The sequence below is a fragment of the Chiloscyllium plagiosum genome, unplaced genomic scaffold (assembly GCF_037043375.1).
Source record: "Chiloscyllium plagiosum isolate Xiang-an unplaced genomic scaffold, Cpla_swu_hap1 HiC_scaffold_17, whole genome shotgun sequence".
Classification (NCBI taxonomy): Eukaryota; Metazoa; Chordata; class Chondrichthyes; order Orectolobiformes; family Hemiscylliidae; genus Chiloscyllium; species Chiloscyllium plagiosum.
Window position 1 is genome coordinate 26,414,170 of NW_028270155.1, and position 70,729 is coordinate 26,484,898.

Consider the following 70,729-nt stretch of genomic DNA (forward strand, 5'->3'; position numbering starts at 1 on the left):
ACATAGTGCAGTATTTTTATTTTATTATGCCAACATATTCTATTCCCAACCTTCTGGTTTGTCTGTGTCCATCTTTGTCATAGGTTTGGAAGGTACTTTCGAAAGGAGCTTGATGTGTTGCTGCAGTGAATCCTGTAGATGGTAGACACTGCTATCACTGTGTGCCTGAGTGGAGGGAGTGAATGTTTAAAGTGGTTGGCAAGGTGCCAATCAAGTGATTGCATTGTCTTTAATGGAATGAAACTTCTTGAGTTTTTAGGGACTTGTACTCATCCCATCAAGTGCAGAGTATATTCTATCACACTCTTGACTTGTGCCTCATAGATTATGAAGAGATGAAGATTAAGAGGCATCGGGGAGTCAGGATGTGTGAGACTTATCACAGAATGCCCAGCATCTGACCTGTGTTTATGTCCACACTATCTATATGGTTGGTCCAGTAATGCTCTCGTCAATGTTAACCTCCACGCTGACGATAATGGGGCAATTCTATATTGTTAATACTATTGAACGTCAAGAGCAGTTGGTTAGATTCTGTATTGTTGGAGATGCTTAATATCTGCTGAAAGTGAGCTGAATGTGTTACTTTATAATAATCAGTTCAAGCTGGAAGTTATCCTTGTGTTGTTTCATTTAGGCATGGATTGCTTCAGTATCTGAGGGGTTATGAATGGTGCTGAACAGTATGTGATCATCAGCAACATTCCCCATATCTGTCGTTATGCTGGTGAATAGGTTGTTAATGAAGCAACTGAAAATAATTGGGCCTGAGACACTACCTTGAGGAATTCTGCCAAAGATGTCATGGTGCTGAGATAATCAGCTTGTAATAACCACAACCATTGTCCTTGGCGCATGGAATGACTCTACCCATTGCAGATTTTTCTGGTGATTTTCATTTGCTTCACCTTTATTAGGATTACTTGATGCCAAATGGCAATTATTGTTTTAATAGGAGGCATAGTGACTGTCAGTGAAACACTGCTTTTTTTGTCCACATTCGGACCAAGGTTGAAATAAGGTCTGGAAATAAGTGGTCCTGACAGATCCAAAACTGAGCATTAGTGAGCAGATCATTGCTAAGTAATATCTTTGGATATATTGCATGATATAAGTGGTTTACTGTCTAAAAGCGGTCAGCTACTTTGCATGCCTAACAGTAAATCTCTCTTATAATGTCATTTGTGATGTTGCCAAGGTTAAGGGACTGTTAAAACTACAAATCCCAATTTTGAGAGTGTTATTGTCCTATCAATGCAAGGTGAACCCCAACTTTTACCTGCACTTGATCTCTTCATCAAGAACTGCCAATATGACATCAGCTGCATTAATTTCTCTGACCCCTCAGCCACTCTAACCTTTGCACTTGTTACACTCCATTCTCTCAGGTTCAAGCCTGACCTTGTCATCAAACCCAGTGATAAGCGTGGTGCTGTTGTCACTCACTTCTACCTCCGTCCCAAATTCAACATAGGACAGCCCCAGCATACATGACCTAGTTTCAGGCTGCTTCTGCCCACTGAACTCATTTTCTCCTACCTTGACTCTGTTTTACCCTCCTTGTTCAAGTCACTCCACACTTGCTTTTGTGATTCTTGTGGCATTTTCCATAGTTTCCACTATTTTCAGTTTTCTGGTCCTAGTCGTCTCCTTTTCACCATTCACGTGCAATCCCTCTACATCTCCATTCCCCATCAGGATTGTTTCAAGGCTGTCTACTTCTTCTTGAAAAGAGGCCAACACCGTCTTCATCCACCATCAGCCTCCTTTGCCTGGCTAAGCGTCTTCTCACTTTGAACAACTTCTCATTTAACTTTTTCCAAGGTAAAGGGGTGCCCATGGCTTTCCACATGCGTCCTAGCTATGCCTGTTTCTTGGTGGGGATATGAGGAGCAATCCTAGTTCCAATCCTACTCAAGCCCTCATCCACAGCTCTTTCTCCCCTGCAACAATGATGTCTTTGATGCTGTTTTCTACTTCCATCCGGAATTGGAAAAATTAATCTATTTTGCTTCTAATTGCCATCATCCTCACACCTTCACCTGGTCCACTTCTGACTGCTCCCTTCCTCGACTTACTGTTTCTATTTCGGAGGATATGTCCACAATGTACATTACAAGCCCACTGGCTCCCACAGTTTAGCTTGACTACACCTTCTCACATCCTGCTTCTCATAAGCATTCCATTCCATTCTTCTAGCTTTTCCATTTCTGTTAGATCGGTTCTCATTATGTCACTTTCCACTTTACTCTATCCAAAATGATCTCCTTTTTCCTCAATTGAAGATTGCTCCCCATTGTGGTTGATAGGGTCTTCAATCGTGTCCAACCTGTCTTCGGCACTTTTGCCCTCACCAATTCGTCTCCTTCCCAGAACAACAGCAGGGTTCTCCTTCTCCGCATTTTCCACCCACTAGTCTCTGCACTGAAAGGATCATCCTCCACCATTTCTGCCACCTCCAGTGTGATGCCACTACAAAACACATCTTCCCCCTCAATGTCATCATTTCACAGGAACCATTTCCTCTGTAACATCCTGGACTACTCCTCCATTACTTTTAACAATTCTTTGCCCCCCTTGACACCTTCCCATGAAATCAGAGAAGATACAAAACTTGCCCATTCACCTCCTTCTTCCTCATCATCCTAAACACACTTTCCAGGTGAAGCAGTAGTTTCCTTGTTCTTTCAATCTACTCCACAGCATTCACTGCTTACAAATTGATCTCCTTTACGTTGGTGAGATCAAATGTGGACCTGCTCTTGTGTGTATTTTCTTTACTTTGCACTGAGTAGAGAGGGAAAAAATGAGGACTGCAGATGCTGGAGATCAGAGTCGAGGAATCCTGATGAAGGGCTTATGCCCGACGTTGATTCTCCTGCTCCTCGGATAATGCCTGACCGGCTGTGATGCCACACTCTAGACTCTAAGTAGGGAGGACCAAAACTCTCCCTCTTCCACCTTAATATAACTCTGTTTTTATCTTTCACCAATGTTAACAACTCCATTGTCTTTTGCACTTGACCTCCACACCATCTGCCCCCTTGCTCCTCCTCTGCCTCTGTCAGAAGTATGAAGAAAACCATTTTCCTACTTCTTTAAGCTCTAAAGAGTCATATCAGACTCGAAATAGTAACTTTCTTTTTCTCTCCATAGATGTTGCCTGACCTGTTGAGTTTCTTCAGCATTCTCTGCGTTTGTTTCAGACTTCCAGCATCTGCAATATTTTGCTTTCATTCACAGGCTTTAATTTTCTTGTTTGAGTCTGCAGCATAACAAACATTCAATGCAGGCTATCCACCACTAAAATGGTTCAACTTGAAGTTTGATTTTCTTCTCTGAATGAAACTAATTAAACTTTGCTGGGCTGAGAACTGTATAATCAATGTAAATGTTTGCAAAATATAAGTTGACTGTACATGTTAGTGTTGCCACTTCTCTTCAGGGAAAGGACCTGTTTGATTTTTGAAGTGATGATTATCCTCAGTTATATATCTCCATGGATTCCCCTGGTGCCTACTGAATGAAAGGTCACCTTTGGCAATGTTAAAATCTGGTTCCATTTTTTTTCCTTGTATTGCAACATTGTTGAATATTAAGCCAAATTTGAGAATAGTTTTGGTTTTTACAATATGAAGTGCCAGAGAATTGTGGGCATGGAGTTAGAAGTTTAAGAGAGATCACTCTTTATATATTTTATTTTCTTTTGCAACATTATTTTCAAAAGTCCTTTTGATTGAAACTTTCTTTCCTCTGCTATTTAAGAGCTATTATAGATTGTTATGTACTGCAGAGGTCAAGGAAGATTTCAGGATTGGAAATGTAGATATTAATATCAAATTAAGGACAATATTGGCTGTTATATTGTTTCCTACAAATTTCAAAATGAAAACTTATAAAACACCTCCAATCTCCTGAAGGGGGCAGTTCGCCAAAATAAATATGTTAAAGAGGCATTCATTCTTCAAGAGAGAGTTTGAGACCTGATAAATGCTTTCAGACTGACTCAGCAATCAGAATCAATCTGCTGCAAATGTTGCTGTTAAAACACCAATGTGATGATAAGGCAAGTTCACACTAGCATGTGCTGGTACATTGCTATGTTAATGCTACGGAATGTTCGTGCTGCAAGAGTGTCCTCTGACAGTCTACCCTGTTGACACAGGGCCAGGTTCACACGGCAACATTAAGTAAGACACGCAACCAAACCATTGCATGCAATACTCCTAAATTGACAGCATGGCAACCTCTCAATACAGCAGAAGCTATATTTAGCATTGATGTATTGACATGTTCAAATTACAACAGTAACTAAACCTGTTGTCATGTGACTCATTGATGACGAAAACGAAACAATCCATTGAAGCCAGGGAAAGCTCTTAAGACACCTTTATCTGTTTAATTACACTAACCGGATGGGAAGATTGCTTTAATAATGTTATCCTGCTTTTTTTTTAATGTTAAGTACTAAATATGGAGCATTCTGTTTGATTTGCATTGGAAGGACATAATTGTAACAATGAGGCCTATAAGTTGATGAGTAAGACAAATAGCAATACTTTGTTTTCAGTGAGAAAGTAATGAGGAAATTTATGAATAGCAGGAAATGAATTAAAAGAGAAGTTTAAAAAACATAACCATAACATTCAAATGATATCCAAAATGTTGTCTCCTTTGTGCAAGCTTTCTTCTGGTGTGGGGCTGTGCTGGATGCCATTTTTAGGAAGGTCAGTCATGCTACACTCAATGTGTGTGCAGAACCTATGTGGAGTAGTCATATTGTGACATTAGTCTGGGGTGCTGGCACTTTCACACACACCATTTCAGCTAACATGCTGTCTTAGCCAAGCACAACTGAACATGCATTCAGTGACAGGCTCCCATTTTAAAGAATCTTCAACTATGTTCTGATTAGTTAGGATTTAGAGATGCTGGTGTTGGACTGGGGTGTACAAAGTTAAAAATAACACACCAGGTTATAGTCCAACAGGTTTAATTGGAGATGCCGGTGTTGGACTGGGGTGTACAAAGTTAAAAATAACACAACACCAGGTTATAGTCCAACAGGTTTAATTGGAGATGCCGGTGTTGGATTGGGGTGTACAAAGTTAAAAATAACACAACACCAGGTTATAGTCCAACAGGTTTAATTGGAGATGCCGGTATTGGATTGGGGTGTACAAAGTTAAAAATTGTTACAGTTAACCTGAGAATGAAACTTTTAAAAATACGTTTTGTGATTTACATATGAAAGAAGTGAAACTATCATGGTATTTGAACAGATGAAAGACTCAACAAACAATAAAGGTATTCTTCAATGTAAAATTTCAGTTACATCACACTGTAAACTTTTGCTATAAATTCTGTGTCTTACAATTGTGCCCTCCATAACCACCTGATGAAGGAGCGGCGCTCCGAAAGCTAGTGCTTCCAAATAAACCTGTTGGACTATAACCTGGTGTTGTATGATTTTTAACTAGATTTATTTGGAAGCACTAGCTTTCGGAGTGCTATTCCTTCATCGGGTGGTTGTGGACTATAACATAGTAAGACACAGAATTTGTAGCAAAAGTTTAGAATGCGATGCAACTGAAATTATATATTGAAAAGGACCCGGATTGTTTGTTAAGCCTCCCATCTTTTAGAATGGCCATATTGGCTTCAGTTCTTTCATATGTAAATCCTAGAACCTTTTTATTGAATTTAGATTCTCAAGTGAACTTTAACAATAGGTGTTATGTCAGCTCAGATAATACATTGAAGTTGTGAGATGCCCTGTGTGAGGCTGTCTGTGCTTCAGACAGATTCTATTTCTGAGAAAAGGGATTTACAGAATCTTACATGGACTCATGCAGTTTTTGAGCAAAATAAAATGTAATTTTGCAAGTACAAATTCACCCCATAAACTTATATGTGTGTGCGTGCATGTGGGTGAATGTGTGTAAGGGGAGGGTATGAGTGTATGTGAGAGAGTGTGTGTATGTATATGCGTGTGAGTGTGAGTGTAAACTGGTATAAGTCTGTAAGAGGGTGCGTGTGTGGATTTGTATGTGTGAGCACATAAGAGAGAGCTTGTGTATGAGAGAGGGTCTGCATGAATGTATGGGTCTCCAGGAGTGAGTGAGTGTAGTGTGTGTGTGTGTGTGTGTCTGTCTGTCTGTCTGTCTGTGTGTGAGAGAGAGTGCGTAGAGCAGTGGGGTCACCTGTAGTGACATGAACCCAAGATCCCGGTTGAAGCCATCCCCATGGATACCGAACTTGACCATCAGCCTCTGCTCGGCCACTTTGCATTGTGGCCTGTCCCAAAGACTGCCTTGGAGAATGGTCACCTGGAGGTCCAAGGTTGAATGTCCCGGACCGCTGAAGTGTTCTCCAACTGGGAGGGTACACTCCTGTCGGTTGATTGTTGTGCGGTGTCCATTCATCCATTGCCGTAACCTCTGCTCAAGCAGACACTGCTCAACAATCAACTGACAGGAATGTTCCCTCCCAGTTGGAGAACACTTCAGCGGTCCGGGACATTCAACCTGGGACCTCCAGGTGACCATTCTCCAAGGCAGTCTTTGGGACAGGCAACAACGCAAAGTGGCCGAGCAGAGGCTGATAGTCAAGTTTGGTACCCATGGGGTTGGCCTCAACCAGGACCTTGGGTTCATATCACACTACAGGTGATCCCACTGCACTACACACACACAGACAGACACAGACACAGTCACACACACACAGACACACACACATACACACACACTCCTACAGACTCTCTCATACACAAGATCTCTCTCATAAGCTCACACACACACCCACACTCGAACCCACACATACACCCTCTCAGACTTATACCTCTTTACACTCACACTCACACACGTATACACACTCTTTCACAGACACTCATACCTCTCTTCCCTCCCCCACCCCACACACACACACATTGTGGGGTGAATTTGTACTTGCAGAATTACATTTTATTTTGCTCAAAAACTGCATGAGTCCATGTAAGATTCTGTAAATCCCTTTTCTCAGAAATAGAATCAGTCTGAACATTGGGGCACAGGTAGCCTCACACAGGCCGCAAAGTGGCCGAGCAGAGGCTGATGGTCAAGTTCGGTGCCCATTGGGTTGGCCTCAACCGGGACCTTGGGTTCATATCACACTACAGGTGATCCCACTGTACTACACACACAGACAGACACAGACACAGTCACACACACACATTGTGGGGTGAATTTGTACTTGCAGAATTACATTTTATTTTGCTCAAAACTACATGAGTCCATGTAAGATTCTGTAAATCCCTTTTCTCAGAAATAGAATCAGTCTGAACATTTGGGCACAGACAGCATCAGACAGGGCACCTCACACCTTCAATGCATTATCTGAACTGACATGACACCTGTTGTTAAAGTTCACTTGAGAATGTAACTTTTAAAAAAAGGTTCTGAGATTTACATATGAAAGAACTGAAACCGATATGGTCATTCTAAAAGATGGGAGACTTAACAAACAATCCAGTTCCTTTTCAATGTATGATTTCAGTTTCATCACACTGTAAACTTTTGCTATAAATTCTGTGTCTTACAATCTTATATTCCACAACCACCTGATGAAGGAGCAGCGCTCCGAAAGCTAGAGCTTCCAAATAAACCTGTTGGACTATAACCTGTTGTGTGATTTTTAATTGATTAGTTACCTATTGCTTTACACTGGCTTCTGAATAGCTACAAGTCTTTGATTGCTTGTACTGCTACTTAATGTTGATGTGCTCTCCAAAAAGTGGTGTGACATGTCTAAAGATCTTGGTTTTCACTTCAAAAGGTTGCTAAAAGGTTGCCCCTCGTTATTGGAACTGTAGTTTCTATTCTCCTCCATCTGCAGCATGACCGGGTGCCCAGGCAGAGGATACAGAGGACAAAATGCTTGAAAGGAAGAAGAAGGATGATGGGAAGAAGGGCTTTCAGAATGCAGCCAAATCCACCCAGAATGTTCAGACAGCAATCCTTCCTACTCAGCCTAAGTCAATAACAATGTATGCAACATCTCTGCTTCACTCAGAAGATGATCACTGAAATCTGCTACTTGGTGCAGGAAGCTATGTAGCATTGAACCAGGAGTGGGTGACATTGCTAATACCATGGCATTGAACTTCTTTACTGAAAATGTGTTGCTGGAAAAGCGCAGCAGGTCAGGCAGCATCCAAGGAACAGGAGAATCGACGTTTCGGGCATAAGCCCTTCTTCATACTAAGCTCCTTCTAGACTGGAGCAGGGCACATATCCAACATGTCATAGCTCATCAGCCACTTCCATATAAAGGAGGTGATGCACTCATTTCCTTGCAAAGAAAGGGGGATACATTGTATTCTATTTTTCCATAGAGAAGCAGGAGGAATATGTGCATACTTTTGTCAGGATAGAAAGCTATCCCTATGGTTCTATTGACTTCACAGATGTTGCACAGATGCTTTGGAGTTATGCCACACCACAATGGCACTGTGGTTAACCCTAGTGCCCCACAGTGACCAGAACCTGGGTTCGATTCCAGTCTTAGGTACCTGTCTGTATGGAGTTTGCACGTTCTCCTTGTGTCTGTGTGGGTTCCCTCTGGGTGCTCCGGTTTCCTCCCACAGTCCAAAGATATGCAGGTTAGATGGATTGGCCATGCTAACTTGCCCCATAGTGTGCAGGGATGTGCAGGCCAAGTGTGGTAAATGCGGGGTTACGGGGAAAGGATGGGTCTGGTGGGATGCTGTTTGGAAGGTCATTGCAGGCTCGATCTGCACTTCATTCTTACTGCATCATCACACTCATTAAACCATGCAGGTCCATGCCTTTGATCCTACAGACTCTGTGCCAGTCTTTTGTAGTATCACCATTTGAATGGTGGTCATTTTTCACCACAATAATTGGCATAGTCAGCATGGCCACTGAATCTCAGTCACTGCTAATGGTTCAAACATTAAATAAGGTGACAGTCAGAGTGTGTTTACTTATCATTCATTAGATAGAGAAATCTGTGTTCAGGATGGGGAATTGGTGGGGCAATTTTATGATCAGAACCAAAGAACATATCTCCAGGTGGAGGACCTAAAGATGGCACACTGCCCTGCTCTAGATTTCTTGCCAAAACAAGGAAGCAACATTGTTTTGGGTGTAAACTAGGCAAATTATAAAAAACTGTAGGGTGAAATGTGAAATATCCACTTCCCATAGGGAATAAGAATAATCACAAGGTAAAACAGGAGATAGCTATTTCCTGTAAAAAAGAAATGCTAAACTTAACTAAACTCCAGTCAAGACAGACCCAAAGGGTCACCAGAACATATCTAGATAAAGAAGGGAAAGGAGGGTGGAGTCATTGGTCACAGGGAAACCATATAATGCACAATCTGTTTCCATCAACAGATAAGTTGTCCATAGATACGACAGACAATTTAGCATGATCAATCCATCTAACCTGCAAATCTTTGGACTATGGGAAGAAACCAGAGCATATGGTATAAACCCACACAGAGATGGGGAACATGTGTAAACTCCACAGAGACAATTACCCAAAACTGGAATCAAATCCGGGTCCCTAGTCTTGTGAGGGGGCAGTGTTAATATGTACGACTTGTTGTTGTAGTCCAAAGGAGTGACACATGACCTCACCCTGCAACAGATGTCCAGCATCAATGCCACCCTATCTGATTCGATGGTGCTTTTGGAAGGGTATTGTTCAAACAGACACATCTGGCATTGGGTAACCAGAATGTGACACAGTGTCAGAACAATGATTGTTTCCACTGTTCTTTTCTGACATAATAACTTGAATAACATAATGCCTATATAAAGCAATCTGAGCAGTGATCCATCTGCTCAGATTCCTTATCCATTCTCTATGCCCTGTTCTCAATAATTGCAAAGTCAAAAATCACACAACACCAGGTTATAGTCCAACAGGTTTAATTGGAAGAACTAGCTTTCGGAGCGCTGCTCCTTCATCAGATGGTTGTGATGAAGGAGCGGCGCTCCAAAAGCTTGTCCTTCCAATTAAACCTGTTGGACTATAACCTGGTGTTGTGTGATTTTTAACTTTGTACACCCCAGTTCAACACCAGCATCTCCAAATCAATAATTACATTTACTGTCTGGGATGCAGGTAGATGCTTATATCAATGTGTATGGTGAGTGTCTCTCATGCTGCCCTGGTTGACAGGAGAGAGAGCACTGTTGCTGTTGTCCTCCAGGCTGCCTTAACATTCAGTGACATTTCCATCACTCAATCCCATCCTGAGGTTAACCATTGAGCACAAACTGAAGTGGACTAGCAGCATAAATACTGTGGTTGCAAGAGCAGCTTAATGGCTAAGAATCCTGCAGCGAGTAACTCTGGCTCCTCAAAGGTTGTCCACCATATGCGAGGCACAAGTCAGGAATATGATTGAATACTGTCTACTCGTCTGGATAACTCCAGCGACACACAAGAAGCTTGACACCATCCTGGCAAAGAAGTTTGCTTATATCCAAAAACATCTATTCCCTCCATCATTGGCACTCAGTATCAACAGTGTGTAGTGTCTACAAAATGCACTGCATAAATACACCAAGTCTCCCGAGATAGCACTATACAAATTGATGCCCATCTAGAAGGACAAGGACAGCAGGATTATCATTCCCTTCACATTCTTACCATCTCAATATCTTGATTTGGGAACATATTGCTATTTCTTCAGTTTTGCTGGGTTAAGATCGTTTACCTCCATAATGGCATCCTGGGTCTATCTACCCCAAATAGACTTCAGTGGTTCAAGGTGGCAGCTCACCACAAACCCTTCTCATTGGTAATTAGGAATAGGCAATAAATATTAGCCCAGCAAGTGAAGCCCACAACCTATGAATTAATTTTTAATAAATGGTATCTGTCTGTCTGCTTACAAGGTGTTTAAAACAGTCCAAACCTCCCTTGCACTGTGGTTTTTGTTGATGGATAGGACCAAGGTCATCTATGAAGGATTGGTGTATGATATCACACCTTTTTACTTAAGATCACTGGGTGTGGTTGACTTAGTCCTGCAGACTACATATTAATCATAGGGTTACATATTAATCCCATAGTCAAATGGTTTGTTAAATATTGACAGTGCCTGGAAGAATGGCCCAGGTTGCAGTAGAAAGAGGCCAAGCCACCACTAGGTGGTTCATCGAATAAAACTGCCAAGCAAGCATGGGGAGTATGGTGAAGGTGAACCTAGCATATAGTATCCCAGGTATTGCAGATGGCAATGTTGCCTAATAAAGATGCTCCCCAGTTTCCATGAACCATCTTCCCAGGAAACATGAAAAACAGAAACACACTGAAAACTTTGTCACCTAATGAGATTGTGGTTCTGGATCCAGCTAAACTTTGGCAAAGCCACAAGAGAACTGTAAGTCAGAAATTCTGAAAGTCTTGAAACCCTGGTAAGATCCCAAAGCCTTTGGTGATAGAGGTTTTCAGGAATGCACCACCTGGGTCAGACTGCATCTGCCGAGAAGTTCGGGGACTGAAGTAGTGGAGAGGGGTTAATATGCGATGGCTACAGTTAAATTGAATATTTGTCTTGAAGTAAGTGTTGTAGTTACACTCAAATCCTTCCATGTTATATAATACAGCTTGTGTATAAGCATATTGTGAAATAAGAGGAACTGAGAATCTAGACAGTTGAATTAACATGCAAATAAGCAGACCTAAGGATAAAGGTTGAGATAAAAAGGACCAACCTGTTAAAGGTGAGAATTACATATATGTGTGTTGAAAGCACTTTATTTTTCAATAGTTCTTTGGGTAACCAAGATGAGATTCTTCTTTGCAAAATCTGGGATAAAATGTTTGCATGTTCGAAACACATAGACTTGAAAATGCTCATATTTTCCACAAAGTTAAAAATCACACAGCGTCAAAAATCACTGTCACACAGCTGTCTGATGAAGGAGCAGTGGTCCAAAAGCTAGTACTTCTAATTAAATCTTTTGGACTATAACCTGGTGTTGTGTGATTTTTAACTTTGTCCAGCTCAGTCCAACACTGGCACCTCCCCATCATATCTTCCACAACAGTGCTGGACTCCTTCATGCTTCTGAACACTGAACACAGACTTTTCTTGAATGCCTGGCAATCTATCAAACATTTCTGTGTACATACCCATCAGCAATTTTCTCTATGCCACTCTGAGTCTTCATCCACATTGTATGCAATAAGGACTAATGTGGAACCTCGCTCTCTGGCAAACTGACATCTGCACTCTGCTTTCCTTCTGCCCTGGCTGTGGACACATAAATCCAGAATTCCACCAAGCAGAGATCTCACCTCTCAGCTATTCTCTATTACATGTGCAGTGTCAGTGCCTGAGACGATGGTTGGGAGATTCAGAGTGAGTGATATCCATTGTTTGCCACTCTCTACTTCTCTTGCTCTTGATCGAGGGCCTGCTCAGGTTGCCATCTTGGCTATCTGAAAAGAGGAAAGCACAAGGATGAGATTGTGGTAATAGCAAGAGGTTCATTTTTCAACTGTCAGTAGCTTGTACACCAGAAAAGATTTTGGAATGAATGAAGAGTGAGATGTGAGAAGGAGGATCAGATGTGATCATGCCATCAGCTCTGCAACTGCCCTCAGCCTCAGCCTCCCTCATGGGTCACTCTAAAGCTGTTAGGCTCATCTTCTCCAACAGGATGAGAACATACTACTGACCCCATGTTAGAAAGTTTCAGCTGCCAATGGTTGTGCACTACCTTATCCTTCAGATGTGAAGGAAGTGTATCAGTGAGTGTGGCGCGACCTGTTCAGATGATGCTTCAGCTATTGCTGAATGGCTTGCAATGCATTGCACCCTGTGAGATGTGGGCATGAGGCTTGCAATACACGCTGAATGTGTGATGGCGAGCTGAAATTATGAATGTCAGATTTGAGTGGTGGTTTATACAGACTGATGGGAGGTGAGTGAAAGGAGTGTGGTGAGTTGAGCAATGAATATGGCTGGTGTTTCATTGTTGGCATTTGAAAATGCATCCATAAACCCTGACTATTCTCTAAATTTAATTTCTTCTTCCTAAATTTTATCCAGCTCTTTGGATGAGGGTGGGGTCTGAGGGGAATGGCTCCAGCTCCCTGTGGATTGAGGACCTCTCTCCTCCAGCCCTGTCCATGCACCCACTGTTCCCCATCACTTCCAGCTCCTGCACCAGCCCAGAATTGAACCCCTCAGGATGTCTTTAGGTACTGCAGACTTGCTTTGTGAAAGCAAAGTTATGCAGATGCTGGGCACTGAAACAAAAACAGGAAATGCTGGAGAAACTCAGCAGGTTTGGCAATATCTCTGAAGAGCTGAAAATGTGTTGCTGGAAAAGCGCAGCAGGTCAGGCAGCATCCAAGGAGCAGGAGAATCGACGTTTCGGGCATGAGCCCTTCTTCAGGAAGCCCTTCTTCAGAAGAAGGGCTCATGCCTGAAACATCGATTCTCCTGCTCCTTGGAGGCTGCCTGACCTGCTGCGTTTTTCCAGCAACACATTTTCAGCTCTGATCTCCAGCATCTGCAGTCCTCACTTTCTCCTAGAATATCTCTGAAGAGACAAACAGAAATAATGATTTGATTTCAATATGACTCTTTAAAGCTTTGTGTAGTGTGTACCTTTATGGGGCATGCAGCCATTGAACAGTGCTTTGAACGCTGGGTTTCACTGTGATTTGCAGGCAATGCAAATGTTTGTCGGTGCTTGTATTGGAAGCAACACATGCATTATCATCATCATCATCCCGCCTGTTGTGGGGGCTACTAGACTTCGCTCCCAGGGTATTCCTACAGAGTTTTGTAATCCCAGCAAAATTCAGCAGAACTTGATTAAATATTTTACACTGCATTCTACAGTGTAAGACCTCGCCTGGGTTGCTACGAGTGGGATTGAAGATCAATAGGAATCAAATAATCTCGGTGAGGAGATAAGGCTTTAGCTTTGAGGTCAGCAGTTGATTCAAGAGTCAGAAATCACACGCCACCAGGTTATAGTCCAACACGTTTATCTGAAGCAACAAGTTTCGGAGCGCAGCCAATTCGTCAGGTTTTTACACCAGTCCAGTCAAACACATCATGTTTGCAGAGTGGCACAAATATATTTCTCAAAGCGCCTTTTCCCACTCAGTCTGAAGAAGTCGCCCTGTATTTCTCTGTCCGGGCGAACGGTTACTCTGATTTACAGCACCCACAGTTTTGTTTTTCGGTTTTTTTTTTAACAATCTTTTTACTCAGGTCTGATCTGGCAATCTCGGTTCGGGAGGAGAATGCTGACTTGCTCCCACCACTGCTCAGATATTCTGGCTCAGTCACAGTCAGGAACGCTCCATGTGATAATCCCACTGTCAGCAGTTTCGAATCGGGACATTTCACCAAACATCCTGCTGGCAGTCATTCCAACATATGACCATGTAACATTTATATCTGCTGTGCTTTTCCAGCACCACACTGTTCAACATTTATACGACCCTACCCATTCTCAGGGACACCCATAAACTACTGGTGCGTGTGTTTCACCCCTACCCGGCTCTGTCAGGGGAAGGGGTTTGAGAGCTCGCTGTAGTGCTGGCGTTGACTTGTGTTCTGAGATGTTGGCTGTGATATGGAAGGGAGGAGCGTTATGTCCATGTGGGGGAGGGCGGAACACACCCCTCCCAATCCCCTATAAGAAAAGACACCGTCTCCTTACTCGCGGTTGTGTTCATTTCACTCCCAGAAACTTCCAACATTGTCAGCTTTGCCCAGAATGAGCCCTCCTGGAGACCGCACCGTCCTTGTGCTGGGGGGAGCCGGAACGGTGGGCTCGGGAACTGTCAAGGTATTGCTGGAGAGAGGTAGGTGCCAAATGTCCGGGTGCTGAGGCATAGCAGCATTTTAACTTAGACACGTATCTCATCGGCCACCCATCTGCAGTCGGTTCGGCTTTCCATTCGCACACTATCGCTACCCTCTGTCAGAGCTGCTTATAGTGGCAGGATCAAGGTGACCTGCAGCTGACTTTTCCCGAGAGCAGTGCAACGTGAGAATGACACTCCCTCGCTTAACTGGGCAGCCGAGAAGGGAGCCACTCGGCCCATCGCGAAGTTGTCAGCTTTCTGAAAGAGCTGTCCAATGATTGTATTGCTGTTCGTGTTAAACCAGGGGGTGGTTTTAAGGAGCAAGAGAAGTTGTTGATATCCTGGCCCCTCAATCAGCATCACCAAAACAGGGCACCACATCACTGTAGGATCCTGCTGTATTCACATTGGTTTGCCCGACTCCGATATTGCAACAGTGACTAACAGTGACTAACTACAACAGTGACTAACATCAAGTCCTTGTTTGGCTGTATCTTTCCGTTTGCCAGGGAATGGTAGCGAAAGGTGACGAATGCAACTTTTTCTTCCTCCTGTGGGTTTCCAACTCACATCGGAAAGAGTCTGGCTCCACCAGCACTCTCAGAAAGTGTATTCAGATAACCTCCGTTTAAAACAAGGTTTATTTCAGTTCTGAAGTAAGGCCACTGGACTGGAAACGATATCTCTGTTTCTCTCTCCACAGACACTTCCAGACCTGCTCAGTCTCTCCAGCATTCTCTGTCCCTATGTCCTCAGGTTCTTTCTCCAATTACCTTACATCTGGGTCTCCCGGCCAATCCTCCTGTCAATGTCGATTGCTTTTTATCCCTATATTTAATCGATCCTTCATAATGTCAAACGCTTTATTATCAAACCTCTTAACCTTTCCTCTTCTAAGGGTACAAAGCCAGTGTGTTCGGTCCCTCCGCTCTTGGTATCAGGATTACATTTCTTCCACATGGTCTCTAAGGTCTTGATATCCCTCCGTTGTTGGAATATCACTTCAGATTGTTTCAGTGTTTTTATTGACCTCGAAGGCAATTTAAATTCAACACTGAAAGAGAGAGGCAGGATATTAGTTAGCACAGGGCCAACCTGTGCTCGAAGAGGACCAAAGAAAAGAGTAAACGCTGCCTGGTAACAGTGGTCTTTTTTTTCAAAAAGGGCAAATTCCCAACGCTTTTATTTTTGTTCTAAATGTGTAGCTGAATCCTGTTGTGATCCCGAATCACCGCACACAGCGCTCTGAGGCAATGGTTCCAGCACTTTGTTAACCTGAAGTTTCAGTTTGATGGGATGAGCAAATCAACTAAAAAGTCCACACATCTCATTGGAGGAATGTAAGAGTAATAACTTTACGTGGAAGAAAGTAACGGGGAAATCTAATTTATTTGGGCCATTCAAATATCTCTTACTATTACTTGACCAGCTCCGCTCCTTCGTTGTTTTGTGCAGCTTTTCGCGAACGATCGTTGTTTAATAGATGAAAGGTATTTTGCTATAGTCTTCAGTTCAGTTCCAGGCGTTACAAAGTCAAGTCTGCGGCACTTTGTGAAACCAGTTACTCAGGTGAAGGTGAATGCCCCTTAGATTCACCTTCTGCTCCTTCGTGAACGACCAATTCCTGTACTTTCCTGAAGAAGGGCTTTTGTCGAAACGTCGATTTTCCTGCTCCCCCGATGCTGTCTGACCTGCAGTGCTTTTCCAGCACCACTCTAATCCCAATTCCTGTACTGTCAGGCAATCCACAAAAAGGTCTTTCAATCTATAAACCAGAAACCGAAACGGAGATTCCGAAGAAGGATGATATTGGGGTCGAAACTTAACTGTTTCTATCCCCACAGATGCTGCCAGGTTTGCTGGGTTTATCCATGCTTTGGACTTTTCGCTCTTTATTGTTTATTACTTGTGAGTTGGTGTGAGGTGAGTGAGTTGGCTAGTTTGTGATTACAGAGCAGAACCAACAGCATAGGTTCAAATCCTGCACTAGCTGAGGAAGAACTCTTCTTCTCAACCTCTCTCCTGACTTCAGGTGTGATGGCCCTTAGGTTAAAGCACCACCATTTGTCCCTGAGAGAGCAGCCCTCAGGGACTATGGCAGCTTTACCTCTATATGTTGAATAAAATATTAGGGGCACCAAATTAAAGGAAATCAGTAACAGGTCACAGTCAATTAGATGTGTAAAACTTGATATCCATTACAGGTGGATTCCAAAAGGCAATGTATTTGAGAGGGATGAAGACATTAAGAGATTATAACTGTTCCTTTATTAAACTCCTGTGCATTATTTTTAAATACAGATTTATTTGTTTGGGCCTGTGCCACATTCTTTCATTGGTCCGTTAGTTACTCAAAGTAGTATGACAATTTAACCATTTGTTCCTTTACGAACCAATAGTAATCCAGACTGATGTAAAATCTAAAATACTGGAACTGAGGGGCATCACACTGGGAATGTGGTGAAGCCATTCATTGCAGGCAACTTTGAAACCCAGCCTGTAGTAAGGCCTGCAATACCTTCAGGCAGTGTGTCATTAATGCCAGCTGAAGTGTCTGATATAACATAAGAGATGAAAGAGAGGTTTACCTGACTAATCAGAAAATTGCATTCTATGAGATAGACCATGGAAACTACATTGGGAATCAGCCCACGGTAAGATGACTGATTGATTTCAATTCCCTACATTATGTTCAGATCAGAGTGGTGCTTGAAAAGCATAGCAGGTCAGGCAGCATCCGAGGAGCAGAAAAATCAATGTTTCGGGCAAAAGCCCTTCATCAGGATTTTGCCTGATGAAGGGCTTTTGCCCAAAACGTCGATTTTCCTGCTCCCTGGATGCTGCCTGACCTGCTATGCTTTTCCAGCACCATTCTGATCTAAACTCTGGTTTCCAGCATCTGCAGTCCTCACTTTTGCCCTAAATTGTGTGCCAAGTGCCTTTCCAATGCTTCCTCTTAATAAAAGGTTAAAAGTCAGTTTACAATAACATTTTCACGGTTATTCTTATATCAGCCATTTAATCTACATCAGTTGTTGATGAGATAGTTGTATGAACTGATTGGCAGTTCTTGAACCTGACAATATGGGGAGAGATTATAATAATTAACTTAGTTATTTTTAAAAAATCAGTTCTGCATGCAGTCACCTTTCACCCCTTCAAGATTATTTACATAACCAACTGGATTTCCTGGTGAGATCATTATACCAGCTTCATTTTGGGAATAGCAAAGTTAATGTCTGTACACACAACACTGAGTTCCTGCCACTGTCTTTACAACCACTGTTATCACACAGCTTTCATTCCTCACCCACTATCATTGACATCTGTTGCTGTATGAGCAATTTTGAGCTTGATGTCGAGTACTAACTGAGATTCAATTTCCTCCAGCATGATACCAGCAACACCGCAATCACACTGCACAGCCAGTGCTCATCCTCATTTACATGCTTATCAGCTTTTCTGGCTGCCCAATTGAACTCAATTCAGTGAGTTCAACCCTGAACTGGAATTTTTATCACAATCCATTCATTTCATCAATCAGACTTGCCACATCTACCAATGGAAAGTTGATTATCTGTCTTCACTCCTGCCAGATTGACAACGTTCCCCATCTTCTCACTCCATAAATTGATTTTTCACATATACATACTGATCTCATGATATCTCCTCCCTTATAATATTTAACTATTCTAGAAATCTGAAATCCAGTTCTGTCCTGCAAAAGGCCATAATTCCATCATCTCTAATTAATGGAATACTCCAATGTCTCACTGTTAAGATTGACAACATTCATTAAATGTATTCTTGGAGGGTCAATGACATGACGATCCAATTACTTGACACTTTCCCTCAGATTGCAAATGTTGCATTTCCTCTCTAACACTTGGGCCCTCAATTGTTCAGGGCTTTTGCTTGTGGTTTTGCACCAGAGGTCACGAGGTCAGGAGGTCTGAGAATTGAAGGTGAATGGGATGCAAAGAACGGAAATGTAGCTCCATCTTCCAGTTTGGATATTGCTGGACGATCCTATGCTCTGAATGTATTGAATTTATTTTGTAAATTTGTTCCTACTGTTGGATCTGTTAAGCATTGCTCCTTATTTTCACAAGTAAACTCAAACTTCAGAGAGGAAGCCAGTTTGTATTTTGCAAACTCCCTTGTGCACATTAGTTTTCAGCTCTGTTCACACGCAGACTAAATACTCATTTCATTTCAAATATCCCCCACTTTCAGCAGATTGTTAACATCCATAAAGAACTGTGTTTCTCAGATTTCTACATACCAGTAATAGGGCGGTAGCAGAAAATAAAAGGGGAAATGCAATGGGGATTTGTTAAAGGTCCCAAAGGCAAGCCTGAAAGTGGCAGTAGCTGTTGTAGAATGGACAATGTTTTGTCCAGCGGTTGTAGTGACAGAAAATCTGCTGTATCCCTGAGATCAAATGTTGCAGATGTGTTCAGAAATGGAGCAGGATCTGTGCTGCTATTGATGCTGGGAAAATAACTCCATTCCACAAAGGCCACTACTTTTACAAAGTTGCCATATACTGAAATAAAAGTGACTGCCTCAGTAGAAGTTGCGAACAGCAAGGCACCAGAGTAAATAAACTGTTGATGACCTAACCTGCGTAAGTTCTAAATGCAGCAGTGGTAATTGCCAGGTGAGTTCTCTTGACATTGCAAAGATGTGTCTCCCAAGTCACTTGCAGTAGCAACTGAGCTGTCAATCCCCATTTCTGGGAGACTTTCAGACAAGGCAGGAATTTGGAAACCCTGTGCTGCACAGACACAAAGCTGCATTTTGAGAATCTGTTTTAGGATGAGTTGGAAGGCATGGTAGATATTGACCATAGAATAACAGGATTTGGAGTGCCTGTCACTTTCTCATTATCATGTCATTTCACCAGCGGTGAAGCAGGTACAGAACAGCCTTGTCATCCAGAAGCTAATTAAGGGTCTCTTCACATCACTGCTGATTCTTTACCTGCAGTGGCAGGTTATTCTCTGCACATGAAGACTGACAGATTAGCCCTGGCAGTGGTGAAGTGGGTCTTCTATTAGGACAATTTTTTGGAACATGGAGGGCCAATCCAGCAGCAATGGCTCACCAAACTTCACCAGAGCCTGTCTCTCTGCCTCCAGCACTCCCAAAGCTTACTTACCTGTTTGCAAATGTGGCTTACTTCCATGGTGTGCTCTTGATTCTGGTGCAGTCCCAGCAGTGGCCATTCTTGGTGGCACTACTCAAAAACTGATGATTTTCTGAAATTTTATTGAAATTGCTGAGCAGCTGACTCTCCTGATTTCGGGCAGTTTCTTGTTGGGGGGTGGGGTTGGGGGCCGGTGTTATTACATGTTCTTTCAAAGAATATAAGTTTCTGCGTAAAACTGTAGGAGCCTTATAGGATATGTCTGGGCATCCTGCAAATGTCTGAGTTAGTGAATCCCCCAGCTTATGGGTCAATTGTTTGGGTTCCAGCAGCAATGAAAAGCTTGACTTAATTAGTATCTTAAAGGAAGAAAATAGAATTCCAAAACTTGGGGCCTAAGCAACTGAAAACAATGCCGCCAGTTGTAGAGAAATTATGACTGGGAATGCACAAAATGCCAAAATGAGAGAAGTGCAGATATCTTGGAAGGTTGTGGGTTTGGAGGTGACATAGAAACAGGGAGAGGTAAGGCCTCAAAGTGATTTGAAAATAAGGGTCCAAATTTTGAAATTGAGACGTCACTTGACCAAAAGTCAGTGAGCAGAGGGTGATCAGGAAATGGCATTTGATGTCAGTTAAGATACATACAGCAGTGGTTTGAATGATATCTGATTTATTGAAAGTAGAATTTGGGAGTATAGCCAGGACTGCATTGTTTCCCCAGGATTTTAGGTTTGGAAAGGCACAGATAAGGATTTCTGATGCAGAGACAGGGACAGGCTTGCAAAAGACAGGCTTAATGATAATGTGAACATGATGTTTGAAGATCATCTTGGGATCAAATATGATAACAAGGTGTCGGTTTCAGTTTCCAAAATTGTTAAACTTTGGACCTCTCTGATTTGAAATTTCTGAACTACTGACGTTTGTCAATTTGTGTCAGATTGAAATGATCCCAACTAGATAAACTAGAAGATAAACTAGTCTTTACATTGGCCTTACAGCTATACTGATAAATTGCTTTGTATCGAATTCTGTGGGGTCCACCCAATGTGAGTGATACTTTTTTAGTCTAAAGTTACAGATGGCTTTCGCACAGAACCTTAGGATTGTCTATTTTGAGTTCTGATCTCCTGTTTCAGAAATACATTACTTTTTGTCAAAAGAATTTCCCTCTGGGTTTACAACAATGCTAAACTTTGAAGGAGTGCTATGAAGCAGAAAATTTAGTAATATCAGAATTGTGAACATATCTTCATCACACAGACTTTAGTAGTTCTGAAAGAAGGACCTCCACCTTATTTTAAGGGGCAAAAAAGATTAGGCAATTAAGCCTAGTCTTATTAGTGACATGAATATCTTAGGAATGAATTAGACTAAAGCTGTATGTCTTGAGTTATCTAATCCAAGTGGTTACTGTTTCTTGTCAGAATATCTTAACACAATTCACCTACATAGACACTCTAGAGTTAGACAGTTACCTTTCTGTCACAAAAGAGGTAGATTAACTGTGGTCCATTTTGGAAAAATGAATGTTTACAATCCAAATAACATTCCCAGTCATCATCCGCTTTAAATAATTTAAAACAGTGATTAAGTGGTAATATCAACTGTGAGAAATAGCTGCCATGTTAGAAAAGAGAAACTTAGAAAATATCAGCAGTGGTTGTGTCAGGAAGTGACTCCTCTAACATTAATGTAGATTAAAATCCTTCTCAGTTAGAGAATGTGGTCTTAGAGCTATTGTCAATTCTGAAAGTTAATATAAACCAGAATTTTCTGCAATGTTGCCAACACATCCCAATCAGCTTCCAGGCCTAAGCAAAAAACTACCCTTTACAAAACCCCTGAGAACCACATCACTTACATTAGCCTTAGAGGCACTTTTTCAGATTGAGACACAATAGATAACTCCTTGTATGCTGTTGGCCAGAGGATTAAAGATACAATGTTTCTTGACTACACATTGAATCAAAGTCAATTTATTTAAATATTCTTTTCAGGGAATTAAATACTAAGTAAACTTAGTATAACCTTGCACTTCCTCAATCTAAATGCAGTTGCTAGGGGAACCTGTATTGGTTCCAGCTATCCCTGCCTTTGTGTGGCATACTTGGAATATTCTTTTTTCTAGACTTACCTGGGACCCCTCCAATACTACTTTTTCTAGAACAGTACAGATTATAGTGGTGACTAAACTGGAAAAGCCATCAACTTTTCTTCCAATTTTGCCATACTTTCATGTGGTCCATCTCTTACTCATCCCTTCCCTTCCTCAAAATTTTTATGTTGATTTCTGGAGATAGACTGTCGACCAATGTCTTTTATAAAGTCACTGAATTTCTCAGTTGTCATGACTACTCTTCCTTCCATCCTGTTTCCTGTAAGGATGTTATTTCAATCTCTCAGTTTCTCCATTTCCACCACAGTTTCTCCATCTCCTGACAATGCCTCCTTGTAGCATTCTGCAGTAGCTTCATTTTTCCTCATTTGAGGATTCCTTGTTATTATGGTTGACATTGTATTTGAACAGGTCTATCCAATTTTCCAGACTTCTGCTCTGACTTTTCCCTTCTTCCCAGAATCATACTTGGGTTTCTATAGATTTCAACTTCTACTCCACCATCTTTCACATCAATGGATTATTTTCTGACAAGTCCAGATTGATGCCACCACATGACATACTTTTCCAACCGCTTCCCACGTTCTGAAAAGACCATTTCCTATGAGAGACATGTCTGCTCATCAATCATCTCTTGAACACGGTCCTTTTACACATCTTTCCATGCACGTGCAAGAGATACAAATCCTGCCCTTTTACTGTTTCCTTCCAGGATGAAACAGTGACTTACAAGTAGTAGCAATGGATCTTCTACTTCCATCTGAGTAAATAAAGAGACTTGATCCAAAAGCCAGAATCTCCAACTGTGTAACATTCTCTTCTTATTAGTGTTATGTGTCTCAAGTGATAACTAACAGAAGTCTTGGGGTGGAGCTTAAAACACAAGTCTTCTGATTACAATGAAACAGACATTTTACTGAGACAAGCTGAAATATATCCAGATAAGATTTGCAGGTTAATTATCCATTTTAAACTAAAACTTGTGCCAGCTATATCAGAGGATACCAAATATCAATATTGTGCAAGTTTAACATAAAGGGAGTTCCCAATATTTCAGTGAGTAACTGATATAATTGGTGTTATACTGAGTCATTTTAATAGCAATATCTCTAGTCATTTCTCAAACCTGAGTTAATTGATTACAATTAGTCTGAGCATTTCTGGATGTGGGAAAGAATAAATTGGTTGGTGTTCTCATATATGACTGCAATTTATTTGCATCCTACATTTGCTACAAGTTCTTAGAAACTGCTGATGTATGGTTGCCATTTTATGGATAGAGTTGAAAAGTGTGGCGCTCGTAAAGCAGAGCAGGTCAGGCAGTATCTGAGGAGCAGGAGAGTTGACGTTTCAGGCATAAGCCCTTCATCAGGATTTTGGAGGGAGAAAGGGGCCGAGAGATAAACAGGTGGGTGTAGGTGGGGCTGAGTGGAAGGTAGCAGTGAAAGTGATAGGAAGATGGACAGGTCAAGAGGATGATGCCAAGTTGGAGGATTGGATTTGGGATGAGGTGTGGGGAGAGGAGATTTTAAAACTGGTAAAGTCAATGTTGATGCTGTGTGGTTGAAGGATCCCAGTAGTTGGGTGGCTTGGTGGTGGAGGAGGCCCAGGATTTGAATGTCCTTGGGGGAGTGAGAGGGAGAGTTGAATGGTCGGCCACAGGGTGGTGGGGATTTTGGGTAAATGTGTCCCAGAGATGTTCCTTGAAACCCTCCCAATGCAGAGGAGATCACATCGCGAACAACAGACACATTGGATGAGGTGGGTGGATGTGTGAGCAAATCTCTGCCAGATGTGAAAAGATCCTTTGGGGCCTTAGATGGAGGTGAGAGGGAAGGTGTGGGCACAGGTTTTACACCTTCTGCGGTATCAAAGGAAGGTACTGGCAGTGGAAGGTGGGTTGGTGATGGGTGGGGACCGATCATGGAGGGAATGGTCTCTGTGGAATGCAGATAGGGGTGGGGAGGGAAATATATTCGTGGTGGTCAGGTCTGACTCTAGGTGGCAGAAATGGCGGAGGATAATGCACTGTATCTGGAGATCAATGAGGTAGAAGATGAGGACCGGGGTGGGGGTTCTATCCCTGTTGCGGTTAGTGGGGTGGGGTTCAAGGGCGGATGTGCAGGAAGTGGAGGAGATGCACTGGAGAGCATTGTTGATCACGTGGGAGGGGAAATTTCAGCCCTTGAAATAGGAGGTGATCTAGGATGTTTAGGAGTGGAATTATTCCTCCTGGGAGCAGATACGGCAGAGATGGAGGAATTGGGAGTAAGTGATTGCATTTTTACATGAGGATGTGGGAGGAGGTGTAGTCCTGGTAGTTGTGGGAGTGGATGGTTTTGAAATCGATATCTGTGTTGAGTCAGTCGCTGGAGAGGTCCAGGAAGGGGATGAAGGTGTCAGAGGTAGTCCATGTGAACTTAAGGTCAGGTTGGAAGGTGCTTGTGAAGTTGATGAACTGTTCAACCTCTTCGTGGGTGCACGTGATGGTGCCGATACAGTCCTAGTTCTACTGGATCCCTGCCTTTTTTTTTGGCAGCTACAGTTCTGGAACAGCACATGAAAACAGATCAACTTATTGTACAGGGAAGTGGCAAATACCAAATTTCTCACAGTTTGAATGAAATCAGGATCTTCACCTGCAACTGTTAGTGGCAGGGAGCTGTTCTGAAATTCCTTGTCTTCAGTGAGGTCAGCATCCAGGAAGTGTTGTAAGCGATGTGGAACCGGCATCTTTGTAGTATTTGGGACAGGGCCTCTGCCAGGTCAGCCTGGTGGTTATAAGACCTCTCTAATTACACATCTACCTCTGCAGCAACATACCATGAATTTTAAGGTTATGGAATCAGGAAAGGGTGCCGCCTTCCTCCAATGGTTCAATACCTTATGATGATTTTATTTTCTGAACATAACTATTTGTGTAATGTACTCTGTTCATGAAAGGCAGTTCATGAATAGAGAGGAAAAATAACTTCACTGAACTTGCCAAATTTCAATCATTTCACTGCTGTATTAGAAAAAGTCAAAAATCAAACCACAGAAGGTAATAGTCCAACAGGTTTATTTGAAACTGCAAAAATTCGGAGTGGCGCTATGGCCCAGTGTTGTGTGATTGTTGACTTTGTCCATCTCACTCCAACACCGGCATCTTCACATCAAGTGTATTAGAAAGGGTCTGGGTGGGTTAATGAATCATCCAATCCTGGATTCTAAGTTTTTAAATACAAAAATACAAAAACATTGTTCACAGACACTTCAAGACTCATTAGTAATTAATGGTACATTGTCAAATGTCTGGTGAACCCAAAAGGATTCTGTGGTTATAAATTAGTTGTTAATTTAAAAATAATGAAAATTGAAATGAAAATCCATTGTTTATTCTGATGCAAGAAACTTCAATCTTTTCAATATCTAAATATAGTTCTCCTTAAACTCTGAAGAGTTGTTTGTCATTTTAATGAGATGGGAAATTGGGCGATGTGAGCACTCTAAATATCACTTGCTATATAATTAATAATGGGCCGATGAACAGAACTCAATCTGGTTTGCATCCCCCTTGGGTCCATAGTGACAGACAATCCATGCCCTAATGCAGAACTTGGCATGTACATGAAGAAAGCTGATCAACTCAGGATTTGCACATGGGATAACATCAAGCTGATCAAACTGATGATATCTAAGGTCTGTGTTCTCAGCATATTGCTGTACAGCTGTAAAACAGGGATGACTTAACAGCTTTCAAGAAAAGAGACTCAACAAATTTTGATCTTTGCTATTCAAAGTGCTTTGTGGATATATATTCCAGCATGGCAAAATCACAAATATGGCAGCCAAGTTCATTAGCAGAACTATTGATATTGTTGGCACATTTCAATGGCTTGGACACTCTCCTGTTTGGTTTCATATCCAAGGAGTTTTTCAATGGTGAGGTATCTGGAATCAGATGGCTATTTAGATGCTGAAAGCTCCACTTCATAGAGTCTTATAACTGTGAGAAGTAGGCCCAAAACATCAAATATTGCATCTGAGAGTCACTAACTGACTTCTGTTGTCTGCACTGCATCACCATCGTCACCAGTGGCTTGGCATTAGAAATAAAGATGACAACCCACAACAAGACTTGGTAGCTTCATGTGTGGCACACAAGCATTAGTGTCTTCAGGCATCAGTAAAGTTATTTCATATGAAGACACTCCACATCTGAAATGGATTTCTTTGCTCTGTGTTCATCATCCTTCAAAGTTGGAAGGGTGACGAAAGTCATTCCCGTCAATACCTTGAGATTTGGAGATGCCGGTGTTGGAGTGGGGTGTACAAAGTTAAAAATCACACAACACCAGGTTATAGTCCAACAGGTTTAATTGGAAGCACTAGCTTTCAGATCGCTGCTCCAACCACCTGATGAAGGAGAGGCGCTCCGAAAGCTAGTGTGCTTCCAAATAAATCTGTTGGACTATAACCTGGTGTTGTAAGACCTTGAGAACACTCTTTAATTAATAAGATTACATTTCACTTAAATCGATTACCATTGCACAAGAATAATTAGAATAATGTTACAATATTTGAGCTGTTACTTTGATTGGACCCTGTGCCATAAATACGTAATGCAGAATTTTCATGTCTCTATTTGAAAAGTGCTTGTCAGTTTGGAATTTTTTTTTATAATGCACAGAAGTGTTTGCAGCTGCATTCTGTTTACAAAGTGTTTCACTGACTTAAAGACAAGGTATTTGTACTTTTCAGTGGCTTCCCTTCCCAAGAGTATCATGTAAAATTATTTCACATTGAGACAAAGGTTGCATAATTATCAGTCACATCGGTAAAGTTGTTTAAACTCTGGCTTTCAAGGTGCCTTTCTGTTTGAGGTTGAGCCGAAGACTGCCAGGCCAGGTGTTGATTAATGTTTGGTTGTAATTATCAACCGTTTCACTGAAAACATCCAGTCAGTCTAAATCTATTATCAACAGGATCAATCAAGGAATGCAATGTTTTTCAAGAGACTTTGATTACAGGTCATTGTGTGAAGTTTTGAACTTCCATTCTTCCAAACACATTGATTTATTAGAGGCTTCAAAAAAGAATGGCAAAGTTGATTTCATGCCATAAATTCTGAGATTATGACATAATAGATATGAGCACTCATTTTGTGTGTCTGAAATTCTCTCCATTATTTAGCAGAGGCTTTGATGTATTGAAAATTGCTGGATCACACCTTTGTTAAATAAGTAAATAGAAGAATTAAGGTAGACATATTCATCATTCATGTTTATGTCAGTGTCAGTGTCAGTGTACCAGACTCATGTGATTATTTATGTCCAAACACTATCAAAGGAAAGTCTTTTGTCACGAATGCTCAACTAAGACCTTTTCTGATCTTTCAGGCAGATAGAAGAGTTCCTAAGGCAGTATTTGAAGAAAGTCAATGAGTTCCCCAAGCCAAAATCCCTTCCTCAGCCAAGACCATAAAAGGGCAATCAACATGTCATTGATCTTATTCATGTGCACAGGGCACTGAAACAAGCCTTTTGGCTGATTTTTGTGCTATATTCGAGTCTCTTCTCATCTATCTTCATCTATATCCATCTTCATAAACCTCTACTCCCTTCTCTTTCTTTTACTTTTCTGGCTCCCTAAATGCATATATAATATTCACTTCAACCAGTTCCTGTGGTACTGTCTGTGAAGAAAGGTTTCCTAAAGAATCTAACAGGGAATTCAAATGATAGCCTCTATGTTCTTCTCCACAAGAAGAAACATCCTTTCTGTCTTCACTCTATCAAAACATTTCAGAGGGTGGTGCATGTATGGAATGAGCTGCCAGAGGAAGTGGTGGAGACTGGTACAATTACAACAGTTGAAAGACATTTAGACTGGTGCATGAATAGGAAAGGTTTAGAGGGATATCAGCCAAACACAGGCAAATAGGACTAGTTCAGTTTAGGATAACTGGATGGTAAGGATGAGTTGGACTGAAGGTCTGTTTCTATGCCGCATGACGCTAACTGAACGAGTCAAATTCCTTAGGTTAACTAGTAAAGAATTAGGTTTTATTTCCAAAACTAATTCAAGATGTAAAAAATATTAACACAATGTTTAAAATGTATAATTATACCAAACTACCCATTATTGCAAAAACAAAACACATAATGACCCCAAGCAAATAAAAACAAAATTCTGCAGCGTGTTAGATCTTAAAACTTTGTCAAGTACCGAGAAAAGTCAAGAAAGTGAATTATTCATGGTTTGTATAAAGATTTGTTTTTGGCTGAAGAGATGTTTTCCATATAGTAGCTGATGGTACCGGAGTTTGTTACTGGAGTAGTAATTCTGCAATTGTCGTTGTGGTAATTCTCTCATTCTCTTGGTGAAAGTAGATTTGATTCAGAATTGTCCCTTAAGAAGTCTCAGGTTACAACAATGGAGATTGTGAGTGCCTTCAAATCAAAAGCTCATCTTTGGGAGAAGTTTAAAAAAAAGAGGAAAATAAAGCTGACTTCCTTTTGTCCTGTGCTAGTCCTTCTCTTCAACAGTTAATGAAAAATCTAGTACCCTCCTGAGAAGTGGGTCACATGACAACTCTTGAAGCTTTGCGGACTCTGCATTTTCTGAAAAGCAATTTGTATTCTTCACAAATGCAATATTTTAATGTATCTTGTTTTAATTTTTTTTTTAAAATTCCATGATCTATCCAGTACAAATAATAAATTATAAATATTTTAGCCAACATATCTTCATAACAGTTGACTACATATTCTCTAATCCGATTCAATAGACCATTATGGGGCACCTTACCAAAGGCCTTTTGCAAATCCAGGTAAACCACATTTATGGCATAACCATCAGGTAATCTAGCTGTTAGCTCTTTGAGAAAATTAAATAAATTTGGTTGACAAGATTTTCCCTTTTGAAATCCATGCTAATTATTCATCATTATTATATTTTCTTGCCACATCATCTATTCTGTCCTTTGCATGGTTCTGTTATTTGTCTGCTATTGATATTAAGTTGATGGCCTATAATTCCTTGGACATGTTCTGTTGTCTTAAAGATCGAAATTTTGTTAACTATCGACAAATCTACTAACACTACAACTATTAAAGTTATTAAATACGTGTAGCAATGTCTTTGTTACTCTGTCCCAAGATTCTTTTGAAATTTATCTGTGCTATCCATCTAGATCAGAGGCTTTATATTCCTTGAGTATGTTTATTCAATGTATCCATTTTAAAATAAAAATAACCATGCTTGTTTTATACACATCTCATCATTTGGTGTCATTCTATTTACCGTACCTCCATACTGACCACTGAATGAAATGATGATTTAACATTTCTGTCATCTCTCTATATTTACCTCTGGCATTATCTTGTCTTTCCTATTCCTCAGTCGTGATAAGACAGTGGTGTGATCATAATGTCGATAAACTAGTAAAGCAAAGGGCCAGATTTAATGCTGTGGTCACATGTTCAAATCTCTTAATCACAGTTTGTGGAATTTAAATAATAACCAAAACAACTGTGCATGCTGTAAATCAGAAACAAAAACAAAAGTTGCTGGGAAAGCTGAGCAGGTCTGGCAGCATCTGTGAAGAGGAATCAAAGTTAACATTTTGGGTCCCGGCCCGGATTCTGAGGAAGGGTCACCGGATCCAAAACTCCTGATTTCTCTTCACTGGTGCTGCCAGACTTGCTGAGGTTTTCCAACAACTTCTGTTTTTGTTGTGGAATTTAAATGCCATTAGTAAATCTAGGATTTAAGAAAATCTAATATCAGTAATGGTGGCCACGAAACTATCACAAATGTTTGCTAAAAATAAATTGGTTTATTAATGCCCTTTTGAGGGAAGGAAATCTGCCATTCATCCCTAGTCTGCCTTACAAGTGACTCCAAATCCATCACAATGTGGTTAACACCATAACACCACAAGACTCTTAACTGTCCTCTGAAATGACCTGGCAAGCTACTCAGTTCAAGGACTGTCAGGGATGAACAATAAATTCTGGCATTGCCAAGGGCACCCACATTCCACAAAAGTAATTTTACAAAGCCCCTAATTTTCCTTTTCTCATCCTTGCCTTCCTAATTATTCTTTTGCCTTTAGGAAAAATAAATACCAAGCGATATTCTTTCTCTTCACACTCTTCTCTGTCTGTGTACTGAATGTACATTTAATTAATTTATATTTGTATTAATTTATTTTTCTTGGAGGCTCACCAGTATTTAATTTATTCTTTCACTTAGCTAAATATATTTTTCCTAAAATCTGAACGTGATCTTCAGTGTTTCCCAGTGACGGTCTACTTATTGTTTGTCAGGATTGGCACCCATTCTATTTTGGAGTAGAGTGGCGCTGGAAAAGCAAAGCAGTTTTCAGGCAGCATCCGAGGAGCAGGACAATCCGACGTTTTGGGCAAAAGCCCTTCATCAGGAAGGGATTTTGCCTGAAACATCGGATTTCCTGCTCCTCGGACGCTGCCTGAACTGCTGTGCTTTTCCAGCACCACTCTACTCCAGAATCTGGTTTCCAGCATCTGCAGTCATTGTTTTTACCCATTCTACTTTATCAGTTTCTATTCTCATTTGCTATTTCAGAGATCTTCTGGTTTTTTGATTTCACAATAACAATGTGGACATTGTGTTGTGAAGCTCTTTGAACACCTTGAAGATGTAATAAGGTTCTGTATGAAAGCATGTTCATGTCTCCTGAAAATGGATTTTTTTTAATATGTTGTGCCTAAATGCATGACGTAATAAAGTCTTTTGCCTGTGAGGCTTAGAAAAACTTACTCTTGGGATAAAATCATGACTAAGTATTCAGACTCACTTTATGGGCTTTAATCTTGTATAGCAGATCACTGATTCCTTGTGGAATCCATATAATCAGTGGAAAGGCTTTGTAACAGGACCGCCCAGCTGATCACACTTTGTCCAATCAGATTCAGATATAGGTTTTCAGCAGTAGTTTTGTTGTATATAGGAGTCAAACCATATTCTATGACAATAATAAGCAGTTATGTATGTTCATATATAATTTGTTTATCTGCTAAAAAAGGCTGAAACACAATTATTAAAACAGTAATTCATACAAATACATTAATTTGACACAGATAAACTTGCTTGCTCATGTGCAGTGCTCACATATTTGTTTATAATCATACTACAATACAAGAGTATTTTCCTAATTAGTTTAACATGTTTACTAGCAATGTGTATTTAGTGCCTCTTGGTGCCAAAAAAAAAGATACTTACACAACATCTTTCACCATTCTCAACATATCCCAAAATGCTTCGTACAAAATATTTTCAAAATACGGTTACATTTGATGAAGTAGGTAATGCAGCAACCAACTTATACATGACCAGCACAAAATACCAAAAACATGCAAATGATCTTTTGGAATACATATTGTCCAAGAACCATCAGACTTCTATGGTTCATAAAACTTAATTACATGAATTCATCACATTTTACCTTTTTAATTTCTTTCATGTGAGCTTCAATCCTTCTGAATGTAAAACAGTCGCAAACAAGGAGAAAAGGATATTTTGCATGAGTAAACATCCTAAGACCAGATATGCTGTTTCTAAAAGGCTGAAAAGCAAAACACCATTTACCCTGACTCAACAATTTCTAGCTGAAATTTCCAGTTAACTGCTGAAATTTCTCAGTTACATTTTTCAAATGAGTCCTCCTTGTGCTCTATTTCAATAAGATTGCCATTGTAGTGTCAGATACCCAAATAGCATCTGTTAGGAATTTATTTTGAGACAGAACCAAACTCTTCCATATTTTACAACATTTTCCAGTTATACAGCTTGAGCAAGATTCTTTCCTGGTGTCAGTAGGACTGCTGAGCACGAAGCTCATTTGCTCTATCCACTGTTCTTTTCATTTGTTTTCTTTTTGTTCTTTTGCTTACTACTTGTTGAGGAGCTTGGTTGTGGAAATGGCTTTGGGGTGGTGAGGGAGCTCAACACTTCTACATCGACAATGTGGTCCTAGCCTTGCTGTGGCGGAGGTGAGTTTAGGTTGCCAGCAGCATTTCTGTCCAGTGCAGAGTCATGGAAGCAGCGATGGAGGCAAGTTTGAGTCCATTGCCAGACCCGGCAGCATTAGTAGTGACTGCATCGGTGAGGTGGGCCTGAAGCATTAGCAAGATCCAACGATTACTTCTCGTGGCGGGGTGCTGGTGGAGAGGAGATAGCACCAAGTAGTGGCAACACTTTTCCAGCAGCACCAATGCAGCGAAGGGGACTTGTGGCTGGAGACCTAGCCCCTGGCCCATGACGAAGCACTTAACAAGAAGGACTGTAATATTGAACACAATTTATTTATTCTGTCTTTTGTGTTCTGTGTTTTGGTTTATATTTGCATTTTAAGATGGTGTTAGAGTGGTGACTTTTCTCTGTATGTTGTAACAAAATACACACGTAAATAAATAAATAACTAAACTGTCTGTTGATTTGAGGATGATGTTTAGCCAGGGTCATTAGTTTCTGCTGTGGGTCTTAATGTGACTGAACAGGCTGATTCTCAACCTGCCAACCTTTGGACATATAGCAGGGGGGGCAGGACTTTCCATGATGCCAAGGGATCCAGATTGCAAGCTTAGCTTCCTTTTCTGCCCTTCTCTGCCCCTGCTCCAAATCATCATTAAATCATTAGGACTTCAAGTACAATGTATTTTGTTGGGTTAGTTGTTATCTGTTTCCTTAACTCTCAAAGAGCCACCTTCCTGGGGAGGATAAAAAGATTCTGTGAAGACATTTTGAAGCTCTCCATGAAGTATGGCAGAATTGACAGTAATGACTGGAAAAAACTTGCTATCACTCATCCAAAATTCCTTCTCCATTCAAGTTGGTGGAAGAATGTTTATTTGCCTACCCCCATCTGAAAGAGAAGTTTTTGTGTTGGTGTCTAGGGGATATTTTTGTGTTGCTATTGTTAAATTTCCTTTTCTTTTTGGATTTCCTAGGCTTCCGTGTGGTAGTCATATCCAGAGATGCAGCCCGGTTGGAAAAACTGAAACACTTTGTCCCAGCTGCTACTCGATCTAGGCTTTTTACGTTGATTGGAGATGTTGGTATGGTATCATTTTTGAACAGTAACTAAAAAAGAACATAAAATATACTCTTACTCTACTTTTAATGAGGAAAGAATAAAAGAGAAATTAGAGGTCAAATAATTCAATACAGTCTGAATAAAAAATTTGGTGCAGTTGAATCTCATTTGATGCGATGGTGGAGTTAGATAAATACAAGCAGAAAGAGGCTCATGTGGAGCATAAACACTGGCATCTGGGTCAAGTGGCCTTTTGTTTTGCTGTAAATTCTACACAATGTTATTTAATTTCAATTGCCACCCCATTATTTTTACATAGTATTGCCATTAATATAAATTGGCACATACTGTCCTTTCATCAATTTGAATTTTTAGTATTAATAAATAAAAATGTCTGGTTTCAATTGAAGCATGAGTAAAGAGACTATAGGCATTATATCCTCGTTATATATTTCAGTAAAGATTGAAAGTTGAGGAATTTTGTGCATGCTTCCCTGAGTATTTGTAACACTTGTTGCACTGCCTCAACTTCAGGTTCCGAAGAGGGTGCAGAAGCAGCTAAAACCGCAGTACTGCAGGCTGTTGGGAAAGTGACAGATATAGTGTCATCTCTGGGGTTCAGTTGGTGGCAGGGTGGTCCTCCACACACTCAAACAGTCGAGGAACTGAATAGGGTAAGTGTCAGAATTATAACTCAAACCCAAGGCTTTTGAAGTGCATTGCAACTGGCAATTATGAACTCTTTTTTTATTGTGTCTATGATTTACTAACTTTGAAAACCTGTCCTGTAACAGGTCCAAGCAGCATCATGATAAGGCTGGAGAGAAAGATATTACAGTATTGTGTACACCAATTAAAATATATTCCCTTTCACCTTTAAGAATCTTAGAATTTTGCAGCCAGCAGCTAATAAGACTTTTGATATCATGTGGTGAAATGAAGCCAGTTACAAAATATGCATTCTTCTGACATGTAAGACAGCAGTGCTGCTTCACTGCACATGGTTTTGTTGTTAAGCCAGACCTCCGGTTACTAGAATATTAATTATTCTGAGCATTAGGTACAAATTGAATTTGGACTCTTGAAAGGTGTAACTGTAATATGCCACATATTCTATTTTCCTTTTCTCTATTGAACTTCGTATGATAGTAAAACTGTTTATTTTAGATTGCTTACAGTGTGGAAACAGGCCCTTCAGCCCAACAAGTCCACACCAACCCTCTGAAGAGCAACCCACCCAGACTCATTCCCCTACATTTACCCCTTCACCTAACACTACAGACAATTTAGCATAGCCAATTCACCTAACCTGCACATTTTTGGACTGTGGGAGGAAACCAGAGCAAACAAGGGGAGAACGTGTAACTCCACACAGACAGTTGCCTGAGGTGGGAATTGAACCCGGGTCTCTGGTGCTGTGAGGCAGCAGTGCTGACCACTGTGCCATCATGTTGTTAGCGTGGAATTAAATTGAGAACCACATATAGCTACACAAGTTCAGTAATAGTTGAAAATTGAGAAGTTGCTCTCAGTGATTTTCTGCTTCTCCATCGTGTACAATCTTCACATATATAAACCACATCAATGCACTGGATCTGTGTTAACGTCAACACTTTACGCACTCTCTTTCACTGTAAAAAACCACCAAAAATGTTAAACCTTGTTGAATGAGATTTACTGAATGTTTAACAGCATAGTAAACATTATTCCTTGTGAACAGTCTCTCCAGTGCTGAAAAACGTTTGTCAGAGTGGAGTCTCATTTCCTTAGAAGAAAACTTGACAATTGCTACACTTTTTAAAGCAATAATCTGGCCCAATCTTTACTTTTGTTTCCTGTAAGATAATTGAAACGTGTAGAAAAATCTATGCCTTTCATTTCTGAGTGATGTTTGAAAAGTTTTGTAGCTCAGTTTGAGGTACTAGATGTGAGTTTGCTTGATGAGCTGGAAGGTTCAATTTCAGACGTTTCGTTACCTTTCTGGGTAACATCATCAGTGAGCCTCTGGTGAAGCGCTGGTGTTATGTCCTGCTTTCTATTGATGTGTTTAGGTTTCTTTGGGTGTTTGATGATGTCATTTTCAGTTCTTTTTCTCAAAGGGTGGTAGACGGGGTCCAAACCAATGTGTTTGTTGATAGAGTTCCGATTGGAATGCCATGCTTCTAGGAATTCTCGTGCATGCCTCTCTTTGGCTTGTCCTAGGATGGATGTGTTTTCCCAGTCAAAGTGGTGTCCTTCCTCGTCTGTATGCAAGAATAGTAGTGATAGTGGGTTATGTCTTTTTGTGGCTAGTTGATGTTCACTTATCCTGGTGGCTAGTTTTCTGCCTGATTGTCCAATATAGTGTGTGATACTGTACTTGAAAGGTATTTTGTAAATGACGTTTGTTTTGCTTGTTGTCTGTATAGGGTCTTTTAAGTTCATTAGCTGCTGTTTAAGTGTGTTCGTGGGTTTGTGGGCTACCATGATGCCAAATGGCAGTCATTTCTGATATGTCTTTGATGTAGGAAGAGATTGGTGAGGGATTCTGGATGCATTTTGGTCTGCTTGTTTAGGTTTGTTGCTGAGAAATCGGTGCACTGTGTTTATCGGGTACCTGTTCTTCTTAAATGCTGTATAGGTGATTTTCCTCTGCTCTGCGTAGTTCCTCGGTCCTGCTGTGTGTGATGGATCATTGAACCAATGTCCTAATCAGCTTGATTTGTGGGTGTTGGAATGATTACTTCTGTAGTTCAGTATTTGTTCCATGTGTTGTTTTCCTGTAAATGCTGGTTTGAAGATCCCCACAGACTGTTCGCTTTACTGTGACACCGAAGAATGGTAGTTTGTTGTTGTTTTCTTTCTCTTTTGTGAATTTTATGCCAGTAAGGAGATTATTGATTACCTACTTTAATATCTGTGAGAATTCTTCAAACTGACTGGCTGATTACCCTGCCTGCAATTTGCCACAGATTGTGGCAAACTTAAGGTTATATCAGAATAAAGAAAATCAATGTGCTGAGCCCACAAGATATTTGGTAGCTTTTCACTGAGGTCACTGATAAGTGAATTCACCATCCACCTTCACCAATGACTACAGCAAATGGTTTATGTGGCTGTTCCTGAAACATGTGAATCAGCCAAGGGCTGCATTTAAAAATCTAACTTTGGTCAGAATGTTTACATGAAACCTTGTTTCTCATTAACTTTTTATCACCCACAAAGCATTTTTCATTTTGTAACTAAATACCAATGAAAATTTAAGGAACATGAAATACTGAGAGTAAGTATACGATCAGATGGCTGCCAATACACTGGTGAGGAGGTGATGGCTTAGTAGCGTTATCACTGGACTATTAATCCAGGCATCCAGGTAACACCCTGGGGACCTGGGTTCAAATTCAACAAAAGACTGGAATTCGATTGTCAGATGATGATAATGAAATCATTGTTGATTGTCATAAAAATCCATCTGGTTCACGAATGTCCTTTAGTGAAGGAAACTGGTGTCATCACCTGGTCTGGCCTATATGTAAATCAAGACGCATAGCAATGTAGTTGACTCTTAGCTATTAGGGATGGGCAATAAATGGTGGCTGACCTAGCCAGCAACACAATCATCCCATGTTCCAAAAAAACAGCAGCGTCAAAGCTGAAGTTTGACAATTCTGAACAGTTATGGTTTCAAACTGATTTTTTAGTTGAGCTAGATGTTATATTATTGACAAAAAATATTTGGGACGTGCTATTTTTAAATGTTGAACAATTTATTCCTTCACTCATAAACCTTTCACACTTAAAAGTTGTATATCCTTGTTACTGCCTAACAACTGCAAGAAAGAATTCTGATCAAACTTATTGGTGGAAAGCACTGTACAGCTTTTAAAACCAAGTGTCAAACCACAACAACTAGGAGTACAGGCTCACAGTGTCTAGTGCAAGCTAAGTGCTTTGTGAATAGAATCCTGATGGAGGGAGAAAACCTGGTGCAACTGAGAGCCATGGTATTGTCATGTAGAAAAATGCAGCAGTCCCACACCTTTTGGTCCATGAGAAGATTTTAAAAGATGAAAACACTCACCTTGCAGTGTTTCCTCCACCTTTGTCTCCTGTTCCCTGCACGCTTGGTCTAGAGAGAATTCCACCATTGCATCTCCACTCAGAGGTTGTGTTAAATTAGGAGATTACATTTTATTGGTTCAATTTTGGGCGAATAAAGCAAGTTAGCTGACATTATTAGAGTATGATTTGTATATTTGCAGGTTCTCATGATTTAGAAGAGGTGTTCATTTGCCACTTGTGATTTAAAATTGCACCCCCGAAGCCATTTTCACTCCTCTTGTTCAGTTTGCACATGGCATGAAAGTTAAATTCCTTTGATTCATTTTAATAATTTGCAATCATAATGGATTTTTTTAATCATGAATAATTTCTACACAGTCAAAGCAGCTTCTTTTCCTTTAGAACTTGTGTAAGAGCAAAAGGTTCCCAAAGGCTGTGCCCGGCACGGTGGCACAGTGTCTCCACAGCATCAGAGACCCGGGTTCAATTCCCGCCTCAGGCAACTGTCTGTGTGGAGTTTACACATTCTCCCTGTGTCTGCGTGGGTTTCCTCTGGGTGTTCTCCCTGGGTGTCCTCCCACAGTTAGGTGAATTAGCCATGCTAAATTGCCCATCGTGTTAGGTGAAGGGATAAATGTAGGGGAATGGATCTGGGTAGGTTGCTCTTCGGAGGGTCGGTGTGGATTTGTTGGGCCGAAGGGCCTTTTTCCACACTGTAAGTAATCTAATCACTTAGGATGAGAAAGCTAGAGGATCAGTCATTGCTTCGTAGATTTTCGTTTGAGTGCCTTACCTTGTGCATATTTTGCATGAGGGAATCAAATATTGGAATGTCCACTTGCCTCCAATGTAAATTTCATGACAGTCTCCATCGGAAGGAATGGATGTTGTGAATAATAATGGAAAATGATTGGAAAATTGCACTGTGCAATAAACTCAGGCTTAAATTTGCACATATTTTATACTTCAGGTTCTGAACACACTGCTGATAAGTACTTTCACATCTTGGAAGGCATTCTTTCCTTTGGTTAAAGATGACCACAATGGATCATACACATTTATAACTGGTGAGTACATTTACTCCTATCTCCAGGAACTGGCAACATTTAAAGGCATCATTTTTTTTTTAATTTTTGGAATTCCCACTTTGTCATCTTATGAATTCACCTCATGCTGAAATTCCAAGTTTATATCCCAGTTACAAAATAAAATGTTTTTTTAATGGTAGAACCATTGAGTCTGCTATAGTTTCCTCATGATTGCAGTTCCACTGTTCCAAAGAACTTTAGGGTGTGTTTGCATGAATAGTTTTTTTTAAAGAAATCCAGCAAACGTGCTCATCAAGGTGAAAGGGAGATGAACTATAGAAGGGACACTCCACAATTTAGACACCTAACATTAATATTGAACACCACAATATGATAATGCAGTGGATTGAGGAAAGATGTGGTATGATGATTATACCATTGGATCTATAAACAAGAAGCCTACATAGCAGGGAAATAGGCTCAAATATCACAGCAGCCGGTGGCACTTAAATTCAGTGAATAAATGCTGGAATTGAAAGCTAATCTCAGAAATAGTGACCATGATAATTATTAGTGATTGTGATAAAAGCCGATCTGGTTCAATAATGTCCATTGAGGAAGTATATCAACCAGTCTGGCCAACATGTGACTCCAGATTCACAATACAATAGTTGCCTTTTAACTGCCCTCCAAAAATGGCATAGCAAGCTACTCACATTCAAAGGCAAATCGGGTTAGGCAATAAAACTGGCAGCAAAATTCACATTCCACAGAAGAACTAATTTTAAAAAAATCAATTTGGGATTACCTGTATCCTTTTGAGTTACCTTACTGATTTCTATGTAATAATTTAAAAGGGTCACGTAAAGCAGACCTTATACATGGGTTTCTGGGAGAAATTTAGATTTTTTAACATTACTATGTGCACCTATTTGTAAAGGGATGAAAATCAAAACCTGGCTTTGTGCCTACACTTTCTCTTCTATCTCATTCAGGGCCAATGATGGTATTAGCAGCATGCCTGAGGAAAGGGTGTAAACCAATTCGCAGTGTGGTTAGTTTGAAGCTTTCAGCAGAATTCCCAATTTTCCAAGTGCATAGACAATCAAAACCAATAATTAAAAAGCATCTCAATCAACCAATTTATTTCATAAATATTATGCATTAAACATCTGACAGCTATACTTTCTCATTGCCACTAATGTGCCCGTATGATTTACTTTAATAACAGCAACAAGAATAAAAGCAAAACATTTTGGAATGACTTAGCAGGTCTACCAGCTGCTAATGAAAGAGAAACAGAGTTAATGTTTCCTGTCTAAGATCTTCCATCAGAATAGACACAGGCTTCAAATGTCTCTCTCTTTCCTTCTCCTCAGATTCTGCTTGAGCATTTTCCCAGTATTCTAGCATCTATTGTACTTTGCCCTTGTTGTAAAAGCTTCTAAATGTGTTTCTTGCAGACTGAGTACAAATGCTGTATCATTGTAGTGTGACAAGCAAAACACATTAATTTTCTTTTGTACAATAATGAATAGGGAAAATTACATATTGCACCAAAAAGTTATTTTCAACCTAATTACAGCACATACCATGCAAGGATTGGAAATGGTAAGAAAGCAGTTTCATTGGACTGAACTTTTCTGGCCCAGTGATGATGATCAAGATGGAGGTCGGCTAGATCCAGGCAGGAGTCACATTGATGAAGCATTCCGGCTGCCGGGAGACATTCCCAGGACAAACTGCCAGGAGACATTCCCAGGCAACCAGCTAGCTTAACAAAGAAGCCACTTCAGGGCCATTTTGCAGTAGTGCTGAATTTTACCAATGTTAGAACAGATCTGGCCATGTGTGGAGGCCACCAGCTCATTTGATTTTGCTTCCTTAGCTGGTAGTCCAGTGGGCTCCATGCTTAGTGGTGGAACCCCTGAGACAAAAGGCCACAGACCCTTCCTGTAATTGGACTATTGGATGGCTTCACCTCAACTCTAATTGCCCTACCAACTTAGGGCCTTTTGAATTTATCAATTTTAATGCAAGCAACCAAGGGCATTCGCATCAAAATGCCCTTGCCTTTGCCAGCTACCAAGGCTATGCGCATCTTTTTCAGACAGATTCCAGCCTGATATTGTTGAAGGCCTTCTGATTGGTCTTGCAGCATCAGGTGGAAGGTGAGTGCAGAAATTAAGGTGGGAAATTAAGAGATTCCTCCTATTTGGTTGAGCCACGGGGCACACTGCCAACCCTATAGGCTCAATATTGAGGCCCAAAATCTGCCCCGTTGTTTCACTGAATGTGCTATTCAAGAAATACGATCTGAATTCACTGACCTTCAAATGGAACTATATTGTCTAATTCAATATGAGTGACTGCAATATCCTGCCTACAGAAATTATTTGTGGAAACTTGTAGAAATCTCAGCAATTTAAACAATTTACTGAAACCAAGATGATATTTCTCATAGTTCATGCAAAACATATTGTCGACAACTTTTCAGGTGCGTCATATAATTCACTTGATCAGCTAAGCTTTCGTTTCTTGTAATTATGCTAATTACTGAGTTTTGTAGACATGTGTTGACAATCAGAGTGAACAATGACTCGTGTAGTCTGAATTCATTTTACCCTCAAGCTTTAAGAAGACTGTTTTGATACAAAAGAAATTGAATATTTGCTTTGTATAAATAACCATTGTTGAAATCAGAACACCGTACTGCGCCATAACTAACAAGGCATTGCATTTGATTACTCATTTTATTCAGGGAGCTATCGACCACAGTTCCAACAGCTCTAATTAGAGTTACCCTGGAATTATTGGGTTTTATTTGAATAAGAAAGTTAATTACTATTCATCACACCACAAGACATTTGTTAAGAATGCAAAAGGACTGTTGAAAAGGCAGAATACAATGAATTTCCAGCACACTGTACGTTCCATATGGTGATGGGCCATGTTGTATTTGCAGTCACAAGTGTGGCTTTTGAACTTTCACAGAAATTCTCATGATCTTTCAATGAATCTCTGATGGGAGACTGGCAGAACTCCCAGAAAAAATAATGTTAATGAATTTGCCATAGGATCTTGAGGATTCCACCAGCTTAGAGCAACACCCCCTTCATTCCCCATGAACACTAGAGGGTAAGGGTAGAGGTCATGAGAACCATATGGAATTCCAGAGGTAATGTAATGCTGACCACAGCCATCCAATTTAGAAGTGAAGTGAAGTATTTCCTCACAAACAATGATGGATGGAAGCTGAATGGTCAACCCAAGGGATTCTGGATAAGAGAAGACCCAATGAAGACTTCAATCTTTTATATTTATATAAAAATATGAATATTAATGAAATCAGTTTGCTTCCCTACACTTGTTTGCACCTGTGACTGAGTTGCGAGGAAAAGGAACTTAAGTATGAGATGGTGACAAATACATCAGGTTGAGAATTTGGGAGAAATTGCTTCACGCAAACAGAGGTGAAAATGACATTGTGGAACTCAGTGCCACATGGAATGGTTGAAGCAAATGAGACTGAAGTAGTTAAGAAGAAGACTAATGCGCACACATTTAGAAAGAGAATAATAGGATATAGGGACAGGGTGAGAAGAGAAAATTAAAACAATTAAATGGAGCTTTTGTCCTGAACGGTTTTCTTTCTGTGGTCTACATTGAGATATGCTTGCATATAAGACAGCTTCTGTATATACCTATCAAAGAAACCATATAAGATGACGCCTACCCATCAAAAATTTGACTCAAAAGAAATTTCCCCAAAGATCCATCAACATTACTATGTTTCTAATATTCAAAGACTTCACCTTCCTGTTGGCTATCCACACCAATACTTACACATTTCTCATCCTCATTTAACTCCTTTTGATTTGCTGACCTATTGTCCTGGTGCTATAATATTTAAAAGCAAAACTTTTCACCACATCCTGTTTTCTCCAATGCCAGTCCTGTATTTTACCACTGACTCTAAATTCTCTTTTTTTTAGTATGTCTACTGCAGGGGCCAACTTCAGTTTTCAGTCAGTAGGGACAAATTGAACATGTTTTGGAGGTGGAGGGAAAGATGAGGACTGGAATGGAGCAATTGGTGATAGGAAACTATGAGTCATCATGCCATTGTGGAGTCCATTGTGTTTGTTAGCTTTGTTAATAGCAGTATCAGTTAGAAGAGAAGAGAATATGACATAGTTAAAAGATGCATGACCACTAGACGTGCCTCCCCAAAAAATAACAATTTATAATCTTTTGTAAGTATGTGTGCTTATTTGATCTGACATTTTTTGATATTTTTGATTATTGAGACACGTCCATCATGACCCGTTTTTAATTCTCTTTATTTTGGTAATTGACCTTTTAATTATGTGTTACCAACTCTTTCTCCAGTTTCCAGTCCATGTAATGTACAGCCTTTTTTTGCTCTTCCGACATTGCGTGATGTCCGTGACATTAATATTTTTGGATTGCAGCCATAGATGCAATTTTGATTGGGGTTGTCATGCACATCTCAGGAAATCATCTAAAACATTTATGATAGGGGAAAAGATTATTCAAATGCAAATGACCAAGATCTGGCATTTATATCAACAATTTAAGTATCCCTTTTTCAAAATCCACACTCCAGTTATAGAATTAAGATAACATTTTAAATATTTATTAATATGATTAAAAAAAAGAAGTCAGTCAAAGCTTAGGGCGTGAATAAACATCAGAAAGAGATTTTGTCAAGATTTGCAAATGGAATCTACGTCTTGTATAATTTGTGGTTTGTTCAAATTCTGTTGCTTGAGGCTGAATGTGGCAGGTTTGCTAATGTTATTCTGAAGATATAATCTTAGTCTACAGCTTCTGATGTTTAATAGAATGCTTTGATTTTGACTCTTCTATTCAGCATCAGCAACGCTGGTGGAGACAGCAAACTTTCATACGAGAAACATAAGCTTTCAAAGGTAAACTGTATTTAAAGAAGACTCAGTTTACTTTCTACCCCATTCTACTCTTGAGATATTTAAAGACTATCTGAACCTAACAGGGTGGAACAGAATTTCTTTGTAATTTTGTAGGCTTTTTGCAACATTGCAGTATGACCCTCAGTGATAGATTTTCAAATATTTCGATTGTTCAGAATAAAAGCATCAATGGACTACAGGAGCGAAGTCTATTGTGTACAAGACTCCAAGTTTGATCCTTTCCCAAAATCAAGTGTGTTGTGTGATGGTTACATCCTCAGCCACTAGGCTACAGAACAGAGCACTTTGTGTAGTTGAGGTTCCATCTCAGTCATTGCCCATTGCTGGCTGTGTCTATGCATCCACACTGAGAGCAGATTACACTCAGATAACAGAGGAACTGCTGTGGTGTTGCACATAAAAGAATACCCATCATATCTTGGTGGCACAAAGTCTTGATTCAAATGTTATCTGGTACTTAATCTGTTGTGCTATGGGTGGAATGTAATCACATATCTGACAGCTAGATTATTGGGCAATATGCATCTAGGTTCCAGTTTTATAGATGAAAAGCCATAATAAACCAGCAGCAAAAGCTCAAGTGCAAATGTCATTGGTTTGAAATGAAATAACAAATTTAGTATTTTTTTTTGTAGGTGGTGCGGGGGAGCGTCTGTTGATGCCTGGGACTGGTTTCTTGACTCTGGGAGCTGCAGGAGCTTTGGCATTCTGTCAGGTGGTCAGAGAGGAGTACCCTGATGTTCCATGTAAACTGACTGAGGTAAAAACTTTAAGAAAATGCCATATACCAAGTGAGGGAATTGAAGAAAGGTATATTCCAACAAGTAACAGTGAAAGCTACATTGAATAGCAACTGCTTTCTGTACAAACTTATAAAGTTCTGAATTTTGACAGAGTACCTTTAGGTTTTCTTCTAATTAGTTAATTTCTTAGATAATGAATGAGAGCGACATCTGTGTTTCTTACATTTACTAGCTTTGAATATGAACTTTGTCTCTCCCTTTGTGTCATGAAATGTAAGTTAAAATAATTTCTATTATTTTTAAATTTACTATTCAATTATTTTTGATATTGATTTTGCTGATTGATTTTGAAGCTCAGCTTTTTATTGTGAATGTACAGAGTCTTACATCTGAGATTGTGATTCCATACAAGTTTTTCAGTGAAAATCATGTTAAAAGTGGGTCTGCATGGAGTACTTTATCTGACTGTAGTTGAATTAAAGCTGCAGAAACTCCTCCCATCTTTCAAATGAATGTTTAAATATGTCAAGATTCCAGACCTTCTTTAAAAGCAGTATGTTTTAAAAGTCTTTACAAATCAGTTCATTCTATACATTTTCTGGTCTGGAGTTTGAGCTGATAATGACAACGAAACTTCTTGAGTCCATACATATGCATAGAAATCCATAAGTGGAAACTGGGCCCCCTCTATGGTGTGTTTGCTTGCAGCTCATAGACTGGCGTTGCGTTCCCTTTTTCAAAGATACCCAGTGCATTATTGAAGGATTTGGCATTGGGAAGGAAAGAGATTGCTGAAGGCCACCCGACTTCCCGTTGCTGCTGAGCTAACTCTCCCAACTTCCCCACAATCCCCAACAGCTACCACTCACCTCTGGCTTGGGTGTCCTCGTGGATCTGTGGCCTTGGTTAGATGTAATGTTGGTAGCAGTCACCAAACCCAGTGGCACTGTTGTGTACAGAAGACCTGTTAGCCTCTGTTTGGTCTGTAGCTAATGGTGAACTTGACTTCTGCTATGCAATTCTTTTCCTAAGAGTAGGCCCACCACTATTTGAGTGTCATTAGATGTGGTGGGGCTTCTCAAAAAAGATAAATTCTGGGCCTTTCATCAGCACCTTTAACATCTCAGGATTCAACACCAGACATTGCTGTCACTGTTTATGATTAGATTAGATTAGATTAGATTAGATTAGATTAGATTACTTACAGTGTGGAAACAGGTCTTTTGGCCCAACAAGTCCACACCGACCCTCCGAAAAGCAACCCATCCAGACCCATTCCCCTACACCTAACACTAGGGGCAATTTAGCATGGCCAATTCACCTGACCTGCATATCTTTTGGACTGTGGGAGGAAACCCACGCAGACACAGGGAGAATGTGCCACAGGGACACAAGGTGGGAATTGAACCTGGGTCTCTGGCCCTGTGAGGCAGCAGTGCTAACCACTGTGCCACCGTGCCGCCCACTGTGGTTCGCTATTGAGTACTCTGTTCAAATCCACAAACTGCAGTCAGTGAACTAAACAAATCCATCCCTTTTCTGCTATGAATCTCTCTGTTAAAAATCCTCAAAAATTACATCTTGTAGAGTGAGCTGTGACTGGATTTTTAATTATATGCTAGATTCTTAATTATTGCTGAACCTCATTTCATCTGAAAAACAGTTCCATTTTTGTGGAATGACAAATTTCCTCAAAAGATAAAAAAAATTCTAATTTTTCTAAAAGGTTTTGATATTTCAGCTTCTACTGTTTCAGCTTCCCATGTATATGTTCCAATCATTGATTGCTTTTTGAAAAAAAATTAATTGAACCTGAAAAGAATTAGTGCTAGTGATTTTTGAGAATTAGTGCATTTTACTTTGCACTAGCAGTTTTGCTAGTTGTGAGAATACTTTATTGTGATTGCTTGGATATTCTGATGATATCACTGTTGCTTGACAGTCCTTTTAACTTAGCGGCAGATTCAAACTGATGTCAGGTAAAGGATGGGATGTCCATGCTTCAGAGATTGCTAGATCACCATAAAGCACCTTTTCTTTGCTGCTGATCACAAAATTATAATGTTTACCACTTTTAAATATAGAAATTCCAGTAATGTGTAATCTTGGTGGATTAATCTCTTTGTTTTTTACTTGTTCGATCTTTACAGGTGAAACTTAACATGGGTGTTGCAACCCCAGACCGAATTGCTCCTGGCTTTGTGAATCACTTGGATGTAGGGGAAGCAATAGCCACTGTTTTGGAAAAGAATTCTGTTTCACATCAAGTGATCTGTGCAAATACCCCAGCTGATCTCAAAACCCTGATTGCGGAAGGGAAAGTCTGAAAGTGAAGATATTAAAAGTTGGCATGTCAAGTCATCATTCCATTTTGCATGTATAGTTTATTTTGAAGCCCTATAACACTACAGTAGTGTGCACTTTTACAATAGAACCAGTGATATATCAATCAATGTATCTGCCTGTTCATAGCACTGTGAGCTAAATTAAGCTAAATATTGTGTTTATCTTGGTAGTTTGATTTTTTAATGTCATTATGACATTTAGAAACCCCTATGAAAACTTAAATTAGAATGAAGTAAAGTCATCTGTTGTGTTGTGCTTGTAGCTTGAGAAGCTGTACCACCTCAGCAAATTAATCCTCAGAGTATTCAAGTTCCAAACTAATGTAGTGTTATGGACCAGGCCAAAGCTCCTCAAAACATTTCAAGAAAGTAGCCCAGACCCTACCTTTGCGAGTTGTTTTAAGCAGTTGTACAGTGGATATTCCAGGAGACATGCAGCTGGTCAAACCACTTAGTTTTAAACAAAACAGAATTTATTTACAAGATTGCCAAATGAAACGCAAACAAAAGGGAACAGAATACCGAATAACTTAACCTATCCAAACCCCAACACATTATCCTAACTTAATGATTCCGCTCCCAATACTTGCAGTAATCTCCATAAACATCCCTTGGCACAAAAGGTAAAATCAGGATCTTACAGGAGACAAGCCAGAGAGAGAGAGAGGAGGATAAGCCTGGACCTGCTTCTTTGCTTAGCAGCTTCTCAACTCAATCGTGCTAAAAACAAACCAAACCAGAGTGAAGCTGAGCCGGGAGAACTGGCCACTCCCCTTTCATTGCACAAGTGTTTTTATTAAACTTAAAGGCCTTTTGCCTGAGGCAGTATCTGTTAGCTATAATCAAAATCCCTGCAACTGGAATTTGTGTCTTTTACGACCTCTCTGGAAATAAAAACCAAGGACAACATAACCTTGTTAAAGGAGCAGCATCGTCACAGTAGGATAGAAGATTAAATTCACATTTCCCAATTACAGCAATTGGTAGAGGCAAGTAAAATGTCAACATTTAAAAAGCATTTGGACAGGTAGATGGATAGGAAAGGTTGAGAGGGATATGGGCCAAATGCAGAGAAATGGGGCAAGTTCAATTTAGAAAATCTGGTTGGCATGAATGAGTTGGGCAAAAGGGTCTGTTTCCTTGCCGAATGACTCAATGGTTCATTCTTTTGCTATTAGTATTAATAACAATGCCTACCAATGCTGGATCAGTTTTATTTACACATCAAATAACTCACTGCTGGAGGTAAAGATGAAACTGAGCTCTACAGTGATTAGGCGGTGGAAGATTGACATATATTGTTGGCAAAAAGGATCTATAATTAAAGGAGAGAATTATGAAGATTTCCTTTTTCTCTTCTAAAGCAGCAGATGGAGTATTCACAATTTTGATCTGTTTCAAACCCAGTCATAACAAAGTGGTCCAGGTTTGAATAGTTGTGAGCTGCACTTCATTTAATGACAGTAATTTTCACAGGGGTGTCAGGAATGTTGTTGATTTCTCTTGTTGATTTGTATTCATCTGCTGAATATGAACAGCTAATGTACAGTAAAATGTACAGTTTAATTCCTCCAGTTTTTAAAATCCCAATCTCAAAGAGGTTTGAAGAAATCAGTGTTGTCTAATAAATAATCAATCATTGTTAATTACTAACATTGGGCTTTGTTCAAGAGTTTTCAGTAATAAAATATCTATTGCACTTAACAGGAAACTTTGCCAAAAGTTAGAGATCTATGGACAGCTAGCTTAATTACTATTGAATGCAAATCAATAGTCTGGCCAACATGCTTAAACTGATTTTGAATTATTTGCCCTTTTCGCGGTTTTCAGGAAAATAAGAAACTGGCTATGAACAATTGAATGATCCATTTGTGTCTTTTCAAGTTTATATCAGAGACTAGGCAAAAAAACTGTGTCCCGCACATCACTTCATATAGCTTACTTAATCATGTTAGTGTTACATAAATGTAATTTAGAATATGGCTTGAAGAATTTCTATTAGCTTAAAACAATGCAAGTTTGCAACAAACTAATAATCTCTTTGGACAATCCAATGGCTAGCATTATTTTGTATTTCTTAGGTCCTGAAAGAGCTAAGGAAGAGTAAAATCAAGGAATCCAGAATTGGTATATGTCTGCCATTTCTAAAGCTATATTATATCAGCAATTATTTAAAATTATAGAATCTCTACCATGTGGAAGCAGGCCATTCAGCACATCGAGTCCACACTGACCCTCAGAGTATGCCACCCAGACCCACCCTATCCCTGCATTTCCCCTGGCTAACCCACCTGGCCTACACATTTCTGGAGACTATGGGCAATTTAGCATAGCCAATCCACTTAACCTGCACATTGTTGGACTATGGGAAGAAACCGGAGCACCCAGAGGAAACCCACACAGACACAGGGAGAATATGCAAACTCCACACAGACAGTCACCCAAAGGTGGAATTGAACCTAGGTCCCGAGCACTGTGAGATAGCAATACTAACCACTGAGCCATTGTGCCACCCAAACTGAACATGTAATCACACTTTGAATAATCCAAAACATAAATACAGTAAAGAGCATGCATGTTAACAAATAGGTTAATAGTTACTTCTGAACAGGAAGGCACATTTGCTTTTATTGTTCAAAAATGTAGTTTGGTTTAATTTAATAAGGTTCAATTTTTGAAAGGCATATCATTCCTTTCAGTATTTTGTAGTTTTAGTATCAAAGTAAGATGTTCCCTACTTCAGTTAACCTATAGGACTTTGGCTATTTACCTTTCTTAATATGAGCTGTGTTTAGCCAACATCACAACAGATGAGGAATGAATTAACTATTGTTTGGTCACTTTTAAAAATAATATTTCTTCTACTGTAGCTAATGTTCTCCATTGTCGATGTAAATTGCTATTTGTCAATTTTGTTGCATGTTTTAATAAATATAACTTTATAAAGTTTACTGTGTTTGTTTTAAAAAATTAGATTGATGATTATTGGATTACCACTGAATCCTCCCTCCGAGTAAATGTGATAAATTTAATGTTCTAATTATCCAATTTCCCATTACCATTAAATCAATTATTTTATTAAATGTTACACCTTAAACCAATATCTCAGAACAAAATTACATCTTAGTCAGCAGTCCGTTACAAAGACCATGTAAAAACCAAAGAACTGCAGATGCTGTAAATCAGAAACAAAAATAGAAGTTGCGTGAATAGCTCAGCAGGTCTGGCAGCATCTGTGAAGAGAAATCAAAGTGAATGTTTCAGGTCCAGGGACCCTTCTTTACAAGTTCTCATTACCCCAAATACATTTACTTCATTGGTAATTAGAAATCTGTCAATCTCTAAACATACTGAACAAATGAGCTTCAAGAGGCCTCTTGGGCTTGGGGGAGATGGCTAGTAATAAATGTAATTATATTAAAAAATGCACATTAGTAATAAGAAAAATGCTTGGAGAGAGAAGTTGCATAGATCTGAAAGGGCTAATATTGAAGTGCCATTAGTCCCACCCACTATAATGATGTTATATGAGCTTGTGGACAGAACAGTTTAGGATTTTGAAGGAATAAAGCCAAATGTTTTGGTTTCCTCATAATCTCTGTGAAATAACTCCACAGTGGCTGGTATTCTGTCACCAAGTCATCCTTTATTTATACATGGAGAGTCCTTAACACTGATCCAGCTTCCTCAGAGACAACTCTAAGAGTGAACAGAACCTTATGTTTATATCTGTCAGCCAGGACTCCCTGACTGAACCATATTAACCACCCCAGTTGGGGAATTCATTTTCTATTAGGTCCACCTGGCCGTCTTTGTTACAATCACTACACTCTGTAACAACATTTATCAGAGTGTAACACTTCTTTGTTGCTAACATACAATAAACAACGTCTTATGTAAGACAAGAGCCTCTACCCTAAAAAAAAGTGCAGCAAATCTACCCCATAATGAGCAATAGTGCATATAACATGACAATCAGTCACAAACAAAGGTCACTGGATCTGAAACATTAACTCTACTTTCTCGCCACAGATTTTGCCTGACCTGCTGAGTTTTTCCAACAATTTCTGATTTTGCCTGCCAAACATAATCTGACTAATTCCATTGACTCAACAATTCTCTGACAACCTCCTCAAATCTGACCTGATTATCTTCTCTGATCTGCTTTCAATGTAATTGAAATCCAATTAGAAAACCAATATAACAATGGGATAAGTTTTCCATTGGGTAGCTGAACCATCAGATCAGCTTCATGTCCCAGTAATTGGTTAGGAACCTACTCACATGTGTTTATGATGATTTGATTTGGCCTAATGTGTTGCAGCCTGTTCCACACATTGTTTTCATTTTTGAGACAGTGATGTGTGAACTATGAACACATCTAATTCTATTCAAAGTAAACACATTCCACTTTCTTTATTGCCAACTATTGGAATATTACATAACAATTTGACTGGGAATATTTGTCTTTTGAGGAAAAGGCAAACCCAGAAATAATTAACATAAAAGCACAATGGATGAGGAATTGTACCATGTTTTGGGGGTTAACAATGCCCCTTGGGTTCCAAAATAGTTTCTGTGACACATGCACACACTGTTAAAGTGACACATAGCAGACACGATCTTGTTAAAGGGTGAATGGATATGCACTTAATGTTGACAGGAAACTTGCATATTGAGAGCTGCCATTCTGGAGCTCTTCACATCAGTCAGCAGCCTCTCTAAATCTCATTCAGCTAAACATGCACGAAGTAGCAAGAAGGACCACACACTAGTGCGATTTAGATAAACCATACCAATATATAAATTGGAAGGAGGAATAGGACACTCAGCCAGTCATTGGTTAGGCCACTTTTGGAATCCTATAGGAAGGATGTTGTGAAACTTGAAAGAATTCAGAAAAGATTTACAAGGATGTTGCCAGGGTTGGAGGATTTGAGCTACAGGGAGAGACTGAATAGGCTGGGGCTGTTTTCCCTGGAGCGTCAGAGGCTGAGGGGTGACCTTATAGATGTTTATAAAATCATGAGGGGCATGGATAGGATAAATAGACAAGGTTTTTTCCCTGGGGTGGGGGAGTCCAGAACTCAAGGTTTAGGGTGAGAGGGGAAAGATATAAAAGGGAACGAAAGGACAACCTTTTCACGCAGAGTGTGGTGCGTGTATGGAGTGAGCTGCCAGAGGAAGTGGTGGAGGCTGGTACAATTTAAAAGGTATCTGGATGGGTAAATGAATAGTAAGTGTTTAGAGCCAAGTGCTGACGAATGGGACAAGGTTAGGTTAGAATATCTGATCGGCATGGACAAGTTGGACTGAAGGGTCTGTTTCTCTACTGTACATCTCTATGACTCTATAAGTCTGTCCTGCCATTCAATTAGATCATAACTTCTCCTCCACATTAACATATATTTTTCAGCCTTCCCTATTTCACCCCTCTGTTCATCAAGGACCTATCTGCCTCTGCTGAAAAAAATTCTAACAGTCTGTTTTGACTGCCTTTGAGGATGAGAGTATCAAAGACTCATGACTCTCTGTGAGGAAAAAAAAACTCTCCTCATCTCTGTTGTCAGTGGGTGACCCCTTATTTTTAAAGGGTGACCTCTAGATTCTCTCACAAGAGGAAACATCCTTTCTTTCCTGTCTTGAGCCTACGAGGTCCTTTATGTTTCAATCAAGTCCCCACTTATTCTTCTAAGCCTACCCTCTCCATCCTTTCCCAATCAGTCAACCTGCTCATTTGAGCTCTTATTATAATCAATCTTCTTTGAACTGTCTCCAAAGTATTTATATATTTCCTTAAATAAACATTGTTATCATCCCAGCTGATGTTTCTGCTGAACAAGGCAGATTCCAAGTTGATGATTTGTCTGAAAGATCATATTTTGTTTATTTTCATATTTAACATGGTGGCCTTTTACTTAAACACAGCATAGAGCGCTGTAAATTTGGTTTTAACAATAAAAGAGAAAGAAGTAGATAAATTAGAAAACAAGCAATTTTCATAAAACACAATTTGAAAGATTTGAAACACAGTAAAAAACATAGTAATCGCATCTATTGCAATACCTTCACTTTATGGTTTTCAAGCAACAGAAAGAGATTGATTGCCTATCAGATCCATAGGTTTAACCAAGCTATTTTGTCCAATTCCTAGATATGAGAACTTGATAGCCTTTTCCTTGATTAGTCACATAACTGAGCTTAGACTTTTCAGCTTCAAATAACCTTTTTTGGATTCTAACCAAACACATCTGGCCTGGAACTTTCAGTTAAAAACTTTACACTGAGATAATTTAGTTCCTAACATTTCTGAGCGAACTTCTTTGACTGTGAGAAACGGTTTCTTTGCCCGAGTTTCAATTGTAACTTTCGCAAGTTGGAAAATAAAAGCTTTCCAAGCTTATTGGATGTTCCCCATAGTAAACAAAAACAATTTTTGACCCTACCAAACAGAAAGCAAGCTAGTGCTCCTCAATCTTAAGCTCTGTTCATTTGTAAAAAAAAAGAAACTTAGAAAATACGACAAGGAGCAGGCCATTCTGCCCATTGAATCCTCTCTATCATTTATTATGAAGGTGTAGAGGTGTACTGTACCTTTAAGAGAGTTTAAAAAGCTAGCAAGGACCTAGAGAAGCACAGAGAGCCCAAAACAAGGTAACAACGTAACATTTGGTCGAAACAGGTAAGACCTGTATTGCTAGGATACAAAAACAAATTCGTATTTGGTCAATCAGTTTAAATTATGCCCCAAGATGCCAAACTCCAATCAAATCTGAATTTAGCACTTTGACAATAATAAAACCAATAAAATGATCTGATGCTTTGGGGTATTAATATCAGACATTTTGAACAGTTAACCAGAGTAGCAAAGAGAACAGCCAGAAGACCAACAGATGTAGGCTGCTAGTCAGAGCTCTCTGAGAGATACCTGTCTGGAGAAGGAGTTTGCACAGAAAAAACATTGAAACTGACCTGGAGAGAGAATCTACAGAGGAAAATCTACAGAGGAAACTTGGAAAAGCTGACTGGTTTTGAAACGTGATTATTTTTCTGTAAATCGTAATCAGGAATTTTTTAATGGACTAGTATTGTAGAGGGGGAGGTAAGAGATAGGTTTAAGAGAAATAAGTTGTAAATCGTTGTTAGTTAATATTCTCTGTAAGACTTTTAAAAAAGTTGTTAATTTTTACTTTAAATAGTGACTTTTGGGATATTTCTTTGCCTCTTGAATTTTAACAGATTACAGCATGGAGTGAATCTTTTCTGTGTTGCTGGTTTAAATTAGTAGGGGGTTTTACCCCGTGTCATAACACATTCAACAAGACCATGTTGGATCATCTATCTAAATTCTCCTGATCTCTCACCATGACCCATTGCACCTTTATCCTCTTGAAATCATTGTTTTTCTTAAGCATATCAAGTGAATTGGCCTTCTCTGCTTTCTGTGGTAGAGAACGCTACAGGTTCACCAGTCTCTGAATTAAGAAAATTCCCTTCAACTCAGTGCAAAGTTGTAGAGCTACTACATACCCTAAGATCACAATCCTTTGTTCTGAATTCCCCAATTAGGTTTCAAAGCTACAGTAAAAAGCAGTTATTCTCAGATGTACAGGCATCAACAGTTCTTCCTCTTGGAATCATACATGACTGAGCCAATAAGTAGAGGTCACGTACAGCAGGAGAAACAACAATGAGGGGGAGGAGAGTTCTCTGCGGGAAGTCACGTCCTCGCAAGGTGTTCCAGGAGTAATTCTTCTATCTGAATCCTCATGATATCTGAGATATTGTGCTTCAAAAAGTTGTTTGTCACTGACTCTGTCAAATGCTGCAGCTGTAAGTGCAACTTCAGAGCAAGTCAAGGACCACATTGTCAGTGACAGTGATGGTGACTGGAGTTATGATAATGCATCTAGCCATTCCAAGATGGCGCTGGAGATATCTGCATCGTTTTGCAGTTTAAATTCCACTGTTACATAAGGGAGGTCACCGAGGCTGTCTTTTCAAGGAAAAGTAATTCCACTTAATTTCCTCTTTTCATAGAAAGGCAGGTGGAGTGAATATGAGACTATTCAAGATTTGCTGGTTTCCCCATGGTGCCATTGACTATGGAAGAGGAGGAGGAGGAAAAGGAAGGAGAGGTTAGTGAATGGAGAAGGTAATCCAGAGAACTGCTTCACTCAGTGAAGAAAGCATCTGAGTGTGGTGTCCATAATGACAACCCCAATTCCTAACAGTTTCACAATCTCCCTTCCATTTATCATGGATCTGCTCAGTCAGAATTAATCATAAAAGCCACCACAAAATAAACATTTCAAACCAAACTTGAAAACAAAATTGCGCCATATTGTGTGCAATTGGCCACTAATCTCACTTGCATGTTCCAACATTTTTCATGAACTCTTGTCACCCTTTGTGCTCTTTTACAGAGCTACCACAATAGCTGCTCAGTGGCCGCAAGATAATCTTGAAGGACAGGAGAAGATGGGGATTGCAGATGCTGGAAATCAGAGTCGAGAGTGTGGTGCTGGAAAAGCACAGCAGGTCAGGCACATCTGAAGAGCAGGAGAGTCGCTGCTTTTTTTTAGATTAGATTCCCTACAGTGTGGAAACAGGCCCTTCAGCCCAACAAGTCCACACTGACCCTCCGAAGAGTAACCCACCCAGTGCCATTTCCCTCTGACTAATGCACCTAACACGATGGGCAATTTAGCATGGCCAATTCACCTAATCTGCACATCTTTGGACTGTGGGAGGAAACCGGAGTACCCGGAGGAAACCCACGCAGACACGAGGAGAATGTGCAAACTCCACACAAACAGTCGCCCAAGGCCAGAATCGAACTTGGAACCCTGGTGCTGTGCATAAGTACTCAGCATCTTGTTTCAGATTGCATCTCCTGAGTAGGGAGACCACAGCTTGACTGGCTGCCTGCCAAGTGACAGTAAAGGCACAGTCCAAGTGCCAGGAGTACGATCACAAATGCTGGCACCCTGAGAGAGGATGTAAATAATCCCATCACACTTTCCAAAGGCATGCAGAGGAAATTTTTCAAATCTCAACCATGCCCATAATCAAACAGATTATCTGGATAGTTATCACATTGTGATTTTGTGGGATCGAACTGCAAGCAGTTTGGTTGCTGCATTTCCTATATTGCAGCAGTTTTTCCACATTAAAAAAAATTCCATTAGCTGGAAGGTTGTTTGCAAAATCCTGAGATTGCAAAAGATGCTATATAACTCTAATTCTTTTGATAATAATAATGAGAAAATTTAGAAATGATTAAACTGTCGGAACAATTGCCCCCAACAAAATGATTGTGTTAAAATTACTGACATAGTGGTGTAACAGAAAGAAATGAGTATAGCAAACTTTGTTTTAACTAGTGCCTGATCGACTAGCACTCTTGATAAAGCGGCAAGTTATATAATTCAAGTACTGTGTCCGAGTATGCTGTATATAAAGTATGTCAATAATGTGTATAGCCCCCGCATTGCATTTCTATTATTTACTATGTGTTTTTATATGGATTTTGGCAGGTGTATTGATGTTATTACATAGACTTTTTTTGAGGGATGTTGATGTCTCGAAATTTTGTTTGGTCAGGATTACACATGCCTCTTAATCATCCAGAACATTGGAGCAATCAGCACAGATCTGATTCCATAGGTGCCGGTTAATAAAAACTTTGCTGTATTAGCTAATGTGGAATCCATTTACAATGAATAACATTTGGAAACTATATTAAAATAGACAATTTCTTTTGAATAGTTGATGAGAATAGAGGACATTTTTACTAACAAACCACAGGTGCAGGATAACTATGGATGGCTCAGGCCACTTGAATGATGAACATTCATATAAAAAGATTCTCCACACATTCACATTGAAGTAATTTATTATTTCTTTCATCTCCATTGCAAAATACTGAAATTCATTCAATTCCTATAGAAGAACAACTTGATATTTGTCTTAAATATAGATTTTATTCTTTGAATCTGTATTTCCTTCTGCTACTATAACCATTTGATTGAAAATGACAATCTCATACCTATCTCTGTTAAATCAGATTTCAAATATCTTTGGGATATCAGGTTTCAAACATCTCTCCCATTAACTCAGATCCTTACCATTCATAAATCATCTTTGTAGGAGCTTAAACCCACCAGCCCACTCCCGGCTCCAGTGCAGCACATTTTTCTGCTGGTCTCACTTCAGTACTAATAGTGGATATTCTGTACTGGCATTCAGACTCTGGAGCAAACCTGTGATGATGTCATGGAGTTGCACATCACTGTGTCTAAATACCACAATGTGGGTGGAGTTAGAACACCGGAAGAAGCACACTACAAGACACATTAGAAAGTGAGACTCTCCAGAAGATAGATAGAGAGCATGTGAGTGCACAAAGAAGATGGATTAATCATGACCAAATACACGTCATACAGATGTGTCAGAGCCTGGTATGTAATTACCAAGTATAGTAACGTTAAGTATGAAAGTATATTACTTTGAAGTAAAATCCGAAGATGGTCTTGACTTTGCCTTCTTCTTGACAGACCTGTTTTGAATTCAAGCTTGTTATGTGGCATAAAATCACATGACAAATAGTGACCAACTCTCCCAGCAGTGCTGTTGCTGCTGTAGAGATACCAGCCTCTTATTGGTTGGCAGCCCTCTGAGGCAGGACTTGCTGTTGCTGAGGGGTGGAAGTTCTGCTTCCAGCTAATTAACAACTAATCAACCTTGAAATGGCTGTGGACTCAGCCTGGCCACCAGAAGGGAATTCACTCCCAGCTTTTATATGGAAAGGCAGATCCATAATTTTGAACAGCCTGATAGTCCTAAATCAGAGGGAAAATTTTGAAATGTAATTTCAAAGTCCTGTCAAGAGTTAGCATTTCCAGATACTTTTTGAGTTATTTGTTTGTTTTGAACATTAAAGCGGAAGTAAGATATATCAAAAAATGCACTTATTTTAACTTTTGAGCCAACAGACCTTAAGAATGTTGAAAAAAATCCAAAATTAACTCTGATATATATTCTTCTGGATACAATTCTGTTATGTGATCACTCCCTTAATTTTGCTGTACCGCTGGGAAACAAAGACATTGACAAGTTTCAGGGTAATAGACAGTAACACACTTAATCAAACTTAAACTGCATATCTTTTACAAGTGCATTCCTCCCTATCTGAATCATTCTAAGTTTGCTAGTATCATACTGTAATTCAATCAAGTACATTAACGTCAGCTACTCAGTTGATATGAGTAAACTTTAATCAAATAGATTATATGTTTGCAAAGGTACTTATTTAGCTGAAAAAAAAATCAGAATTCACATTGTTTGGAAAGCTTCGATTAATTTCCGTTTAATGACACTCTGTCTACAAAAACAGGTGAAATTGGTATAACTGCTAAACTAGCAATGATGCTTTGATATTCTATGTGCAATGATAGCTACACAATTCAATCCATGAATTTATTGCAAATAAATATGATTAACATTCTCCCAAAAGAATGGTGGGGGTGAGCTAGCTCAGTTGTTTGGTTGGTTGGCTGGCTTGTGATGCAGAGGCATGCCAACAGTATTGGTTCAATTCTTGTACAGGTTGAGGTCACATGGAAGTCCCACCTTCTCAATATCACTCTTTGTCTGAGATGTGCTGACTCTCTAATTAAACCACCACCAGTTGTCCCTCTTTATTGAGTAAGCAACCCTACGGTTTTCTGCAGTTAAGGTGACATTACCTTTCTACTATCTACAAGATGCACTGCAGAAATTTGTCAAAGATCCATAGGCAGTACCTTCCAAACCCACGAACAATTCATTTAGAAGGACAAGGGCAGCAGATACATGGGAACACCACTATCTGCAGGTTCTCCTCCAAGGTAGTCACCATTCTGACTTGGAAATATATCGCCATTTGTTTATTGTCACTGGATCACAATCCTGGCTTTCATTCCCAAATGGCACTGTGCATCTACCTACAGGACACAGACTGCTCCACCTCCTTCTCATGGGCAACTCGGTACATGCAACACATACTAGCTCAGCAAGCAATGCCCAGTGAAGAAAAAGATATTTCAACAACTGGAAGAAATAAAATGAAAGATTTTGAACACCATATATTAAGTGTTTTTGCATTTATGGGAGGCAATGGCACAATGGTAATTCATTTTATTCTCTCACAGGACATAGGTGTCGATGGCTGTGCTGGTATTTATCGGAATTTGAGTCATTGATATTGACTGCTTTGGAAGAGCAGAAACTTAATTGTAGAGTGATGTGCATGAAGTTGAGAAATATGTGCATGGACCTGGGGGCAGATAAAACATTCAAATACTTTCTAGTGCCTCATATAATTCTGTTTGTTGGGAGTTGTTATGGAATCTATTCTCTGCATTCCAAATATTTTAAGAAGCCAGGATGTTAATCACTTCTTCAGAAAATCTGCCAGGTCACATCCAAAGTGTGGTTTTTTGCATAACAGCATTTTTGCAACAATTTCTGTATTTTCTTTGATTTACAAATATGTTTTGGTTTAAAGAATTGGGTGTAAACCTGACATTGCACTGGATTCTCTTTTCCCTTATTGTGTGCTTAAATAAGAATGATCATATGTTTATAAATTCTTATTTAGTAGAAATATTCATTTACTAATCTTATTTATGTTGTAAAGCTTGAACACTCCTATGCTTGAAGCTTTCTCTTAATAATTAATGTAAATTTTTGCTAGAGATAAATTAGTTTTTGTTCTCTGTCTTCGAAAGAACTTTATTTTAAAAACTTGCATTGATGCAGATAGGAGTAAATTTATGAAAAACAATGTTTTTTTGTTTCTTCCAAATTCTTCACTTGGCCCAAATATTTGGCATAAACATGAAGATGATGGGGCTAAAGATGCCTGGCAAGAGACAATAGAATAAGAAAAGGTCAGCAAAGTTAAGTTGATCCTGCCTCTTCATTTCACTCATGCTACACTGGCACACAGAAAGAGGGCAATAGCCTGATAACTTCTTTATAAACATGGCAGCCAGATAGTGCTCAGATAAATGGGGAGGAGCTGATGTGGTGGGATTGTCATGGGGCTAGAAAATGCACAGATCAAGGTTAATGGGTTTGGGGAGATGGGTTTGAATCTTATCAAAGCAGATGGTGAAATTTGAATTAAACCAATAAATGTAGAATTGAATGCTAATCTAATGGCAACAATGAAACTATTATCGTTTGTCATGAAATCCTACTGGTTCTCAATGTCTTTTAAGGAAAGAAAGTCTACCATCCTCCCTGTTCTGGCCTACATGTGACTCCAAATCTACCACAATGTGGTTGACTCTTAATTGTTTTCTGGACTAATTGACTAAACCACTCAATTGTACTGAACTGCTGCAAAATCTGATAAAAGGATTATACCTGGGTAACAATATCACCTGAATAAATTATGGCATATATAGCCCTGTCACCCAGGGGACTTAATGCCTCAACAAGAGAGCTGTTGACAGAATAGTTAAGGGGCATCAGTGATGCAGAATCATACCTTCCAGACTAATGTCTCAGTCACCATCATCACCATCCCTGGAAACACCTTTTCTCACTAACGGGACAGACATACCAGATATAGTAGATAGGTGGAATACACTTAGAAAGGAAATGCTTTGAAGGTCCTCAGCATTCACCTGAACCCATAAAGTCTTATTCTATCATGTTAAACATGAGCACAGAAAGCTCCAGCAGAATGTTACTTCAGTTGATGTATCAGTATTCCTCTGTGCTGAACACCACTTAGAGGAATCATTGAGTTTGGTAAGGGGTCAAAATGTATACCAGATGTAGGACTGCAATTTCCTTCATCAAAAGTGGCTTAATAGTACCATCACTGACTGAGCCAGTGACAATTAAAGAGCATAGAAGCTGGACTGCACCAGCAACACAGTGAGGGAACCAATGGGAGTAATAACATACTTGAGATCATTCTCACCTTTTATTCATTTTCACTCACATCAGTTACTCACTCTTATTTCACTTAAGAATTACACTTCAGTGGTCCTCTTTCTTTGTAGTTCTAACAGTTTCTGGAGTACATGTAATTCAATTTTAGTCTGAACCATGCTTGATTAATACCATTATGTCAGAAGACAGTGTGACCACTTCCAGGAATGTTGCATTTGGGTCATCATAACAATGTTCATAGTTGTTATAGCCAAAGTACAAGATCAAAAAGCTGCCATGCAGATTCTGTCTGTGAAATCTGACAAGGTAGAAATCTAATCGGGAGAGACAGGAATCCATCTTGGACAGATTGATGGAGGAAATTGGGAAAAGCTTTCATGTTACACCTGCACCATGTACTGCAGACACAATGCATGACCATGTCTCAAACTTTAAAGGAAATAGTGCTCAGTCATGGCAAGAGAGACACTTTTCAGTTATGGGGTCCCAGCACTGCAAGTCAATGGCAGCCTCCAAGATCAGTCCAGGGGATTGAGCATGGTCACACAGCCATTCTGGGCAGTCGGGGTCAGGCTTCTCTCCTCCTACATAGCGAAGAGCTGAATGTCAGGCAGCCCACCATCACTCTTTGCTCTTCCTGCCTTATTATGGGCTACTCTCTCATCAACTGGGAAAAGGCAAGGGATTGAGTGAGGTGAAGGTGTGTGCAAGAACTCTTAGTTCTGGTGCAGGTGGGGAAAAAGTGATGAGGTGCCCCAGGTGAGTGAGTAGACAGTGCAGAAGGAATGCAGGATGAGGGAGATGGAGGATTTGAGTGGCTGAGCGTGAGAAGAAAAATGCTGCAATGCAATGGCCTTGATAGAGTGGTTGGCAGAGACTGGTCTTGGTTGGCAGAGGTACAGTGAGTGTGAGGATGCAGACAGGAAATTGACAATAACAATAGCAGAAATGTGAAGGCCATTTCTTTCTACACTGCTGAGTGTTCCGCTGGATGACTGAGACTGCACTAACCAGGCAGTCAAACTCATACCAGTTTTGCCAGTTCTGCTGTCTTGGTCTGTCATGTTGATCCTGAAGGCAATGGACACCACCCAGGCCTCTGCTCCACTCAATCCACCAGAACATCAAGATCCCTGTTGGCAAAGTGGGGTGGTAATTTCCCCTTCCGCGCCATGTCCAGGACAAATATCATCAATCGTGCAGGGCAGCTTTGGATTGACAGGGTGTGCAATGCTCTGTTAAGTAGGGCACCAGTGCCAGGGATGACAAATATTCAGGGATATCCCTACAGTGGCAAGTTTTTCCAGCTATAGTGAGTGGGAGATTCAGATTAGCATCAGATGAGAGATGCACCATTAGGGTGCTACAAGGATAAGGTATCTAGTAAATGAGCTGAAAATGTGTTGCTGGAAAAGCGCAGCAGGTCAGGCAGCATCCAAGGAACAGGAGAATCGACGTTTCAGGCATAAGCCCTTCTTCAAGAATCTTCCTCCTATCTAGTAACTGAGGCAAAATTGGGTCAAAAGCCTGAGAAAATTTGCTAGACCCCTTGTACAGAAATCCTCCATGAAACTTGACAGTAATGACATTTTGGTAAAAACAATCACTGCAGATGCTGGAAACCAGATTCTGGATTAGTGGTGCTGGAAGACCACGACATTTTGTCAAACTTTGATAACGTTCAGCCCTGAGACATCCGCAGTAGACAGAAGGAATGTGTCCAGGCATTATCTGTTTGTTGAATTAAATAGAAGTGTGAGGGACAATAATTTCATTGAGAATTCTCCATGGCTACCCCTCCACCAATCAGATTCCACTTATCATTTTCTCAGCATAAATTTTGTACCTTTTAATATTTGAAATGTTTGCTTTGAAAAGGACAAAATGAAAAGCTTTGGCATTATATCTCTTTTCTTCAGCAATAGCTGACTTAAAGTCATAGAGTCATAGAGATGTACAGCATAGAAACAGAACCTTCCGTTCACATGCCAACCAGTTGCATTTGCCAGCACTTGGCCCATATCCCTCTAAACCCTTCCTATTCATATACCTATCCAGATGCCTTTTTAATGCTGCAACTGTACCAGCCTCCACCACTTCCTCTAGCAGCTCATTCCATAGATGCATCACCCTCTGTGGGAAAATGTCACCCATTAGGTCTCTTTTATATCTTTCCCCTCTCACCCTCAACCTATGCCCTCTAGTTCTGGACTCCCCCAACCCAGATAAATGACTTTGTCTATTTATCCTATCCATGCCCCTCATAATTTTATAAACCTCTATAAGGTCACTCCTCAGCCTCCAAAGCTCCAGGGAAAATAGCCTCAGCCTATTCAGCCTCTCCCTTTGGCTCAAATCTTCACAATAATAAATTATAAAGAAGCATGTTCAAACAGTTTTAATTTGTATACAGTATTTTCCTAGCATGTTGTTTTCCAGCATTTGAAAGAATCAGGCAAATGAGATTGACAATCACTTAGTGAGCAATGTCCTAAAATATACCTCTTTTAAGCATTAGAGAACATCAACACTGCTGCAACACTTAAAAACTATATAGATTTAAGTTTGGGGGACTTGCTCTGCTAATGGAGACTGTCATTCATGAACACTGAGATGTTTTTAAAAACTGAATTAATGGGATTGCTGGTGAGGTTCAGCATTTATTGCCAACCCCAGAGGACAGTTAAGAGTCACATGGGTCTGGAGTCACATGTAGCTCAGACCAGGTAAGGATGGCAATTTCCTTCCCTAACAAGTGTTAATGAACCAGATGGATTTTTTTCCCAGTGGATTCATGGTAATTTTTAGTCTTTTTTATTTCAGACTTTTATTGAATTCACATGTCACCAGCTGCTGTGGTAAGATTTGAACCTGGGTCTCCAAATTAACAATCCAGCAATAACACCATTAGGCCATTGTCTCTCTTTTGTGTCTACACATTTGAACTGCAACATTTTTATGGCTCGCTGATGCTGCAAACACTCGAGTTATCTGGACACATTTAATCTCCCATACTGTGGAAATGTATCGTATACCTGTGAGAGTCTTTTTGTGGTTTAAGAGTTTAGGGAAATTTGTGACCATATGTTACTCAAAGTTTTTCCTTTGAGTCCTACAAAGGAAGACCTAATGTGAGCACACTTTCTTGAGGCAAAATATCTGGATGGGATTTGTCCTTTGGGCAGCAATGTTTTGTTTTATTCCTAATATGCAAATACAGACAGGTTGGTACATTACAATTGCATATGAATTAAGGAAATGACCCTCAATCAAAGACAATGGAATACATTTCACATAAGAAATTTTAAATTACTTGAAATAATAATGAAAATGACTTGAAGAGAATGCAGTTATCAGCTTTTCTGTGCCTTATATAATTACCAAGTTATAGACTTTAGTTTTTATCTTCAACAATGCCTGTGAAATTTTAAAGCTAAACACAATGCTTATGTATGTAAGGACATATTTGTCTCAAAATGTTTTTCTTTTGCCATCATTTTTCACATTCTGAGTTCTGACATTCTGTCGGCAAATTGTAATAATGGCATAGCCTAACTGTTGCTTAATTTTCATCAATGTCAGTCTTACAATCAGGATTAATTCAAAGCGTAAATCTCAAGTGGACATAGAAAGCAAGACTTGATTTTGAAGGAAAAATAGCCTAAGACAGCACAACAAAACAACAGCAGGGGGTGATGATTTTTGATTTTTGTAGCTTCTAAATTGGTCTGGTGATTTGGGTTGGAAATAGCATTAAGGGACTTACAATGATGCTCAGAGCTATAGCCTGATTTCAGACACTGTCTGACTGTATGCACTCAATCCATTGACATTTCACCCTTGGCTTAGCATTTAAATACCCTGCTGTTTAACACCATTAGATTGTCAGCTCCAGATTAGTCAGTTTAGTGAAGCTGTTGAACTGAAAGGACACACTGGAAAGCAGTCCTTACATAATTAATATCGCCCAAACCTCTATAACCTTCTCTTCTCTACATCTTTGCATGTAGGAAATATGACAGGCACTCAACAAACAAATGCAAGTTCCTTGCAAACCACAAACTATTTTGACTTATGGCTATATTGTGTTCTTTCACTGTCACTGGGTTAAAATCTTGGATTTCTCTTCCTAATAGCACTGCAAGAGGTACTTATATTAGATAGGTTGCAACGGTTCAAGGAAATAGCTGTCTACCATCCTTTTGAGGGGGCATAGCTTTAAATTGGGGGATGACAGATATAGGACAGATGTCAGAGGTAGTTTCTTTACTCAGAGAGTAGTAGGGCTGTGAAACGCACTGCCTGCAACAGTAGTAGACTCACCAACTTTAAGGGCATTCAAATAGTCATTGGATAAACATATGGATGAAAATGGAATAGTGTAGGATAGATAGGCTTCAGATTGGTTCCATAGGTCAGCGCAACAGCGAGGGCTGAAGGGCCTGTACTGTCCTGTAATTTTCTATGTTCTGTGCACTAATAGGTAACAGATATTCGTTTCCAAGGAAAGTATTTTGAAGAAAAATTCTCCAATTTCATAAGTATTTTAAGCAACAACCAATTGGCTTTGATGAGTGAAATGGCTTGTTTTTATCCTGCGTTTTCCTTTATTGAAAAGTGAAGGTCAAAAGTACAAGCCTACATTAACATCATAAAAAAAATGCAGATATGGCAAACTAGGATAGTTTTATAAATTTAGCCTGAACATATAATTTTGCCAAAATGGGGTTGAGCTCTTGATTCAAATGATCTCATGACTTTGTATTGTGTAAATCACTGCAGGATGGACACCAATGCAATAACAGAATTGATTTTGATCATAAACTTAGCAGAGAATTTTTAGACTCAGCCCATTTTCAGCCACTCAAGTCCATTTTCAGGACTAATGGGTAGCCTAAGAAGGCAGTAGGTTGATAAAACGCAATGCATTGTAAGGACAGCCAGCAGTCATCCTATGTCTGCAGTGAAAGTGCTACTAAAGGGAATGCACCATTACTGGCAGGGATACAATGGAGGCTTGATCAATCCAATGCGAGTGACTGCTCCTCCATCAACCCCTGTGATAAATAGCTGGATCTGGGATCACATCAGCAAACATCTGACATGTTATTCTCTAATGCTGTTCCCCCACCTCATCTCTAAAGCCACATCTAAGACCGGGCCATAATGTCTCCCCATTGTTTGTCATTCAGTTCAGGAATAAAAGTCACAAGGAGCTAGAGAGTAATCAATTCATATGACAAAGCTTTCTGAAACAGTAATTTCTTCCTCAAATTTAACAACATAATTCTCCAGTTTAATGGAATCTTTCTGAATTTTTGTTAGATTTGCCAATCCACCATTTGATGTGGATGGACTCGAAACTGGACCTGAAACGTTAACTCTGATTTCTCTTCACAGATGCTGCCAGACTTGCTGAGCTTTTCCAGCAATTTCTGTTTTTGTCACCATTTTGTGTGTCCAATTATAATTTCTGCTTCATGTCACTGTCAGTACTTAAGTCCATTACATTTGATGACAGCAATTCAAGACACATACTGCTGTTGATTATCTCAATTTATTTATCAGTTACTTGATCTAGCTTCCAAGAAACAAATTTTGGCAAAGGGACAAGTCTAATTCCACTGCTACCAAGCTCACAGCTTGGATTTTGCACAAGGGCACGGGAAACCTTTATATCTTATACCTAATACAATTGAACTGTATTTTTACAGACTACAATGTGTGCAGGGCTGTCACTGAGAACTTGGATTAAGCTACTGGTGTACCTCATATTCCTACCTGGATAGTCACATAGAAGTATAAGGATGGCTTAGCAATTTGATATCTGAATTGGGCAGGTCCAAACTACTCCAGAGTGCTGTTGGTTATTCAGTAATGGGGATGAGAAAGGTACGAACATTTCTTCCCATTTGGTGCCAGATAATGCTGTTTGATTAGTTCCTGCATAGGGAACTGCAATCTACTCAGTTTTCAAAGGTATATCTAAAAATCTATTTTAATTTCATGATTCTAACAGCGTAGCATGAAATATATCTATGCGGAATACAATCCATGCTTGGGATTGCATTATTTATTGTTAAAGTCCATAAGGCATTGAACTCTCAAGTTTACCTAATTATTGTGTACCATATTCTCAGAGCTGCTGATGTGCTGACAAGTGTTTGTGGCCATGCAACACTGGATAAACCGTAATAGCAGTGGAAGATTGCAGTTAATTGTCACCTCAACTGTTTTCCCATCACTGCTGCAGACTCAGTCCTCCCCATTGAGAAATGGTTGGATCTGGGACCACGTCAGGAAATAGGTGGAACCATTATTCTCTAATCCTGCTCCCTCATCTCATCTCCAAAGTCACCTCCAAAGCCACTTTCGAGGTGCCTCTATGTCAGCCCATCCACATTTTCTGATATTAATTCATGGAATGTGGGCATCGCTGGCTGGGACAGCATTGATTGTCCATTTCTAATTGCCCTTGAGAATGTGGGAGGAAGCCTCCTCTTGAGCCTCTGCAGTCTTTGTGGTGCAGGTATATCTGTCTTTTTGTCAACCTTCAGACTTAACCATCCTAATATTTGCCCAGTTCCCACCTTCCATAAACAGGAGATGATCAAAATCTTTGCTATTGCAGTCTAAGTCCTACTGTTTACTCATCACATTGTGCTCAGTGATCTACACTGCCTGCATTTCCACTGCCACATTTATGAAACTCTTAAATAAAACATAAAATGCCGGAGATATTCGGTATGTCAATTGAGTCTAAATTCTGGAACTCCCTAACTTCATTGTGGGTCCACCTACGACATGGATTGTAGCAGTCCTAGAGGGTGGCTCACCATCATCTTCTCAAGGGCATATCGGGATAGAAAATAGTTGCCAAGCAAATGACACCAATATCCTGTGAAAGACTAGGAAAAAGGTCTGCCAGTATGTGTGGTAAGTAAATCTGAGTTAATATTTCAGCTCTGTGTGATTGCAAAAGAAACTTTTCATTGTGTACCTGTAACCTTCTCCATCTTGTTTCTGTAAAGACTTCAATCTTTACAACTTCTTGAGGACTCCTGTGTTTACTGAACTCAGGTTTCATGCACACCAACTCCCATCATTAAAAAGTGGAGAGTCGTCCTTAAACTGTACCTTAGACACTACACTCTGAAATTCTTCAAATAAATCTCTCAACCTCTCTGCCTCTTTCTTCTAAGACTTAGCATTTGACCAGGGTTATCTGTACCCATTCTATTATCTGATTCTTTCATTCAGTATTATTTTTTGTCATTTTTGTGAAATGCCTTGGGATGTTTAACAATATTAAAAATGAAATACATCTGCAATGCATTATATTGTAGTTGTAATTTACCTACAATGGAAAAAGAAGAACCTCATATAACGTGTATAAATACAACTTTAATATGAACATTCTTACATAATTTTTTCCCATTTGCAAAACAGATCAAATAGTTTGATATCCAAATTAATATTATGTTCATTCAGAAATTACTTCTTATTTTCTATATTGTGTTGTTATTAAGGAGTTGTCATCTCCTAACAGGAATGTTAACACATAACAGTTGTCGAAACAAAACATGATTGATTTAAATAATCAGCAAATGAAATCTATTGCTATGTTTTTCAAGAAATGTAATATTGCATTTTTCTTTTCTTGGTCTTGGAACATGGGTGTCTTTGACTGGCCCAGCATTTATTGTGCACCATTAATTGCTCAAGAGAAGGTGACAATGAGCTGCTGTTTTAAATTGCTTGAGTGCTCTGAAAGTAGGTACACCCTCTTCATTGTTCAGAACAGAGTTCCAGATTTGTGACCTAGTGAGAGTTTCTGGTCAATGGTAACCCAGACGATGTTGATAGCAGGAGATTTAAGTTGATGATACTCAGAGAGTAGTAGGGGCATGGAATGCATTGCCTGCAACAGTGGTAGACTCGCCATCTTTAAGGGTATTTAAATTGTCATTGGATAGGCATATGGATGAGAATGGAATTGTGTAGGTTAGATGGGCTTCAGATTGGTTCCACAGGTCGGCGCAACATCAAAGGCCGAAGGACCTGTACTGAGCTGTAATGTTCTATGTTTGATGGTAATACCATAGAATGTAATGCGGAGGTGGTTAGATTCTCTCTTGTCAGAGATGGTCATTGAGAAGACAATTGTTAAACATCTAGCTTCACTTTTTTTACTGAGCAACTAATATCCTGAATTGCTACTGCACTTAACTGTGGCATTCTTGGTATGGGTAATAGAAGAAAAATAATAGGTGGCTTCAGACCTCTACAGATTTGAACACATAAATCCTCATATATTCAAATCACTGAATAATTTAAGTAAATAGATGTGAGATTGAGGTTCTGAATGTAAGTTTGCTCACTGAGCTGGAAGGTTCATTTTCAGATGTTCTGTCACCATATTAGGTGACATCATCAGTAAGCCTCTGGATGAAGCAGTGGTGATATGGCTGACTTTCTATTTATGTGTTTATGTTTCCTTGGGTTGGCTATGTCATTTCCTGTGGTGACATAATTTCTGGCCGTGATGTAATTTCCTGTTCTTTTTCTCAGGGAGTGGTAAATGGGATCCAAGTCAATGTGTTTGTTAATAGAGTTCCAGTTGGAATGCCATGCTTCTAGGAATTCTCATGCGTGTCTCTGTTTGGCTTGTCCTAGGACGGATGTGTTGTCCCAGTCGAAGTGGTGTCCTTCCTCATCTGTATGTAAGAATACTAGTGAGAGTGGGTCATGTCTTTTTGATACACTCAAGACATGGCCCACTCTCTCTAGTATCCTTACATACATTAGCACTCAGTAAGAAATATTGTTATATCCGAAGAGGTAATAATTGGGTCTATGCTGCATGATTGTGGACTCTAGAACTGTCTAGCAACTATCAATGATGTAAAACTGATGTGCTCCCACCCAAAGGTAATCCTTAAAACATCAATGGGGGGAGCTATTCCAAAGCTTCTGTAATAACCCTTTCAGTCTTCAACAACACTTAATGTACCTTGATTGATAAATAAACACTTGGTTGAGCATCAATAGTATATAAAAATGACAGTAGATTAGATTAGATTCCCTACAGTGTGGAAACAGGCCCTTTGGCCCAACCAGTCCACACTGACCCTCCGAAGAGTAACCCACCCAGACCTATTTCCCTCTGATTAATGCACTTAACACTATGGGCAATTTAGCATGGCCAATACACCTGACCTGCACGTCTTTGGACTATGGGAGGAAACCGGAGCACCCGGAGGAAACCCACGCAGACACGGGGAGAATGTGCAAACTCCACACAGACAGTTGCCCAAGGCTGGAACCGAACCTGGAGCTGTGAGGCAGCAGTGCTAACCACTGAGCCACCATGCCCCAAATATTTCTACTCTTTGTGAAAATTGTCTCCTGTTTATGGCCCTGGCTGTACCCGCTCTAATGCTAGGATTATGTCCTCTGGGTTTCAGCACCAAAGGAAACAACTTATTTCTGACTATCCTATTAACGACCGTATATACTTGAGCAATAGTCAAATGTTTTTGATTACATTTTAAGGTTAAATTTATGGGGTCGATGATTACATGGACGGGCTGAAATTCATGCCTGTCAAAATTCATACCGTGTCATTAGCAGAAGCTCAATTGATTCGTAAGTAAATAAAGAAACAAAAATTAATTATGGTAATTCGGAAAATCTGGATCGGAACATAACAGCCGTTAGATTGGAAGATTAGGAGTGGAGCCGAACAACCAGCAGACTGGAAAGTTGGAGCGGGATGTGATGGCCAGCACACTAACTCCTAAATGTTGATCTGTTATCTGTAAAGACCTAGGGGTGACATTTACTCCAGATATATGGAAAATTTTAGGTTATTTGGCGAAAAATAGAGGGTTGACTTTTACATGAGATTTACACGGCATTTCTAATAACTTAAACAATGTAGATTAGATACAAAAGTAGAAATTGCTGGAAGAGCTCAGCAGGTCTGGCAGCATCTAAGGAGAGAAATCAGAGCTAATGTTGTGAGTTGGGTGACCCTTCCTCAGAGGAAGAAAACTTGACTCTGTTTTCTCTCCACAGATGCTGCCAGACCTGCTGAGCTCTTCCAGCAATTTTTACTTTTATTTCTGATTTACAGCATCCGCAGTTCTTTCAGTTTTGAACGTAGATCAGATCACCAAATCGATCTTCTATGTTGAACATTAATGTTTTAAATATGTCCAAAATAATTTAATCCTCCAAATCCAATTACCATTCTAGTACATCTCCACTGTGGCTCCTCGAAGGCTAATACAGCCTTTGTGAGGCAGGGCCCTCAAAATTGAAAATAGTACTCCGGACTAGGTCTGCACAATCTAGATATAAATTTGTATTTGTTTTTAAAATAGCAATTCAACTATTACCTTCTGGGTGTAAGATGTGTAATTTGAATCAGTATCTCAATAATA

The 70,729-nt window shown here is 39.8% G+C and overlaps 1 protein-coding gene across 1 annotated transcript; it reads left to right on the top strand.

The window, feature by feature from the left end:
• The first annotated feature begins 14,666 nt into the window (after positions 1-14,666).
• On the top strand, positions 14,667-49,279 carry LOC122558281 (peroxisomal trans-2-enoyl-CoA reductase). Its single transcript, XM_043706680.2, has 6 exons — positions 14,667-14,856; positions 33,110-33,217; positions 33,730-33,869; positions 38,207-38,303; positions 43,876-44,000; positions 46,134-49,279. The coding sequence occupies exons 1-6, from the start codon at positions 14,769-14,771 to the stop codon at positions 46,308-46,310; spliced, it is 735 nt and encodes a 244-aa protein (XP_043562615.1). The 5' UTR covers positions 14,667-14,768; the 3' UTR covers positions 46,311-49,279.
• The last annotated feature ends 21,450 nt before the right edge of the window (positions 49,280-70,729 follow it).

Excerpts from the sequence above, each read along its gene's own strand:
- LOC122558281 (XM_043706680.2), top strand. The coding sequence starts at position 14,769 with ATGAGCCCTCCTGGAGACCGCACCGTCCTTGTGCTGGGGGGAGCCGGA. Across the intron at positions 33,218-33,729 it reads TACGTTGATTGGAGATGTTG|GTTCCGAAGAGGGTGCAGAA; the intron begins GTATGGTATCAT and ends CCTCAACTTCAG. Across the intron at positions 38,304-43,875 it reads ATCATACACATTTATAACTG|GTGGTGCGGGGGAGCGTCTG; the intron begins GTGAGTACATTT and ends TTTTTTTTGTAG.